This window comes from Choloepus didactylus, chromosome 13, assembly GCF_015220235.1.
Source record: "Choloepus didactylus isolate mChoDid1 chromosome 13, mChoDid1.pri, whole genome shotgun sequence".
NCBI lineage: Eukaryota > Metazoa > Chordata > Mammalia > Pilosa > Megalonychidae > Choloepus > Choloepus didactylus.
Genome location: NC_051319.1, coordinates 94,071,130 through 94,143,218, shown reverse-complemented (window position 1 = coordinate 94,143,218; position 72,089 = coordinate 94,071,130). Strand labels below are relative to the sequence as shown.

Genomic DNA, 72,089 nt, shown 5'->3' with positions numbered 1-72,089 from the left:
TTAGAAAGATCATTCTGTTTAGAGACTGGAAAATTGCTCCCATAAGGATATAAGACTGAACGTTGGGAGAACAGTTAGGAGGTTGTAGTATTCAACCAGGAGAGAGAGAATAAGGGCTCAGGTTAAGGTTGCAGTAATAGTGAAAGAGGGGAGGAGAGGGTAAGTGTAAAATGTTGAAGGACCAGCTCTAGGATTTGGGGACCTACAGCATGAGGGGGGGATGGAGGGCCTTGGCAGATGGTGGTACCTTCACTAAAGGAAAGACATCCTAGGAAAAGAATGGGTTTGGGGACCAAAGCTTGGGGTGAACTAATGAGATCAATTTTAAGCCAACTGATACCTACATGGCGTATCCAAGTGAAGGTTTCCAATGTCAAGATGGATGTAGGTTTCTGGGAGAGGGAGATTTGGATTGGCAATATGGATTTAGAGGTCACTATAGTACATGAAGTCATAAAAGTGAATGATCTCACACATGGAAAGCAGGAAGGGCATGAAGAGAAGAGGGCTGAGGACAAAGGCCTGGTGAACACAACCAAGAGTCAGGCAGAGAAAGGGTAGGCAGCAAAAGAGACAGAATCAGAAAGAGCTATGAGGAGACCCCACCTTTTGTTAAATTTCCTTATAAAGAATTCCCTTCAACTGCTCTCTTTCAGTTTAGTCCCACACCACCAAGTAAAGCTACAGTAAAAATTTTGACCAGTGCCCTTTCACGTGTTGTTTGAATTATTGTAATACCTACTTTTTATTCACTGGTTTCTAGTTGGAGGTCACCTCTGTCAGGGCAATGCTTTTTGAAACAGTGTGAGAAAAATGCCTAGTGAAAAAAGGAACTCCCTCTTCTGCAACATGTACTCAGTGCCCTGGAATACAGACAGCCTCAAGGGCTTCTTGTTACAGATTTAACAGTCTGAAATTGTCTGGGCAAAGGTGTAAATAATTTCATAAAAGTGTAAGTTGATAAAACCTTTTTGACCCAGAAATTTCATTTCTAGTAATTCATCTTACAGAATTCCACCCACAAGTGCACAAAAAATATAAGCATAGGGATGTTTATTGTGACTTAGGTGAAAAGCTAGAAATAAGCCAAGTAACTATCAGCAGGGGTCTGGTTAAATAAATTCCAGTATGTCCAGGCAATGGAATACTATGCAGCCAAAAGAAAGAACAAGTTATATCCATAAGTATTTGGCTTGTAAATATGTTCATGTTATGGATATGATATATTGGTAACTGAAAAAAGCAAGTTGCAGCACCATATGCTTAATATGTGTTATGTAAAAATATATCATGCATGTATATAATCCATTCAGTCATTTAATAGATATTGTTGAGGCAAGCAGTTCTGAGTGCTAGGGATACATTAGTGAACACGGCAGAAAAAGTTCCTGTCTCATGGAGCTAATGTTCTGGTGAAAGAGGTGACGTCAATAAGAGAGTAAACAAATAAATAGGTAATTTTAGAGACTAATAAGTGCCATGAAGGAAAAAAAGTCAGGATAAAGAGATGAAGAGGAACTGGGTATGTTGATGGGGCTAGATAAGGGGCTATTTTAAATACTTTGGCCAGGAAAAGTGTTTCTAAGGAAACATTTTAGCAGTGAGCTGAATGAAGTGAGGAGCAAGCTGTGCAAACATCTCGGGAAATGGTGTTCTAGGCAGAGGAAAGAGTAAGTACAAAGCTCAGAGACAATGAGTAGCTTGGTATTACATGAAGTCTAGAGTAGCATAAACAGATTGAAAGGGGGCAGAGTGGGAGAAGAAGGTCAGAGACGAAGGCAGGGTCCAGATTGGGTAGGATCTCTTAGCCAGGGTGAGAAATTTTACTTTTATTCTAAATGTATACGGATAGAGCACAGGCCTGGGAGTCTGGAAAACTGGTTCTGCCATGACTCTACCTCTGTCCTCTGCTGTCTATGCCTACCATTTACTCAATCAACAAATATTTACTGGATACCTATCACCCAGCGTGCTGGGGATACGATGCAGATTCAAATATAAACTGGACTTGTTCTCTGCTCTCATAGCTAATGGTCTACTGGGAGAGAGAAATTGGTCAACAGTGATTACAATATAGTGTGATAGCACTATACTAGAAAAAAAAACAGGGTGCTCTGGGAGTACATAAAGGCCCCTTTTATATGTCCTGCATATATTATTTATTTGTGTCCTGATTGATCACTTTCATTTATCTTGTTCTGAAAGCACTTTATATATTTGCTCAAACTTCTGACACTTGCCTGGCCCCTTAAATGTTATACTAACTTCCCCGTTCCAACCTCTTTCTAGAAACTGAACATTTAACTGCTCAAATCTAACCAGGCATTTCTCCAGCCATGCATAATGCCAAGGCCACAGAAGTCTGGCTGGAATAGTAACAAATGATAATATCCACAAGATGGCAGCATTGTATAATCATTGAAAACCATGACATGGCATGGATTCTTGAACATACCTTTCTGTGAAATTTCTATTTGTTACCTGTCTGATTTACATCTTTACTTAATCTTGAAATAAATGAACAGTTTCCTTCCCAGGGCATTCTATAGTCCTGAGATGTATGGACTGGAAAAATGAAAAGTCAGGTTCTTTGGAGACAGAAAAATTTGAGTTCAAGCTTAGGATGCACCACTGACTTAGTGTTCTTGGGCAAGTAAACTTAGATCTCTGGGCCTCAGTTGCCCTATCTAAAAATTTAAAACAATGAAATTACTTTCCTTATGAAATCTTTTTATCACATAAGATAATATAGGTAAGAGTAATATTTGTAGACTGTTGTGTTGTATAAATATCATGAGTAATTATTACCTTAGAATGGGAAAATCAATCAGGGTATAAACATGGTGTGAAAACTCAGTATCTCCAAGTTGATTAGAAGAAATGTTCTTTAAAATAGTCTAGAAAATTTGATTTGTGTTTCCTGCGAGACATCTAAAAGCCTGTGGTGATGATCTTGTCAAAAGCTTCCTTGACTGTGTAAAGATATCCATTGTGATCATGTCATAGTTGTTACACTTTTCTTATTTTGGGGTTTGGACAATAATTGTGTAGTTCCTATTTTAGCTGACAGCCTGTCCCCTTCCACTGAAAAGGTTAGAGAAAATCACCTTTGCCTTGAAATGACTAATAGTAACAGCAACAGGGTTTATTTGTATGAGGTTTATGGCTAAAACAAAGTGCTTTCACATATCCTATTTCACCTAGGGCAGAAGCTATGGCAATCAACGATAAACTTTGAGACAAGAGTATATAAACTAAGAGGGATGACAGAATATGAAATTCTAAGCAACAAAAGAAAATAATTGAAACATGTGTTCTTTATAGGTAAGAGGGATAGAAGTAAGCAGAAACGGTCTTACGTCTATCATTTGCCTGGCTTAGAGAATACAGATAAGAAACAGTTTTAGGAGCTCAGATCAGATTCAGAGTCCAACAGGAAATAAAGAGGATCCAGAAAATCTGGTAGGTAGCTAACATTTAATCAGGTCTTTTGACTTTAAGATCTGACAGAGGAAGAGGCAGAAGAAATCTACCACCATCAAGGCATTGTTTAGGAAGGTTGGTTGGTGGAACTAGGCAGATGGAGGATGGAGTTGAATAACAAATAACTCTATCAGGTAGTAGGGATCCAGAAACTGGCTAGAGAACCAGGAACTGCCTTCTGGTTTTGAGACTCAGACATGGAGATGGGCATCAGCCCTCAAAAGTGTGGGAGTTCAGGCACAGTGCACCAGAGCTGGAGGTAAGAACCAAGACCATGACTGAGCATCAAAGAGCAGAACTTGGACACTGAGAAACTGACTGAGTTGCAGATGGGCTACGTAAACAGCTGGAAGGGGGCTGCTGTAAGTTCGTCTACTGGGTAAGGGCTGGTGGGGGTGGGGGATATTTTGAATTTCCCTGAATGGGTTTAGTATTATTTTTACAACTGCCCTATAACTTTGAAATTCTTTCAAAATAAAATGTTTAAGAAAAATAAACCCAAGGAAAAATGTAGGCCTACTGTGGAATTAACTGCTGAATGCCCCCCTACCCAGATCTAGAACAGGCATCAGGCCCTGGACGTACTTGCTACTTGTGACGGTGAACAGGCAAGGATCGGAGAACTGTGGGGTGGAACACAGAGGTTCTTCTCAAAAGGTGGTTCCCTTAGGTAAGTCACCCCTCTCCAGAGTTTCACTTACTCACACATAAAATGGCTGCAACAGCAGCTACTTTACCTACTTCCTGGTCATGAAGAGCACACATTAGTGTGTCACAAAATACCTTCTGAACTACAAAAGGACTATATTAGTATAATATGACGTTTTAGGCTTTGTGGTTAGGGCTCTACGATCCAGGGTTCTTTTTTTGCCTAGCTCTCCCTATGCAATGCAAATAGCCTTTTTGCAGTGTCAGGCCTAGCCAGGATCAAATGGAGCAGCTTTTCAACTTTCTATAAGTATCAGTGCTTCCTGGCATTGGTTGGAAATGTGAGAGTTAACAGGATGTGTTCTGAGGACTGGCTCTCCTCAGGAATGGCAACTCAAGCATCTCCAAATTTAGACCCACAAAGAAAACTATAGATGACTGTAGTGCACAATAATGAGCCACAGGCAGCACAGCTTCATGCCCTTGCTAAGGTACAATGCACAGGAGGAGAGTAGGGACTGAGGAAAGAAAGGAACATAGAAATTGCAGAAACTCCAAGACAATAATAAAATTCTTTCATATAAAAATAACTAACAAAAGTATCCCAAAATGCCGCACATGAGAGTGTATTTCCAGGAATTAATGGTTCGTGTGATTAAAATAAAAATTTTTAAATATTTGATTATCTAAATATTGCCAGGTCAGACTGACTAGAACAAGATAATGGGGGTGGGGGTGGAGGTACAGGGGGTAATGCAGCGTTTCATCTTTTACAGTGCTTCTCAAGATTTGGGCTTTGTAAGTTTTTCAATGAGTATATAAACACCAATGATTCCAGTTTTCTCCCTGTCAGGACATATCGCTGGCATTTTATACATTACTCTGCAGAATTGTTCATTGTAGACAAATGAGTTAATGCCTCAAGCATTATTTCAAAATAACTCTGAGAGGGAAGGGTGGGACTGGTGGAAAGACTATTAAAAGAGGACATGGAGCAAGTTTTGCTTACTTAATTTTCACTGTGGCGTCTCATTCCCTACCAAGATTAAGACTGTATTGAAAACTCAAAATCATTTCTGCTTTCCCTCTACGAAGAGCTAAGCAAGCATTTTTAGACCAAAAGGGACTTACAGAGGTCATTTAAGTGAAACCCTATCACCCACCTCCAGGGAAAACTATACCTAAAACTAAGATATATACTGCCTCTCTTAAACATTTTAAAAAGGAAGATACTTCCCCGTGTCTTCTAATTTAGGGATCTTCTAATTTCTAACTTTCTAACTGCCACTCTGTTTCACTGTTAGAGAATCTGATTTTCCTGACAGTAATTATTAAGGCGCACTGGAGAGAATCTGCCCATCAGAGTTGTACATGTTTTATCTGAATTTTAAGAAACTGTAAAAGGAAGAGACCATGCTAGTATCCTCCTACTTCCAAACGCAAGAGTCATATTCGGTAAACATTATGTTTTTAAAGCTAGAAAGAACCTTAGAATCTGACTTCTCTCTTAAAAATTACAACATTGGAGTCCAGGAAAACATTTAAGGTAGAGTTACAACTAAAATTCAGATTTTCTGACTATTTAGGTTGGGATATATTTCCTTACATTGCTTAACATATCTCTTAAATACCCAAATAAACGGATAATATGGTTTCTTCTCCCTCACCTCAAAACTATTTTTTAAGAGTAAAATGTATCTCCACTAGTCTAGGATTGTTTCTATGGGCTCTTGCTTCAGGTTATGAAAACATATTCATCCTCTATGTACTTCAAAAGTAGATGGCAATGTTGTACTTAAGCAGGCCTAAAAGGGCACTCTCATTTAACGGAGTGCACGGAAATGCTTAACTCTAGTACTTAAAAGATTGCTGTTGTGAAGCCTGGGATAGTCTCCTTTTTGGAACAGTGACAAATTGAATTCTTCCTCATCTCTAAGGCCTTGCACATTTGTTTCTGTATTTGGTTCTGTGGGAATACACAAGACAAGATCGTGGCAAAATATGGGAGATTTAAACATATATAAGATTATATATTTTTTCCTACTTGGTTGACTGTATTCTTGATTTTTAGGACCCTTTGATCCCCCTTCTTTCTTACAGGAAACTCATTGTTCCCCATTCCTCAACTAGGTCTAAATATCTGTAGAACTCAATTGTTTCACTAATGGTGAACAAATGTCTTGTAGCTGTGTCCATAAAAGGGACATTTTCAATAGTATGACCACATTCTTGCAAACCACAGACTTGCAAAATTCTTGAGATTTTGAAATTTTCCCCTCCTGTAAAAGAGAAAAGATCTCTTTTAACTGAAGTAATTAAGTTTCATAGCAATATGCTGGTCAGAAAAGAAAACCTAACAATCTTTTTGAGGATAGAATGAAAGGATTAAGGTTTAAATACCTAAGGATAAATTTAAGAAGTGAGAACATTGGGTAGGGTTATTGTTTGTTTATTTGAAAAACATGAATAGGGTTTTTGTTTATTTGTTTTTATAATTTTTATTAAGAAGTTGTAGGTTTACAGAAATATCATGCAGAAAATAGAGAGTTCCCATACACCTGCCACTATTTTTAACATTTTGCATTGGTGTAGTACCTTTGTTACAACTGATGGGAGAATATTATTATAATCGTTCTATTAACTGTAGTCCATAGTTTACATTAGGGTTCACCATGTTGCACAGTCCTATAGTAGTTTGTTATTTTTTAAAAATATTTAATGAATGGGGTTTACTCACCATAAACTGCACTAAAACGGAATTGGAAGTTGATAATTCAGATTCAGTTTTTTTTTTAAGACCAGTAGCATTTCTAGAAAAATATCCTAACCAATTAATCTTGGATGTAAGCAAAGATTTAGCTTATAGGAACATTCATTACAGCATTTGTTATACTAACAAAAATTTGGAACAACTAGAATATTCAACAATTGGGATTGGTTTAAATGATATTCCAGCAATATATTTTTAATATATAGACATTAAAATATTTTAGAAGAATATTTAGTTTTATAGAAACATGTCTCCAACAAATCATTAAGTGAAAACAGCAGGTCTAAAAATAGAATGGGTACTATGACCACTTTTTGCAAATTAGAAGAAATAAAATTATACACATACCCAACATACACATATATGCATAGAAAAGAGACTGAACGTTTATACAGCAAACTGTTAACATTTGGTGATTATTTATAAGAGATTTTGCTTTCTTTTTTATCTATCTATATTTTCTAAATATTCCAAATGTACATTTATCAATTTTATACAAAAATGAACAAACATTTTATATGTATATATGATTTTTAAAAGATCATTGGGCAGTAAACATAGGGAATTTATCAATCTTTAGCATCTAGAAGCTGAATAGGTCAAAAGTATAAATAAGCTCAATGAATGAAATAAATTGAAATAAATTTATGGTTAATGACTCCACTAAAAGTGTAGAAATGTTTGGGGAATGTCCCAAATGTGTTTGAATTTGCTATCATAGATGCAGGAATCCCCTTTCACAAAATCTCATCATATCACTGTCAAAGACTGGAAAACAGGCTGACTGTATTATCTCTCTAATCTAGTAGGACATTTCTTATGTCTACATGTTTCCACTCACTCCACTCACTCACTTATCTAATACTGATTATGCACAAGGCTTCATAACAGTTAAACAACACCCAAGACTGTATTTGCCATAATCTAAGGCATTCAATTTTTTTGCTTATTTGTACCAAATAAATCTTTAGATGGACAAGCCATGCTGGTGTTTTTTTTAATAGTTCTTGTGCTTGGCTTGTCCTTATCATTTTAGTTCAAACCCACTCTGGTTACCAGTGACCTTTCTTTGGATAAACACTGTGGCTTAAAAAAAAAAAAAAAAGTTTTCATTGTGCCTTGACCTCTCTATGAACATTGAAGCAACCATTGGAATATGATTGTCTCGATTTTGTGTCTGCCCTTTCCTCTTTCTCTTTCTAGAGTAGGTAGTTTGGGTTGTAGTCCTGTCTTTGTCACTAAGATGAGTATGATCTTGGGTAAGCCAGTTTGTTTCAGTGGGGCACAAGTTTGTAAGTGTGAAGGCACTATGTAAATTGCAAAGCATGAAAAAATAAATTATTGAACTAGATGATCTTTAAATTTCCCTCAAACTCTAAAATTTTTATTCTATACCTTTGATTATATTTTTAGTGAATTCACCTGACCCAGCAGTCAGGAATTGCATTTTGGTACCTTTTAGAAGACTCCTTCTATTATACCAAAGAATTATACCACAGAATGATTTGTAACTTTAAAATAGCAACATCATAAGTAGGTTATTTTTCAATCACTTAGGCTGAAAGTTATTGCAAATGATACATGATTTTAAGAAGGCTGTCATAGCCAGTACCTAAAAATTTAATTTTTTACATTAAAAAAATAGACATTTGCTCTTCTTAAATCTAACTAACTTAAATCTTAAATGAATCCATCTGACTTGAAAAGGTCAGTCACTCATACAGCATTTTAGTACATTTTGCAGGATATTGTCAGTGCTGGAAAATGATTACAGCAGACAGGAAGCAAATGAGGAGACATACCATTTATTTAATCATAGAATATCAGCTTTGGGATGTTTTCTGAAAATTATTTAAATTAGTGGTTGTGGAGACCCAGGGCCCGGGCCCCAATCTGTATTGAGAGTAAGTCACTACATGTAGCTGCTTACATGACCAGGACAGAAGTTAAAGGGCAACAGACCTCCTCAAGGAGGAAAGAATGTACAGATGGTATCGTTAACCACTTATCTTGTAAAGCATCGAAACTCCCCTCCCCTGATCACTGTTGATAATAAATCTCCAGACCGCTGTGTCATGACACCCTGCTGAAACTATGCTCATATCCTGTGGAATGTTTCTGTCCTTTGATCCTAAACCTGTATAAGTTGCCTCTTGCACTCCTGTTTTTTGTGGAGTGCTGACTTCTTGAACGGCTGCCACTGAGAAAAATTGTCTCCTGTACTTAAGTCCTAATAAAACTCATGTCTGACTCTATGCCTAGTGTGTTCTTTGGCCTTGGGGCTGTGTCAACCTGAGCCCTTCAAGAGCTGGGTTGGAACAGTGGTTCCTAGAGTTTGGGATTTTGTGGACTTATAAAAGTTAAAAAATAATAATAAAAAGGCAGATACAGAAGGATCAACTTTTTATTTTGCCAAATAAGGATATTAAAAAAACAAACAGCCATCTACCACCAACAGCATTTTATAAAAGGGCTTTTAAAATTCAATTTTATTGAATTTATTCATATACCATACAATAATCAAAGTGTACAATTGTTCACAGTACCATCATATAGTTGCACATTCATCACCACAATCAATTTTTGAACATTTTCATTACTCCTAAAAATAAAACAAAAATAAGAAAATAAAAAGAGTAAAAAATAAAAGTAAAAAAGAACACCCAAAACATCCCATCCCCACACCACCCTGTGATGGTCAGGTTCATATGTCAACTTGGCCATGTGATTTACCCAGGTGTCTGATCAAGCAAGCACTGGCCTAACCATTACTGCAAGGACATTTGTGGCTTGTAAATAAACCAGAAAGCCAGTTTATTAAATCATCAGTCAATTGGCTGCAGCTGTGACTGATTACATCAACTAAGGGCCTGTCTTCCACAATGAGAGAATGCAATCAGCTGGATTTAATCCAGTCGAAGGCTTTTAAGCAAGATAGAGGACGTTCACTTCTTCAGCTGACCAGCGAAGAGTTTCCTGAGGAGTTCATTGAAGTTGCCAGTTCATTGCCTAAGGAGTGCACTGAACATCTTCATTGGAGTTGCCAGTCTGCTGCCTGCCCTATGAAATTTGGACTCGTGCATACCCACAGTTGTGTGAGACGCTTTTATAAATCTTATATTTATAGATATCTCTTGTTGATTCTGTTTCCCTAGAGAACCCTAACTAATACACTTCCCTACAATTCAATTAATTTTTTCCTGATTTTTCTACTCATATATTCATTCACTGGATAAAGGGAGCATGAGCCACAAGGTTTTCTACAATCACATGGTCACACCATGTAAGCTATTTAGTTATACCATTGTCTTAAAGAATCAAGGTTCCTGGGTTGCAGTTCAACAGTTTCAGGTATTTCCTTCTAGCTATTCCAATACACTGAAAACTGAAAAGGTATATCTGTATAACACATAAGAATAACCTTCATAGTGACCTCTGAACTCTATCTGAAATCTCTCAGCCACTGAAACTATTTTGTTTCATTTGTCTTCCCCCTTTTAGTCAACAAAGCTTTCCCAATTCCACGATGCCAGGTCCAGGCTCATCCCCAGGAGTCATGTCCCACGTTGCCAGGGAAATTTACACCCCTGGGAGTCATGTCCCATATAGTGGGGAAGGCAGTGAGCTTACCTGCAGAGTTGGCTTAGAGAGAGAGGCCACATCTGAGCAACAAAAGAGGTTCTCTGGGGGTGACTCTTAGGCATAATTATAAGTAGGCTTAGCCTCTCCTCTGCAGTAACAAACTTCATAACTGCAAGTCCCAAGATCGAGGGCTCGGCCTGCTAAACTGGTAATCCCCAATGCTTGTGAGAATACCAGTAATTCCCCAGGTGGGGAAGTTTAGTATTTCCATGCTTCCCCAGTCCCTCAGGGGGGCTTTGCAAATACATTTTTATTCTCTGCCCAAATTACTGTGGGATGTATCAGGGTTTCACACTAACCTGTATAAACCAACAAGGTCTCACTCCCTGTTCAAAGTTCCATGTAATTATGGTTTTGAATAAACTGACCATACAAATTGAATTATATAGTGTGCTACAGAAAATATAGATTTTTGCACCAAATGAAAATCTCTTCAAAACGGCATTTTAATGACACAAATGTAGAGAGATAAACTCTCACAATAAAGTACAGTCTTGAAATTGGATAAAGGGAAAATGCATTGTATTGTTATTTTTCTAATTTCTTTGTGGAAAACTGCTGGGGACTTGTCTCTGTCCATATACAACCTTTGGAGCCACTAATCTAGTCCACTCCTACCCTCTAATTAAGTATTTATAGCCTCACTACACCAATATTTCCTTTAAATTTAAATGTATACCCCACCCCCCTATGGAGAACTTCTCAAGCTGAGGAATCTATTAAAGTTTGGATGGCTGTGACAGAAAACCAGCAGAATAGTAGCTACCCTTGGAAACCGCAACCTCAAATTGCTTAAACTTAGCCTGCCTGCCCTTCCTTTCTCTCCATCTCTCTCTGCCTCTGTTTCTCTCTCAACCGCCCTTTTAGTATTTTAAACTAGAATCTGAAAACAGGATTTTAAGTTGTTCAAACATAATTTGTTTCAAGCCATCAAAGGAGAGTAACGTCTAACAGCACAATTTTGGAGCCACGTAACCTGGGTTTTGGACATGCCTCAAAACTTCATGCCAAACCTTAAGGGAAGTCTCTTCCTCTCTCAGTTTTTGAATTAAAGATATTTAAACTAAAGATTTATGAATACAAATATTTAAATCAGGATTACAGCAACATGGAAGAATTTTAGTCAACATATTTTCCATAATGAATCTCATTACTAATTACTTCATCTGTTTTCAAAACAGCAGTTAAAACTGTTTACATTTTCTCCCATTTCCATTTTTATGAAATTATTTCATTTGGGATACATTATTTTCCATTTAAATTTTTACAACTGAGGTTTGATTCATTAATTAAGGTTTGATTCCTATTACAGGCAAAAGACCAACTATGGAGCTTTCTTTTGTTATTATTCCTATGAAGCCAAATTTAGCAAACCATAATGTGGTCAAGACTTGAACTTTTGATCAATTTTTAGGAAGGAAACAATTTTACTGTATGAAATTTTAACTGTTCTCAGTTTTGTGATAGTTATGTCTATCATGTCTGTTTGGGTCAATACTGCAGCTTTTAACCATGACCAAGGTATGATTCTTCAAGTTTTTAGCGGGGGGTTGGTGGTGGTGGTAGGCGCTATAACAACTTTTTCTATGCGCAGTTTTTTTCACTTTTTTTTTTTAATTTTCTGTTGATTACACCTACCGATAACATTCACTAGGAATTGGATATTAGATATTTTTCTTAAGGACAAATGTTTTAGTGGGGAAACAACGCAAAGGCATAATGTGGCAGAATCAATAATTCCTGCTTCCCCTCCTGTATAAAGAGTCTCCAACTCCAACACTCCTTAGAGCACAGGATTTTACTTATTACGACTAGTCAGCTAGACTCTGCTAAAACTGGGATCCCTGAACGAGTCCCGTAAACACATTCGACCCAGGGATGCTTTTCTCTTCCTCCCCAACAGATACTGGGCTGAATAGGCCCATTCGGGGGAGCGGCCCAAAGAAAGATCAAAGGTTAAAAACCGCCTCAAACAAAGAGTAAAGGTCAATATTCGACTTCCAAGGAGGCCTGAAGCTTTCATTTTCCGGAAAAACGAAGGTGACTTTTCCCTAACATGCTTTCCAAGCCTGGGGCCGCAAGACCTTTCCCAGACTAGGCGAGTCCAGAGTGACTAACTTGGAGCTGGAGAGGAACTACCTACAACCGGATGTGGAGGTGAGCCCCGGGCGGGGGCGAGGGAAGGCGGCCGCACGCCTGCGCATTCGGCAGGGGTGTAGTGCTCATGCGCAGCCGAGCGGTGACGTAGTGACGCTCGGAGCGTGGGTCGGGACTCTCACGGATCCGGTTCCGCCCTCCCTTTCGCTTGCCGACCCTTAGGGGCTTTAGCCGGAGATCTTTTTCCCAGAGTGCTCTGCGTTGTGAAGGAGCGGCTCTCCGGGACTGGGGGCATTTTGTGTTGGCTGGAGCCGAAGGAATAAGATGGCGGCGTCGGCGGAGTGACAGGGGTTCCTCCGAGCGGGAGCCGGCGGCAGTGGTGGCATCGGTAGCGCCGCCCTAACTCGCCGCGCCCCTTTTTCAGTCCGCGACGTCGCCGCGAAAGCGAGGCAGCAGCGGCCGCCCAGAAACAAGTGGCCCAGCCTGGTAACCGTGAAAACCCGCTTAGAAACTGCGGCCTGGCAAAAAGGAGCCTGATTGAGAGGCGGCGATCAGGTTTTCCTCGGACGATTTTGGACCCTGTAACGTCGAGAAAGAGCCTCCGTTTTCCGTTTCCTGCCGCCCTGCTCCGCAGCCTTGCTTCGTGGACGGGCCCCGGAGGCCCTTGTCCTCCCAGAGGTGTTGGGGCTTGGCCCCAGCCCTCCATTTTCGTCTCTCAGGATGGCGAGCAGCAGCGGCTCCAAGGCCGAATTCATTGTCGGAGGGAAATATAAACTGGTACGGAAGATCGGGTCCGGCTCCTTCGGGGACATTTATCTGGCGATCAACATCACCAACGGCGAGGTAACCATTTGGGGTGGGGTTCATGCTAACATTGCGCCTTTTCTCACCTTCCCAACCCCCAAACTGCTCGGGCCTCCATTCCCCCGCACTCAGGCACTGGGAAGCCCAGGGGGAGCCAGTTTTCCTAGCTTAGGAACCTCCTCCGCTCTCTTTCCCTAAAAGGGAAAGAACCCTACGGCAAGGTTGGGTGAACTTGGAAGTTTCCTAGCTTTAAAAATTTTCCCTCCTTGAACTTTTTTTTTAACCCTTGTTTAAGGTGAGAACGGCAAAATCCAATTTCTGTGATCTTCGTCCCTTTATATGTGCATAAATGTACATGTAGATATGTTCATGTATAATTCTATTCGGATTCATAGGCGTTTCTGAACGCTCAGCTCCTTCCAAGCCTCTCATTAAGTTCAGAGGTTGCCTCTTCTCTGGATGAATCATTTTCCAACACTTTAGAGGATGTTCGGATTTCGTCACTACCCATGAAGAGGCCTTTGAGGCTGGTTGCCTCGTTTTGTAATTACCAAGAGAGCTTTCTCTTCCCGGCCTTTCACTTCCACCTTGTAGTCGCGAGTTGGAGCTTTGCTAATGTCTCCCCTCCTTTCCCTAGTGACACTGAATCCTTAGGGATGTTGATGCCATCATCTCCTCTTTCCCTTGCAGGAAGTGGCAGTGAAACTAGAATCTCAGAAGGCCAGGCATCCCCAGTTGCTGTACGAGAGCAAACTCTATAAGATTCTTCAAGGTGGGGTTGGCATCCCCCACATACGGTAAGAACCCATAAGTGTACAGGCGAACCACTGGGGAAAGCACGGACTGGGGAGATGGGGAGATGCAGGTAATAGGACCAGCCGAATCCGGGTTTGGTATTTGAGTTACCTGGGTTTCTTGTACCCGGAGATTTCCTGCGAACCATGAGTCGCCACAATCACTGAGTAAATTTTAGTTTGTTACACTCTGCTCTATTTAGCTTCCGTCATTCTTTCCTTCTTTCCGAATGTTTTATTTGCAGTTAGTATGCGGGCCATCTTTGATCCCTACGCGGAAGGGTTGGCTGCTGTTTCTTTACGTAGGCACATCTGATGTTCTTAAGTTTGTCCATTGAAGCAGATTTGAAGGTGCCAGAGTGACCCGGCTTAGCCAGTTCGGGTTGCTATTGGAGCTAGCTTGGGAAATGGCTGCTCTTTTGTTGTGTTTTTGTTCCAACATGTCTTCCTCCTCCGCTTAGAAAATGGCGGAACGACGTGACTCAACCCCATTCTCCTACCCTTTGCTATGCTTGGGTTCACATGTTGTGTTACCTTGATTCCCCCTTTAGAAGTCCTGAGGGGATTAAACCTTTGAAAAGCTGAGAATAAAGCTGCAGGAGGGAATGGGGTTAGAGGAAAGTCAGTGGCATAGTGGCAGCCTGTTCGAAATCTCTGCAGCAGATGCGACACGAAATTGACAAATTACACTATGCAAAATCCTTCCTTTTTCTCCTAAGGGTGTTAATTACTCTTTCCTTTCATGTACAGTAGTGTTTGGTACATTTCAGTCCGTGTACCAAATTTTTATAGTTATTAGTAAAGGCAGTTTGAGCACCATTAACTAATGTTGAAATTTGCTCGTATCAGCTGTACTGAAAGAAAGCTTAATTACTTAACCGCAGTTTGACAAGTAATTTTAACCTGTTGAGTTATGTGTCAGTAAAACTTCACATCAGGGAAATTGTGGCCGTTTGGGGGTTGGGATGTTGGTGAAGGCAGATAGTAATAGTCAATCAGGAGAAAAGATCAGATAAAAAGACATTGTATTCTTTTAAATGGTTAATTCTACAGGGTTTTAGAATAGTTTGTTTAAAGAGCATCTTCCTAGAACAAAGACTAAGATATAGTTTAAAATCCAGCCATTTTTCGACACTTAAAAATAACATTTACAAAAAGGTCTGGATATAGTTGAGAATTAAGTGAAATGGTGTTTACTTGTAGCCTCTTGTTTGCAAGAAATTATCAACCGCAGGTCTTCTATTAAGGACTGGAATATATACACTAATTCTGATGTGGAAACAACCAAAATAACATTCTCCTTAAAAAATTTCCATTACTGAAAAGACATTTTTTAATGAAGAATGTGAATGATAAAATGTAGTGTTGGTTATAAGTGAGCAAGTAAATTATTTTGAAGAAAATTATGGGCTTATTTTATAAGGTAAAGAGCATTGTGAAAACTGAGATGATCCAGATTTGAGATTTTGAGTGCTTTAGGTGCCCGAAAAAAACCTATTGTCTGGAAAAGTAAATTTGTTAGTGTGGAAGAATGAAAAGCTGCATTAAAACATCTGGCTTTTTCCTTCCCCAGATGGAAAATGTCAGTCAAATTAACCTAGAAATTTAAAATTTTTTACAGTTGAGGGCTCTTGTACAATTAAGAAATTAGTTAATTGGAACAAATGTGTACTCGTAATTTTTAAGTAATGCATTTCATGTACATTTTTCCTGCCTTCAGCATGCATTTGAAGTCGGACCAGGTTCAAACAGGGCTCTTTTTTTTTTTTTCATTTTTATTTTCATTTCATTCAATATACTTTATGAAAGTATTTTTACAATATCACACTTAGGGTTCTTTTAGCATCCCCAGCTGTAGTTCTTTTTGACTATGCCAATACAATAATTATCTTGGAGTTAGATGATTCACATCTGAATAGAGCACTTTGGTTTAGAACAATTTTATCCTTTTAACATAGTATAATTTTCATGTTGGGTAGGTTTTTTGTTCGTTTTTTCGGTTTTAATCAGTTTTTTTTTTTTTTTTTTTAAGATACAATTTACATTAAATAGAATTCAGCCTTTCTAGATTAAGTTCTTGGGAGAAGAGATGGGATTTCAGGATCTGGCTCTTAGGGAGGAAGCTTGAACTAGTTGGTGAGGGCATCCAAGGGTTTCTTGGGGTAGTCTGTAAGGCAGAAATGTAAGTGTTTGGATGAGGGTGGAAAAAGAGTAAGTTTGTTTGGGGAGTGATAGGGTCAGGTATATAGAAACAAATGTGGTTCATTGGTGTAATGAGAAAGTATAATAAAAGAGATTTACATGAACATTCTTTATTTGGGTGGCAACATCTTCCCATTCCTTCAGTTTGTTTCCCTTTATTTCCACATTTGTGTGTGTGTGTGTGTGCATACTTAGTACATGTTTACTTGATAAATATAAAATTTGATTGGTTTAGTTTTAGGTAGGTTAAGGCATTCCATGTGTTATACAGTGTATTATTTGTGTGTGTTTTGTTTTTGTTACATTTATCCAGCATTTTAGAAGTTGACGTGAATTTAAAAAATTTAAATTTTGCAGCATTTACCCTTCAGATATGCCCACCCCTCACCCCACCCCCAGAGTTTTCTCTTTATAGGATTTGCTGTAAGACACTTAGGGGTATCCTAAAAAAAGGATTGAAAATGACCTGGCCTACATAGCAGACCTGCCTGATAAGGCCCTTGCTGTGTAATTTGAGGGGCCTACTGTTAAATAGAAACCTGCATTCAGTTTAAAGAGCTAGAATGAGAGAATGGCATCCAGACTCTTACTTTAAGAAACTGAAATTCTTGGATCTTGTGAATTGACATCTGTGAGCTCACTGAAAGTAGTGTATTTCTGCTACAGCCTTCCCTTTCTTTGTGCCACTTCTGAATTGAATTAATGTGTTCTATAAAGAATCGCAATTATGATAGAGCAAAAAAGAGCACTTAACTAAGTCAGGGATTGGAGGTTTGAGCTCTTTGTCATGTGGTTTTAACTGAGTGATCTGGGTCAGTCAGTCCCTTAACCTCTTTGAGCCTATCAGTTTCCTCATGTATGAAATAAAAAGAGGATTTTACTAAGTTAGTAATTTTCTAATTTTGTTGGGGCAGGAAAGGAGAGTACTAAACTGAAAGGTTTAGGGTTCCCTACCCTCTGCTGGAAAACTATTAATTTCCGTTTGCTTTTGCATGCTAGCTTTTGGGTAGGGTTTTGTTTGAACAAGGATTCCCTACTTAAGTAAGTTACTGGCCTAGTTGATCTCAGAAATTTCAGCTCTGATATTTTAAGACCTGTTTTCAGGGGTTAGTAGTTAAATGTTATTTTAGAAATGAGGTACCACATGAGACGTAAAAATGCCTCTGCACCAGGTAAACCATAGAGTAACCATTTAGAAGGAAGTGAATTAATGGAATTGTGTAAGGAAATCATGTATAAATAAGGTGAGGGGGTGGGAGAATTGTTGCTGTCTTGTTTTTTTGCTGTCTGAATGTCAAGTATTCGAGAATAGTATCTTACTAAGATATTTGTGAAGCACTAGTTAATCCTTACTCTTCACTGTTAAAAGCTATTTAGATTTTAATCTTGGCTTTTTGGCACTGAGCATATAGCCCGTAAATAGTAAATAAGAGTCTAAATGCTGTTATCGGAGAACAAAAGATGACACCTGCATTGGGTACCTTCTTTACTAGAGAGATGCATTACAGATCACCAGTTACATGAGAAATGTGATTTTGATTCATAGGGTAACTGAATCCATGGTATACTAAAGGTGCTGGATGAAACCTGAGAGATGTAGCCTATTTCCTCATCATACAAATTAGACCATTGAGTCTCAGAGGGATTAGTAGACTCTCCTGACTCCCAGTTCTACTCTGAGCCATTATCACCTTTGTGTCAAGGTCACATCATGCTTGCTCACATACCCCACCCTTTTGAATTCAGTGTTAAAGAGCCATAATACTCAGCCTCCTTCACTTTGTGGCATTTGGCCTCACGCAGAGAATAGGAAAAGAGAGTAAACAGGACTGTAAATCAGCTCTACTTTTTAACCTTTTGGGGATGTTAGACTCTTACCTCCTTTGAGAAGAACACGCTTGTGCACATACTTACTATGTCTTTTCTCACATATGTACACACACACCATTGTCTCAGTTTTTATCCTACCCTTCTTTTTCTTCCTCTTGGACAGATTGTCTGGAATCTAGTCCTGGCATAGCACCCTAAAAATGTTTCTTGTATCATGTCACTTTATAAAGGTGGGGCATGGTTTTCTCATTTGTAAAATAGTGTGAAAGGAATTTCCAAACTGAAAAGCTCTTACATAAATGCAAGTGACCTATTTATAACCCATACCCCTTTTGAGAGAAAGAATATTGGATGGATAGGGTTTTGGGGTGTGTTTAAAAAAAAGTGTATATACTGCAAATGCTTGGTCAGCTTCGTTCTGTGAACATAGGCTTAAAAAATGTTGATATTTGATTGGATCATAGTTATATATTATTCTGGATTTGATGTTTGACTATATGCAACACTACAAGTTAGTAATTGTTTATCACCTTAAAGAACACTATAAGACTTGATAAAATAATCAGATGATGGTCGTGAATACTCGTGATAGTTGAGACCTTTAACTTATTCTTGTCTTTGAAAAACTAGAATACTGCCTTTCCTTTGTGAGTGATCAGTGGCGTGTGTTGTGGCCTTTTTATTGGGGACTTTGGAAGTGCTGTACAAAAAAAGGCTGACTGGAGAGACTTCTCTTTCATCCTCAGTATAAAGGGAAGTGGAAAGACCATTATATTGAGAGTCGAAGTTAGTGTTCTGTTTGTAATGCCATGTAGATGTAAACCTCGAGTGAATTCTATAATTTGTCAAGTCACTTTTCATTTGTAAAAGACCAACTACATCTTAAGAGATTTTTTCAATGCATTATATAAATTGATAGGATCAATGGGATAAAAGACACCTCTTCCATTCTTTGATGCAAAAATAGTTTGTTGTAACTTTAACGTATAATTGCTTTTTATTTTTTCTTAACATCTGTGTATACTGTAGAAATAAGGGGATCGTTTGAATTCAGTGTGCTAAGACCTAATTTCTTTCCCTTTACATACAAGGAAAAAAAAAGTACTATTATCCAGGCATTGCATATGATCATTACAACAATTTGCCTAAAGTAACATAACTAAGGTATGATTTCTACTCTATCAGTTGTTCCCACATTTTGCCGCACATTGGAATCACCTGGGGATTTTTAAAAACTGTTGACACCTGGCTCCTATCCCTAGGCGTTTTGATTTAATTGGTTTGGGGTATGACCTCGGCATCAGGATGGTCACTTAGGCAACCAGATGATTCTGATGTGCAGCAGTTGGAGAACCATGTTTCGGGGATTAGTGATTACTGCTTTCCTGCCCACCCCTTCCCACCCCATCTTTTCCTAGAACTACAGTATTGTAAGACGAGGTTTTTAATTTACACATTTCCTTGTATGAACTAAAAGGTTAATGATTCAGGAAATCTTCTGCCAGGAAACATGGTACTGGAAAGTGCAACCTAAGTCCATGCAGTCAAATGCTTTGTTTTCTGAAAAACAAAATATTTTCTTCTTCATATGTCTCAGATGCATTCCTACAAGAAAGCGTTTTAGGAACTCCTTGAGGGCAAGGACACTATCTAGCCAAATGGGTATCTTTTATGTGCTCCTTACCATAATGTTAGTCATAAAGAAGGCACGAAAGATTCATAGTAAGGAAATTCAGCTTGCATTGAATCTATGTGCTTTTACTTTTTTTTTTTTAACACCTCGCATTGTTGTGTACATTTGTTAAAATTGATGAAAACACATTTAAATAATTGTAGTTAGCTAGTCCATTGTTTTACTTAGGCTTTGCTGTTCATGTTATGCAGTTTCATGGATTTTTTAAAAGAAATCTTTATTCTAGTAACATATATACAACTTAAAATTTTCCCTTTTAAACACATTCAACTATATAGTTCAGTCCTGTTAATTTCATTCATAGTGTTGTGCTACCATCACCATCGTCCATTACTAAAAGTTTTCCATCATCTCAAACAGAAATTCTGTACGTTTTGAGCCTTAATTCCCCATTCTGTCCCCCACTAACCTGTATTCTAGATTCTGACTCTGAGTTTGCTTATTCTAATTATTTCATATCATAGATCATACAATATTTGTCCTTTTGTGTCTGGGTTTTTTCACCCAACATGATGCCTTCAAGGTTCATCCATATTGTCACATGTATCAGAACTTCATTTCTTTTTATGGCCAAATAACATTCCGTTGTGTTTGTAAACCACATTTTCCTTATTCATTCATTGGTTGATGAACAGTTCCATCTTTTGGCAGTTGTGAATATTGCCGCTCTGAACATTGGTTGCAAATTATCTGAGTCCCTACTTTCAGTTCTTTTGGTTACTACCTAAAAGTGGATTGCTGGATCATATGGTAATTCTATATTTCCCCTTTTTGAGAAACTGCCAAATTGTCTTCCGCAGCAGCTGCACCATTTTATATTCCCACCAGCAGGGAACAAGTGTTCCTGTTTCTAACGCTGGAGTTTTCATTTTTTTTTTTTTTTAATATTAGTAGCCATTCTCATCGTGGTTTTGCGCTGCACTTCCCTAATGGTTAATGATGTTGAGCATCTTTTTGTTTGCTTGTTGGCCATTTGTATATCTTCTTTGAAGAAATGTCTATTTAAGTCCTTTGCCTATTTTTTAATTGGGTTGTTATCTTTTTGTTGCTGAGTTGAAGGATTTCTTTATCTATTCTGGATATTAAACCCTTATTAGAGATGTGGTTTCCAAATGTTTTCTTCTACTTTGTAGGTTGTCATTTATTTTCATGATGAAGTCCTTTGTTGCACAAAAATTTTAAATTTCAATGAGGTCCCATTTTTTCTTTTGTTGCCACGTGCTTTGGGTGTAAAGTCTAAGAAACCCTCCCCTAACATAAGGGCCTCAAGATGCTTCCCTACATTTTCTTCCAGGAGTTGTATAGTTCTGGCTTTTATATTTAGGTCCTTTGAACCATTTTGAGTTCATTTTTTTATATGGTTTGAGGTAGGGGTACATTTACATTTTTAATGGAACCCTGCAGAAAGCTTTGGTACTGTACATATTTGTAGAATTTTAGAAATACTTGATGCTTGCAAAATTCAATTCCTAATGGGAAAATTTATCAACTCTTTGACAATTTCTTAAGCATTCAGCTGAACCTCCTAGATGGCAGCCATTTTTGAAAGAGAAATGTGGCTGTATCATTTCATTTACTTTTTTTTTTTCAATTGAGATTGTTCACAAACTATAAAATTATCCAAAGATCCAAATTGTGCAGTCAGTTGCCCATGGTCCATCATACAGCTGTGCATCCATCACCACAATTTTTTTTTTTAATTTGTTGAACATTTTCATTACTCCAGAAAAGAAATAAAGAGAAAAAAGGAAACTCACATCCTCCCATACCCCTAGCCACCCCCCTCCATTACTGATTCATAGTATTGGTATAGTACATTTGTTACTGTTGATGTATATACTGTAGTATATAGTTTACAATAGGTGTATATTTTTTCCTATATGCCCCTCTTTTATTGACTTCTTTTTATAGTGTCATGCATTTACTCTAGTTCGTGAGAGAGATTTCTAATATTTGGACAGTTAATCTCAGACATTGTCTACCATAAGATTCACAGTTTTATACATTCCCATCTTATAACCTCCAACTTTCCTTCTGGTGACATACATGACTCTGAGCTTACCTTTTCCACCACATTCACAGATCATTCAGCACTGTTAGTCATTCTCACAATGTGCTCCCATCACCTCTGCCCACTTCTAAATGTTTAAGTTCACCCTGCTTCACCCTAGTTGCTCATAATAAGCAACCGTTCCCCATTCTTTAGCCTCTTTCTATATCCTGGTTACATATTTCATGTCTATGAGTTTACCTATTGTAACTAGTTCATATCAATGAGACCCTGCGATATTTGTCCTTATGTGTCTGTCTTATTTCACTCAATATAGTGCCCTCAAGGTTTCTTCATCAATCCATTTTATTTTTTAAGACGGTTTTGTTCACACACCATACATTCTGTCCAAAATAAACAATCGATGGTTCCCTGTATAGTCATGTATTTATGTATTCCGCACCATCGCCACTATCTATGTAAGGACATCTCCATTTCTTCCACAAAGAAGAAGGAAGAATCAAAGAAGGTAGAGAAACAAAAGAAAAAAAAAGAGAGAAAAACAAAACAAACAAAACCTGACAGCTAGAAGTGACAAAAGGAAAGTTAGCATTAAACCAAAGTAAAGAGTCAGACATCACCAATGCTGAGTCACACCACCCTCCCCAATGTCCCCCCCCCCCATATGCATTTAGCTTTGGTATATTGCCTTTGTTACAATAAAGGAAGCATAATACAATATTTCTATTAATTATAGTCTCTAGATTGCATTGATTGTATTTTTCCCCAGTCCCACCCTATTTTTAACACCTTGCAATGTTGACATTGATTTAATCTCCCTCATATAAAAACATTTGTATCTTTTATCACAATCATTGAGCACCCTAGGTTTCACTGAGTTATATAGTCCCAGTCTTTATCTTTCCTCTTTCCTTCTGGTGTCCCACATGCTTCTAACCTTCCTCACAGTCATCTTTGTTCAGTTTACCTGCATTTATTTTGCTACTATCTCCCAAAATTGTGTTCCAAACCTCTCACTCCTGTCTATTCTTTTCTGTCTGCAGTGCTGCCTTTGGTGTTTCCTGTAGAGCAGGTATCTTGTTCACAAACTCTCTCATTATCTGTTTGTCAGAGACTATTTTAAGCTCTCCCTCATATTTGAAGGACAGTTTTGCTGGATACAGAATTCTTGGTTGATGGTTTTTCTCTTTCCGTATCTTAAATCTATCACATTACTTCCTTCTTGCCTTCATGGTTTCTTTTGAGAAATCTGCACATAGTCTTACCAGGCTTCCTTTGTATGTGATGGATCGCTTTTCTCTTGCTGCTTTCAAGATTCTCTCTGTCTTTGACGTTTGATAATCTGATTATTAAATGTCTTGGTGTGGGTCTATTCAGATCTGTTCTGTTTGGGGTACGCTGCACTTCTTGAATCTGTAATTTTACGTCTTTCATAAGAGATGGGAAATTTTCATTGATTATTTCCTCTATTACTGCTTCTGCCCCTTTTCCCTTCTCTTCTTCTTTGACACCCATGACACATACATTCCTGCGTTTCATGTTGTCATTCAATTCCTGGAGACATTGCTTATATTTTTCCATTCTTTTCCCTATTTGTTCTTTTGTGCGTAGGCTTTCAGGTGTCTTGTTCTTCAGTTCCTGAGTGTTTTCTTCTGCCTCTTGAGATCTGCTGTTCTGTCTCCGTTGTGTCTCTTGTGTTGTACCTTTCATTTTCATAGATTTTGCCAGTTGTTTTTTCAAACTTTTGATTTCTACCTTACGTTCACCCTGTGTTTTCATTATATGCTTCATCTCTTTTGCCATATCATCCCTAAACTGTTTGAATTGATCTAACATTAGTTGTTTCAATTCCTGTATGTCAGTCAAGTGTAAGTTTGTTCCTTTGACAAGGCCATAACTTCTTTTTTTCTTAATGTAGGTTGCAGTTTTCTGTTGTCTAGGCATCTGGTTTTCTTGGTTACCCCAATCAGGTTTTCCTGATTTGACCTGACTTCACCAGAACAGGCTCAAGTCTCAGAAGGAGGCAATATTCAGCATCAGGTTTCCCTGAGGGTGTGTCCTAGAAGATTGTTGCACCCTGTGAAGACTCGAGCCACTGTGCTCCTCTGCTCAGCAGGTGGTGCCTGTCAGCCTGTAATTCCAGACTTGTGTAAGGAGGTGTGGTCATGGCTGTTTTCTCCCAGGCTCTGGGATCTGGTTCTGAATGGAAGGCGGGTAGTAGAGCTTGGCATCGCCTCTTTCCTCTTAGGGAAGATAGACCCCCTGGGGAGATCTCATTTACATTTGAATAGTCCCCCTGGCTCTGTTATCTCCACCTTTGTCTAGGTCAGAGCGCTGGGAACTGAAAAGGGCTGAGGCTTTCTCCACTGGGCTGAAAAAGGGACAGAAAGCCCCTCTTCAGGGCCAGTCTGGGGCCACCCTCAGCTTCACCCGTCGACCATAGATAGCACCTGGTCTTCTGGGCTCCCCCTCCCTCCCAGAGAGATCCTCCAGTTCTCCAAGGTCAGTTGTCACCAAAAGCCTCTGTCTGCTTGGGGATTCTTAGCTTGTATTGAGCAGTCCACATTTGGTAATTAAAACCTCGTTGTAGCTGGGCTGAGGTATATTCGCTTGTTCAGAGAGTGCTGCTCTCTAGCGGTGAGGCTTTGCGGTTCGGGCTGCTGTGGTTGGGGTGGAGGGGAGCCTCTCGGCTCAGGTCTGCAGTTTTTACTTAAGATTTTGTGCTGTGATCTCAGGCACTCCTCCCAACCCACGTTGATGTATGATGTGTGGACAGTCATGTTTGTCCCCCAGAAGTTATTCCAGATTATTTACTTGTTGTTCCTGGTTGTTTATTAGTTATTTCAGGGGGACTAACTAGCTTCTGCTCCTGTCTATGCCGCTATCATCTTCTGCTTCTCCTCATTTAGTTTTGAATGCTGATGTAAAAGTGCTACTATGTTATTAAAAGCTAAGGTCCATTAACATGATACAAAGGTTTACTATTGCAGACTTTGATCAGCTAAGTACCTGTTAGCATCTATTAGTGCTTTTGGCCTTTTGGGGTTTCTTTTGGTTCTAATTCAGTAACAGAAAGTTGTTTCCTTTTTTGTACTGAGGACTTTTTTGTTGTTATTAAGAAAGGAAAGAATAATGGTGGTAGTGTCTGAAGTCTGTACATAAATATCCATATACAAGCTTCATTTGTGCCATCATAAATGTACAGTGAAGAGATTTGCAAATGAACCTTCTGAAATTGAGGGAAGCTACTCTTAAGTATTTGCTACATTTCTCTCCACTGCCAAACCATTTTGGGAGTCCTTAGGTGGCTTAATGGAAAAGGAAAAGGGGAATGTGAGATCTGACTTACAGCTGCTTTGTTCGTTGGGAAGAAGCATAAAATTTCTGTAAATTTTAAGATATGGTGCACATTTCTGTGAACAGACAAATTTTGTGAGGCAAACATTCTTTCTGAGCATCTGCCGTGGGCCTGACATGTATTTATGAATTTGTCTTTTGTTGAAATTTAGGGGGCAAGATCTCAAAATCTCAAACTGTGAGGCCGTGGATGTTTTCTTAGCATCGGGGGACAGTGTACTCAGTATGAGCCCCAAACATATACCCTGAAGTTCAGGCACATCCCTAGAGATTGCCTGGATTGGGGCAAGTCACTAGGATCCATCCCGTTAAGGCTCTCTATTCATGTGACTCCTGCAAGGCATTTTTTAAATCTCAACCATGCATAATAATTACCTTTGAACTTGTTTAAAATGTGGATTTCACACCCTCGTCCCCAGATTTCTGATTCACCAATTCTGAAGTAAGGCTCAAGAATCTGTATTTTTAACAAGTATCCCAAGTAATTTATACTAAAACCCAAGGGACCACACTTTAAGAAATGTTATGCTGAGGTTTTGGCACCCCAGTTAGTATTCAGCTGTTAGGAGTTTGTGACTGTTTGAGAGTGCATTGGCCACTAAAGTAAACAAATACTGTTGTCTTGGGTGTTTGCATTTCATAATTTTTGGGCCACTGCTTTTTTAGTAAAAGTAATCCTTATATTTGTGTAATGCTTTATAATTTACAAAGTGCTTTTACAAAGAGTATCTCATAATTATCACAGCATTTCTTGAGAGACATTGGGACTGTTCGACCAGTGAGCCAACAAGAAAATGGCAAAGCCAGGACTAGAATTTGTATTTCCAGCTGCTAGTCCAATGTTCTTTGCATAATGTTGCATATACTATCAGCTTAGCCTTCTTCCCATTCTTAAACCCCACTGCAGGTTTACTGGACCAATTTTTAATCATTGGTCACTTAAAGGTTTATTTTTATGACTACATTTCTGTATTATTATTAGCTCAAGTCTGTGCAGAATCTGTGGATAGCAATTTACGTATTTATTCATTGCCTTTTTATTTCTGGTTGTATCTTTCCTTTCCTAGTAGCTTGGGTTGCCTCTTCTGTTTTCTCCTTTCCTATTTTATGTAACATTTCCAGCCCATATCCTGTGTCTTTTCCTCTTTTCCTTCTACTTCAAAAATAAGTTTTATCAGCTGTACTTTTATCAACTGTACTTAATGTGGTGCGTGTCTTTGTTCTCAGGAAATGAACCTGGAAGTGTTGAGTGTTAGAGGAGCCTACTCTCAAATGTTTAGATTACAGACAGATAGAATGATACACATGTCACAAAATGCTTAAAGTTGGTAAATCTGGGTATTTGGGTGCGGGGGTATATTGGAGTTTTATGTATTGGGTTTTTTGTTGTTTTTTTTTTTCCTGCATTGCTTCCAACATGTTCCTACCATAGCCCAAGAAAATTAACAAACCGTAATCAAACAAAGGCATGAGAAAAACCAGATAACCTTAAATAGCTACATTGAAGCTAATTATTTTTAAAAATGCAATAGCTTTTTTATTTTACTTTATCAAAAAATTTAAAAAAAATTCAAACAAAACAAAGGAATAAGAAAAACAATCTAAAATAACTGCATTGGTTCCAATATGTCCCTACCATATCCCAAGAAAATCTTCAAACTGTAGGCATTCCTGAGCATTCCCATAGCATTGAGATTACCCTCAATAGTTTATCTGTTCTTATTAGATTATTGTTCCCCCTTCACTAGTTGCTGTCTGTCCCTAGGTCCCCTACATTTTACAATATAAAATGTTTATTTTACGTTTTTCACAGAGTTCACATTAGTGGTAACATACAGTTTCTCTCTTTTTCTGTCTGGGTTATTTCACTCAGCATATTATGTCTTCAGGGTTCATTAAGTATTTTTATATTATTTTTGCAACTTTTCTGTAAATTTGAAAGTTACTTTTAAAAAGGTTTTTAAAAAAGTGAAATACATCAAGCTTCGGGATAATTCTTTGTTTTCTTTTTATATTCATTTTTCCACTAGTGTCCGGAATTTGAGCTACTTTTGAGTATACTTTTCAGATACTTTTTCACCTGGAGCACTTTGCTCCATTTTAAAAGCATTTGCTAAGCAAATTAATGTAGTGTGGTGAAAATGGTTCATCCCTCCAAAATTATTCTCTTAGTATCTTTATACATAAAACACTATCTGTGGAGCCACTCCACCATTGGCTCCACCATTCCACAATCCCACCAGCAACATATGAGGCTTCCGATTTCTCCACATCCTCACACTTATTATCCATTTAAAAAAACAAAACAAAACAAACTTATTAGCCGTACTAATAGGTATGAAGCAGTATCTTATTGTGGTTTTGATTTGCATGTTCCTGATGGCTAATAATGAGTGATTTTCACGTGCTTATTGAATATTGGTTTGTCTTTGCAGAAATGTCTAAAGTCCTTTGCCCATTTCTTAATAAGGTCATTTATCTTTGTATTAAGTTGTAAAATTCTTTATATATTCTGGATACTATGCCTTATTAAATATGTTATGTAGATAAAGAAGCACTTGTATTACAGATAGTTTTTTATGTGCAAAAAATCATGTGCTGGGGGATATCTGGAAGAAGTGTGGTTGATTTGTTATCACAGTTTAGCTGTTTGGTAATTAAGTTATCAGAGAAAACAGAACTAAATTTAAGCCAGGCGATTGGGGTTAGATCTGAGCCAGGTGAGCATAGAAGTGATAGTGGAGGAAGTAAATTATTTGAGGAGGACTGAAAAGGTAAGTGGTGGAGATTGAAAGTTAATCATGACAGGATAGTCAGGATAGTAGATTGTTCAAGTTAAAGGATGTCATTACATTTAAGAGGTAGAAAAGTGAGACTTTTAAACGCTTTGAGGTTTGCCTGGAACAGAGCCCACTAAACAGTAGATGATCAGTAAAGAGCTTTTGATTCATTGAAGTGGTCAGAGGGTAGTCTGGTGATGAATAAGTGTATAAAATTGAAAGGATAGCATAGGCCAGATTTTGGGGTGACTTACATGTATGAAACTTATGCTTTTATGGTAGGTGATGGGGGGGCATTGATTTTTAAGAAATGACACTAAGAAACCATAGAGAAGAGAGTGGAACTAGAATATTTAGGCAGCTAATAAAATAATCCAGGCATCTTTCAAAAACTAGCACAGATAACCACCTTTTCTAAGTAGCCTTATCTCTTCTGAATAAATTGCTCCCTGTGCACTTTGTTTACTTTGTTGTTGTCTGTATGTTGCTCTTGTCATTTAGAGCAATCCCTTAAAATAGAGATTGTGCATTGTGCTTATCTGTATTTTCAGTTACCTGGTAGGTGCTTAATAAGTGTTAGATCAGATGATAGCAGTTTTAGAGAAGATTTTTTTTTAACAGCTTTATTGAGATATTGAGATATAAGGTAAATATGTGAAATTCATCCATTTAAAGTGTACTGTTCAGTGATTTTTCATGTATGTACAGATTTGTGCAACCATTACCATAATCTAAGTTTAGAATATTTTCTTCATCCCATAAAGAAACCTTGTACCCATTAGCAATCACTTCATACCCTCTACACCCTAGATGACCATTAATCTACTGTCTTTGTGAATTTGCCCATTAGAAAAGATTTGATTATGCTTTTGTAATTAGTATCATGAAACTATAGGTATGTTTTTCACTTTCCAATGGAAAAGTATATTTTAATACTTCCCCTGGAGCTTCCAGTTCTCCACTTGTTGTCCCCCAGTATGGTACCACCACTACTAATGTTAGAGTAGTGGCAGCAAGGACTGACCAAAATCAGATCATTTATGATCTTTGAAATACAGTTTTGGGTAGTATGGTGAGAATGATAACCATATTGCTGGGGTTCAAGAAAAAATGAGCAGTAATTATGATAAATGCAGAATGAATGTTATCTTAGCAGACATGAAAGCACCATTCATCAGTTGTATGTCTGCATCAGAGCTCTTGGGTGACCAGGTAGATTGTTGATGAGCAAAAATTTTGAAAGCAATCTTTCTGAGCAGTAGGCCTCAACAGTGGCTGTAAAATACTAGTAAATCATGTTATGAACAGATGTGCTGTGATCCAGTCTTTGTTCCATTTCTTGAGTACAGGCAGAGTTGATTTAGCTTTATTCTTAAAGGGTCACAGGTTTTCGTAATGGTAAATGAGCATTGGCTTCAAGAACTTTTCCTTCGCATTCACAGCTTGGCTAACTGCTGCATGTTGCAAGGTGGTTAGCTTTTGGCCTATCTTGGCTTTCGACATTCCTTCCTCACTAGGGTTAATCATTTTTAGCTTTTGGTTGCAACTGTGAGAGACTTGCGACTTACTCTTCCTTTCACTTAAACACTTAGAGGCTATGGTAGGGTTATTAATTAGCCTAATTTCAATATTGTTGTGTCTCAGGGAGTAGGGGGGCTTGAGGAGAAGGGAAGAGAGGGGGAACAGCTGGTTGGTGGAGCCGTCAGAATGCATACAACATTTATCAGTTAAGTTTGCCATCTTATAATGGGTATGGTTCATGGCACCTCAAAACAATTACAATAATCACTTCAAAGGTCACAGATCAGCATAACAGAGAGTGCCCAACTGTTAGAACCTGGTTATTTAGGATGAAGGAGGGGAGGTGCCTTTCTTAACTACTGCAGTTGAATTGTTTGCAACCAAAACACACACACAGCAAAACCAAATAATTTAAAAAGCTTAAAAGTGACAGTTTTAGTAGGTAAAATTTCTTCTATGCTATTTATCATTTCATATTTAGGGTAATTTAGACTTAGGAAGATTTTGACATTCATAATCTAAAGACATTTTACCTACTAAAACTCACTTTTAAACTTTTATAATTATTTGACTTATTTAATCAAAGATGAGTAGATGCTATAACCTGATGACCTCAGACTTTCAGTGCAGGGAATGTTTGTGTGTGTGTGTGTGTGTGCGTGCGTGCGCGCGCTTGGTTTTATTTTCCTCGTCTGGCAAATCAAGTGCTCAGTAGCCTGTTATGGCTTCTCACTCATTTATTAATCCATTCAACTAATGCTTCTGAACATTTCTTGTGTATAAGGCATTGTGCTGATGCTGGGAATACAGGGTTTTAACCAGGACAGACACTATGTTTCCTCTTATCGAATTGATATTCTGAAGGAAGGATTTCATTAAACAAGTAATTATATTTCTTGGCTGTTATTTTTGTTCTTTTCCTAGGGATGGAACCAACACACATTTGAGTGCTTTAATCTGAACTGTATGCTGTAATAATTATAATGATTTATTGTTCTTAGATGTCCTTAGGTCTCCTAGTCTCATACCAGTACCTACGTTTCATTACAGTCATTTTATTCTTTATTCCAAAAATATTTCTGAATTCCTAAAGAGATTTCTCAGGGGGAAAAAGTCTGTCTCAGATTTTCACATCTCTAGCTATAATGTGATACTTCCTACCTAACTGGTCCTCATGTTATTGTCACTCCCTCCCCTGCTCCCATCATCTCCTCACTGCTTACCATTTGTAGAGGCTAATCCTTAAATACTGATACTTGTACATATATCATCTTACATTTGTGCTTTCTTTTTTTGAGTCTTAATTTTCTAACTAGTTTGGAATATGGGTTTAGAGGAAAAGAGATGAAAGCAGAGATCTTGCTTTAACATCTTCGGAACTTAAGGTTCTGTTTTGATGCTCTACGTATGTTGTGATGGTTTTATAAATTGTAAACCATTCTTCAGCCTACCTCCTTGATCGTTCAGGTAACACTTGTGTCTAAAGGTATTGATTTAAAAAAAAAAATGACAAACGAGACCCCTGCAAATTTTTTGTTAACTTTCATCCAGCATATTACTTGATTCTCTTAGATGATATTTTGAAAATATTGAAAAATTAAGCTCCAAACCAAATGTTTTTTTCCTCATAGATATCTGATCACCAACAATATGTGTATCACTTTACCACAGTGCATTTAGTCAAGTAACCCATCTTGTACTTACATAAAAATTGTCTGTAACAAGGCCTGAGTTTCTAGTTCAAAGATAACTAGAAAGTAGAGAATAGGAGTGAGGTTTTGGGTTGGTATGTTTAAGGTTAAGTGACTTAGATAATCAAGTTGGTGCTTGTTCATTACCCAGATTCAGTAAAGAACCAGGTATCAAGACACACCAAAGTACCTGAATATTATTGTGTTGTTTAAGGGTTAACCCTGATTGTGTGATACAGGCAATAAGCAGTAGTTGTGGAAATTCTTTGAAATAGTATATCAGTGTGGGATAGGCTGCCTAAGGAAGATATCCTTTTCATCTGGGCTTTAGGAGATTGGGATTGAAAATAGAAGCTCTCGGAATAGAAGTGGAAAACATGGAGCTTTAAAGTAGAGACTAAGAATAAGTAAGATTTAGAAAAGCAGAAGACCGTTCCTGGTTCCTTTATAGATAGGTGAGTAATTAGTATCTGCATGGGCTAGCACAGATGGGAGGGGGTGGTGTTAGCGTTAGAAAAGTAGGCTACAAATTCCTTGAGACTAAAGGGAAGTATAAAAGATAGAAACACCTGTTTCTTAATTAAACATTTATGTTATATGAAATTGAGCACAGGTAGAGTTATAGTACGAATCAGTTTAGAGCAGAAAGACCTCGTTATTTTGGAGCTACATAGATGGTCGTTCCTCAGAAAAAAATACCTTTGAAATATTTATATTTTAATGGAATATTTATTTTCTTGGTATTGAAGATAGTGGATATGCTTTATGTTCATTGAACATAGTATATATAGTAAGTATATAGAGAAAAGCATGTATAGAGATAAATGCCCAGTAGTTTGATTCAAGTGTTTTCTGACTTCATCTCGTTTTCCCCAGTTAATAATTATTATGGTAATGTTCTGTTAAAGGCTTACTTTGTAGATGGTTTCTTTTAAAAGTGCTTTATGGAATAATATATAATTACATGAATATTATGAAGTATGAATTTATATCTTTGGTATTTTAGGTTTATATTTGGGCTTAGAAGGATGGTGGTGAAATTTGGTTTTATGTTACAGTTTTATGTTAGTGAGCCATTGGTAGAAAGCTGCCTATGTAGAGATGAGCTGAGGTCTTGGAAGGTGGGTTTATACTTTCCCTTTTGCCTATTTACCTGTTGTACCTTACCCTCAGTGCCTTAACTTTTTTTTCTGGATTTTTGTTCTTGTATAGAATCAATCTCTTTTTCTTTAAAACTGAGATAAATTAGATTTATATTTAAAATCTGATACAATTCTTACTTATTCTTAGTGTCGGTCACTTAATAATGGCAAAGACTTATTTTTAAGTTTCTGACAGCTCCCTAGTGCAGATTAACCTCTGGAATTAAATAAAAGGAAGAGGAAAAAGGGAAAAAGAACAAAATAAAAGGGAAAGAACATTATTCACTTTGTTCATCATTTATCTTTTAATATTATATCAATTTGATAAGTGCTTTCTACTCATCCCCATTCTTGTCCACCCCCCCCCCCACACACACACACACACACACCTGCCCCAAAATACACACCACTGTGGGCTTCTTTCAAGTAAATGTTTGTATGAATGTGAAGGGTGTTGAATGTCACATTGAATTAAAGGATGGAAGGGGGGAAATAACAGCTTAGTGGTTGGTTTTCAGTGCAATAAGGATGGACCAACTCTGTAACCACATTGGCACACCTCCTATTTCTTTTCTTAGGGTGGTGGGCACTTTCCCATCAGGGTTGCATTGTTTACCTTATTCTGTAAAGAGGATGTGAAAATAATGCTTCCCTTTTTGCATGTTTGTGACAGTTATCTCTGTGTCATTTTTGCAAAGTAGTTTTCAAGAGCAAGTTGAAGCAAAAGTGGTAGGAAGGAACCTGTGCTTTTTAAGCATAATGTCCCCTTATCAGAACCTTTTACACAACGTAATATTATAGGGAGCATATTCATTGTACCTGAATATGGGACCTTTCTACATAGGTCTGAAACTAAAGCTAACTGATTTGAGGCTTATTTTGTTTCCCTTCTTGGTTCCAGCCTTAAATGCCTGTAGTTTTGGTAGGTGCTGTTAAGGTATATTGTTTCAGTTAATAAGCTATTGTGACCACTTAGAATAGACACTTTCTCAAATGAGAGACATAAGGATAGTATACCTCCCGAGTTAACTTTGCATTTTCTAGAAAATTATAATTATTAAAATATTAAATCCCCATGCTCCAGTTTTAATCTTGATTTCCGTTAAGTCATTGGCATATATCAGTGAAATAGCACTACAAGCACTAAACAATTTCCCACTAGACTGATACTTGTTAAGTTTCTGACACAGGCTTTGGCTTTTTTTTTTGTACGCCTCCCTTTACCCCCACCCTTTGAAGTTTTTTTAAAACATAATGTTGAACTTTTAAAATGTGGTAAATCTTGAGTAGGTATCATTTCTTAGAAGAATTTGAAGAAATTACCCCAATCTAAGCTTCAAAATAACTTAATTTTTTTAACATTATAATAATTGGCCAATTCTCTTTCCAAGGATAATTTTTAATTTAGGTCGATTTGAAATAGAAATGGTAGTGCTTTTTAGGAAAGTACCCTCCCCAGAATCATAGACATAGAGAAACTTGAAATCATTTATTCCAGTGATTCCCAGTCCTTGGGTCTATGAAATTAGCAGTGGGTATTTTCAAATAACTGCAATGACTTCTGTCTCAACTATAATAGAATTCTCACTCCAACCACTCAGAGTTAGGCCAGACCCCACAGATAAAGAGTAATCCTTTACAAGATTGCCCTTCAGATGCCAACTGCAAGGTTTGGGGTAGTGGGGAGGCAATGTTTGTCTTACTTCAGATATGGTAATTTACTAGAACAACTTACTGAACATAGGAAAGTGCTATACTTAACAATTATAGTGTTATTATAACAGGAAGACAAAAGAAGAGACATAGGGCAAGGTCTAAGAGGGTTTCAAACCCACAGCTTCTGTGTCTGTCCACAGAGTCAGAACACATGACCCTCTAGGCATAATGGTTTGTATTAGCAGTCTTGGTAGATCACTGGAGCTTTGGGAATCTGAGTTTTTAAGAGCTTTCATTATGTAGGCATGGTTGATGGAATCAGTGCCTATATGGTTAAATTCAATCTCCAACCTCCATCCCCTCCCCCACAGGTTGGATTGATGGGAAGTGGCTCAAAGCCCCAACCCTCTAATGACGTTTGGTCTTTCTGATGTGGTCTGTCCCCCTTTTCCACCCTATACCAAGATTACTGGTGAGGCCTGCCATGCTTTGAGTCATCTTGTTAATGTAAACTGTCAGGTTGTCTGGGGCCCATTATGAATAACAGAAGATGCTCCTATGATGGAAAATTCCAAGGATTTAGAATGCCACCTCCTAGGAGCCAGGACAAGGCCAGGCCTCCTTTTTAATTAGCTAAGTTCTTTACTTTACAGTGAGATATTGGGGCCAATTGTATATTTATTTACAGTAATAACAGTAATACAGTACAGGAGAGATAGAATGTGATTACAGTTAGAAGCAAATAAAATACTGTTTATTTTCTGTGATCTGAAACTAAGCAAAGTGTGACTCCTTTTTAGAAAGAACAATTAATTTTTGATCAAATGCAGTTCAGGAGGAGATGGCACAGGAGTTATAATAGAAGGAATCGTGGCTTTCTGAAACATTTTGGAATCATTGGTATAGTCTTCCTCATTTTTTAGATTAGGAAGTGAGGCCAGGTGAGATAAAGGAATTTGCCGAAGGTCATATGTGTAATCAGTGGTAGATGGACTGTTGAAATTCGGCTATCCTGGTAAGATGTGTTCAGGCTGCCTTGTAATCCTAATGTTGTAGGAGAGTGGGATAAATTTTTTTTTAATTAAGTTCAGTTTTATTGAAATACATTCACACACCGTACAGTCATCCATGGTATACAATCCACTGTCCACAGTATGATAGCATAGTTATGCGTTCATCACCACAATCTATCTCTGAACATTTTCCTTACATCAGAAAGAACCAGAACAAGAATAAAAAATAAAAGTGAAAAAAGAACACCCAAATCATCCCCCCATCCCACCCCATTTGTCCTTTAGTTTTTATCCCCATTTTTCTGCTCATCCATACACTAGATAAAGGGGCTGTGATCCACAAGGTCTTCACAATCACACTGTCACCCCTTGTAATCTACATTATTATATAATTGTCTTCAGGAGTCCAGACTGCTGGGTTGGAGTCTGGTAGTTTCAGGTATTTACTTCTAGCTATTCCAATACATTAAAACCTAAGAGGTGTTATCTATATAGTGCATAAGAATGTCCACCAGAGTGATGAGAGTGGGATAATTTGATAGAAAAAAAAGTCTTATTTTGTGTTGGACAATTTAATTAAGCAGGGGATTCATCCTCTGAATAGAGGAAAACTTAAAACCTAAGCAGAGGTGGGATACTGTATCTTTTTTTTTTTTTTTTTAATTTTATTTTGAAATAAATTCACACTTAAAGGAACAGTTGCAAAAATACAAAACCCATACACAGAACTCCAGCATATCCTGACCCCCTCCCCCGATACCCCGATCCACTAACTTGAACGTCCTGTCACACCATCTTTCCCTCCTTCCCTATCTATCATCCATCATCTATTGCTCTGTCTTCTGAACATATGAGAGCAAGCTGCACACATCCTTGAACAAACATATATCTTAATCTTAGAGTTTTAAGAATTTTAAAAATTTGGTGATATTAAATAATAATCATCTTTTTATAAATGCCTTCCCCTCTCCTTTTCCCCTTTTGTTTTGTTAGGTGGTATGGTCAGGAAAAAGACTACAATGTGCTAGTCATGGATCTTCTTGGACCCAGCCTCGAAGACCTCTTCAATTTCTGCTCAAGAAGGTTCACGATGAAAACTGTACTTATGTTAGCTGACCAGGTATGTGAAATTTTGTTGAGAATATGGAATTGCTGTTCACTTCAAATGTTCATAAGCTAGATTGTTATCTTGTGTGCCACTATTGAGTAGAGCATACTCGTTAAGGTACACTAGTCTGATATGACTTCTGGATGTTTTCCTATGGGTACAAGACAAAAACTGGAATTATATTGGTTTTCTTGTTGCTCCTCTGTGAATAGTTTTCACGCTATTCCTTCAGATGGGGGTATATTTGTTTTAGTATTGCATGTAGCAGGTTTCCTTAAAAGATTTTGTTTGAGAAAGAGGTTCAGAAGTGCTATAACATGGCTGAATCTTGAAAATATGCCAAGTGAAATAAGCACAAAAGCACAAATATTTTATGATTTCACTTAAGAAATAGCTAGAATAGAGATAGTCATAGAGACAGAAAGTAGGTAGACCAAGTAGACACTTCTTGAAGTAATAGATTCTCTGTCATTGGTAGTGCTAAAGCAAAACTGGGGAAGTTTTTGGAGTTGTAACAAATAAGATTCATGCATTGGTGGAGGTTAGAGTGCATCTTATGGCCAATTTTTAGATTGTTTGATCTTAGGAAAATAAGGAAAATTAGTTTTAAATAATTTTAGGGTTCGGGGGTAGATTTAGGAATAAGTCTTGAGGGAAAAGGTAATTCAGTTAAAATAGTAGGTCAGAGTCAAGTAATTAAGAGTTTTTAATTGTGAGCAACACTCATTACCTTCAAGGGCAGCAAAATGTTGGAAACACATCAAATTAAACTTCATGTGCCTGGCAAAATTCTGTGAGGATGGCATTTCTTAAACAAAAATTGGATGTCAGAAAGTAAAATGAAGGAGTAAATAGAAATGACATTTGAGGTGGAATTTTAGACAATCTGTAAATTCAGAGTTAGAAAGTAGTGCTCATTTTCTGTAATCAGTACATGATATTCTCCAAACTTAAACTTGACATTAAAAGCTATGGATGGCTTAAGCAAATATTAGCAAATTATAATGTTTTATTTATGGTACATAATGTGAACCATAAATTAAAAAAAAAAAAGCATTAAAAGATTGTGTTTTAGGGTGAATCTTAATAGTTAAAACTTATGTTCTGTAGGCTAGGTAACACACACACAGGCATTCCTACAGTGAACAATGCTTGAGGACCTTCCACTGTGTTACTAGAGAGTACAGAGAAGAATATGAGCCAGTCCTTTCCCTCTAGGAACTTAGAGTCTGGTAGAGAAAGAAGGAAAAATAAGACCTTAAGTGATAGAAGTCTGTGTTGTATACACTGGTAACATAGGAGAAAAAATGTAATTCAGGTATTGGGGGGTGAAGTGGAAAAAAGCATTCATTAAGGAGGTAACAGGTAAGTCTTACTGTGTAAATCATAGGCAGCACTTGAAGTAATCTGTAGTTTGTGCCATTAATTATCTTTTTTAATGCAATGTTATTGAGATATAATCACATAACATACAGTCATTCAAAGTGTACAATCAGTGTTCACAGTATTGTCATATAGTTGTGCTTTCATCACCACAAACTTTGAACATTTTCATTACTCCCAAAATAAAATGAAAATTAAAATAAAAAAGAATACCCGAAGCATCCCATTCCCCTCCTCCCCCCACTTTTCATTTACTTTTTTAATACAGTTTAATTGAGATACAGTCACAACCCTACAGTCATCCACACTGTACAATCACTTATTCACAGCACCATCATACAGTTGTGCATTCATCACCAGAATCAATTTTTGAACCTTTTCCTTACTCTATATAAAAATAAAAGCAAAAACGAACACCTAAATCTTTCCATCCCCTCCATCCCACCCTATTTATTCTTCATCTAATTTTTGTCCCCATTTTTCCACCCATCTGTCTGTATACCGAATAAAGGGAGTGTGAGCCACAAGTTTTCAGTCAGTCATTAATTATCTTCTGCATGCCCCTTTGCTTGGTGATTTAATAGTCATGGTCTAATGATGGGTATAGCTTAGCTAGGATAAATACATGTACATTAAATGAGCCAGATGTTTTGTTTTTGCTTCTTTTAAAGTAGAAGTTGCCACTGTGCCTAAGGTTGGTATTTATACACTGTATCTTATCTCTTTGAAGGTATGCAGTAAATAGTTTGGAGTGGCTTAATGCCAAGCTTCAAAAAGACATTTGTCAAGGTAGAGGGATGAGATTTAGAATCTATATATCCATGGTAATAGAAGTTCTGGGGAAAATAATGAGAAAAAGTAGCATCCTGACACTAGGTGAGAAGAGCAAAAAGATACGGACAGAAAGATAATGTTTTCAGTCTTTGGATTAGGAAAACATTTTAAAATACAACTTGTAAGTATCTTACAGAAAATCTAGGCATTATTTGATAAATTTGAAAGTTAAAAGCTTCTATCTATAAGAGGTACTTCAAATAAAGTCAAGAAGACAAATGAAAAATATTTAAATATGTATGTAACATGACAGATTAAAAGTGTCTTATATGCAAAAAAAAAACTTAAAATTGACAAGAGAAGGACAAGCCAATAGAGTAACAGGCCAGCAGTATAGCTTGTCAGTTCATAGAACAGTAACTCGAATGACTGGTAAAAATGATCAGATGTCCAAACTAAGTGTTAGGGGATGATATAAGTGAGCTAACATGCTTTTACCTGTCGAATTGGCAAAGTTTAGATATAGTTAAAATGACTTTGCTAGCAGGAAAAAGAATAATTTCAAATACTACTGGTGGAAATATGAGTTGCCCGTTTTTAAAGGCAGTCTGGCAACATGTATCAAAATGAAAAATATATATATGTAACCTTCAACCCAGCAACTCCTCATAATTTCATGGGATTTATAGCTCACAGTAATAAAAGCACCAGTAGATGAGGATATATATCTTAAGTGTATAAATAGCATTATTTGTAATGGTGAAAAAATTGGAAATTATGAGACTACTATGAATTGGGGGAATGGTTGGGGAAAAAAAATTCGTGCTATATCTATACCATAAACTATTTGTAGCATTAAAAGAATACTAGAGCTACACCATGTAACTTGGTATTATATCCAAGAATATGATTAAGAAAAAGTCTTGTTAGAATGGCATGTTTAATATTCAATTTTTAAATGATTATATAAGCATGGAAAAACATGGAAGGTTCCAAAGAGCATGCAAGAAAGGAAACTCCAGAATGTGTATATTCCCCATTTATATAAAAGTTATATGCTTCCTGTATCTACCAGTCTGTTCAAGAGTGTGTCCATATGTGTTCACTTGAGCATGGAAATAGGTCTGGGTAATTCCTGGCTGTTTTAACACAGGTTACCTCAAGGGGCATAGGACTGGGGGTAGAAAGTGATGATTTAGCTGTACTTGGCTGTTTAACAGATTACCTCGGGGGGAGCATAGGATTGGGGGTGGAAAGTGATGGTTTAGCCTTTGCTTTAAATAATTTGTTGTAATAAATGAAACTGTTAGTTTACAGATAAGTGGAGAGCCTGGTTATGGTTACTCTTTCTATTTAATTTTTTCTAGCACTGTTTTTGTGAACTTGAAATAAAATTATTGAAATATATCTCTGGTCTTTTATGAAGTGATTGAGCCAAGTTTGCATTGAGAAATAATACGTTGCTTTCTTTTATCACTTAACCCAAATATTTAACTCAATTATCCTCCTCCTTTTTTTTCCAGATGATCAGTAGAATTGAATATGTGCATACAAAGAATTTTATACACAGAGACATTAAACCAGATAACTTCCTAATGGGTATTGGGCGTCACTGTAATAAGGTTAGTCAAATGCTTTTTGCATGAAACAACAATAAAGAGAATAATATCTCCAAGAATTGCTTTGGTAAACTTTCAATCTTTAAAAAGCCATAGTAAATAGAATTTGCTATTGATAATTGCTTTAAAAGATTTTGCTGGAAAGATAATTGGCTAACTCTGTTAACTTAGAAATTTGAATGAATTCTCTCTAACTTACCAAGGTTAGCCAGCTTTAAATGGAAATATAAAATTCCCAGGGCTTCAAAATGAAATGTAATTGTCTATAATTATTGAACAATTGTATTTATTTTTCATTCACTCAAATAGTAAAAATCCCAATATACTTTTTCTCTTGAATGCTAAAAATCAGATTTTAACCTCTGGCTCTGAAGTGTGGGTTTTGCATAATATATGTGCTTGTGCCAGGGTGGGAACCACTGACCTATCTGTCACCATGGCATTAATATTTGCTGACTGAGCATGGTTGGTAATGAGAATTCTTCATTCCTTGGATTTGTGTATTCAAAAGGATAACTTTTGTTCTAGCCTGCTTCAAATGTAGAGTTGACAGTTTCTTACTTGGGTGCCAAGTTGGGTGGTCTCTCCCCCTACCCACCACCCTTTTTCTTTTTGAAAGGAACATGGCAGACAAATGAAATGAATGTTCATACAACAAAACTAGTGTTCATTGGGTTTCTGAGAATGGTTGAATTTATGGGGTGATGGGGTTTTATCTAGTGACGCATGATTGCAGTTAGAAACTAATTGTGTCAATTTTTTCTTCAATGATTAGTTTTATTGAGTGAATTGCTTTATTGATTTAATGTTGAGCTCGGGCAGACAGGCAGCATTGGCAGTGCACTAAGCATGTTATGATCTGATGATCTGATAGAAATTCTCAACTTCAGGACAACTCGGTGGGTGGGTTGGTTTTTTTAAAAATATAATTTTGTGTTTTTTGTTTAGTTTTGTTTTGGAAAGAAAATTCCCATTTTTGTTCATTAAACTTTGAGGGAATGTTTGATGTTGTTAGGTCTAGCTATAAATGTTTACCTTTGTTTGCCTGTATGAATGCCAACTTGGAGTTGTTACCATTACAACTGGTGTTATTTGTTAATGTGTGAGATATAAATGTTGGTCTGACCAAGTTTTAGGAAATTTACTTTCTTTTTTCCTTTTTTTTTTTTTTTTTTGGTTGAAGCTGAGCCTTAAATTCTGAAAGGTATTTAAATCTACATTTTGTCATTCACAAATTGCATATCCCCCCCCCCCCCCCGTTTTTTTTGTAAACACTATATAGCTTCTCTTCTTTGAAGCATCCAGGCTCTTTGTTATAGCAAAGTCTGGCAGTTCAGTAGAAAAAAAATTACTAGTCTTAATTTTTGAGGCAATTTTGTCAGTTTCTGACTGTCTTCTTTTGGCCATTTCCTAGCCCTCTCCTTCCCCTTTTCTTACACCTCAAAGACCCATTATCTTTCTGTGGTCCGTGTTCTGCATGGCCATTTTGGGTTGAGATTACAGTATATGGTTTTTGCCTTAAAATTAAATAATAGCCTAGGCTATAACTCATTGCTTTTTTTAAAGAATAGCTTATTAATCACATAGTTGTATTAAAAAATTCAAATTTCCTGGTGGTGAAAAACTTTTTAGACTCCTTATCTCCTCTTTACAGCTGTTAAAAAGAAGATTGTGGAACTGCTTGCTGATACAGTTTCAGAGAGAACCTAGAGTAGAAACAGAGTGTTTTACTAGAGTACAGTACTAAATACTAAATGTTGCTCTCTTGAACATTTTAGATTAGCGTTTTGTTTATGTAGTTGGTTTTTAGTGTTTTCTGTACTGTAGTTTGAAAAATGCCAGTTGTATGAGATTGGATGCTATAGTCAACTTGTTCCAGTAGTTTTTATTCATGGAAAAAAACATAGTTTTGGGGAACTTTTGAGGTCGATTTTTAAAGTCAAATTTCTTATTTGGAAAATTGTTCTGAATTTGATATTTAGGAGTAGCCACTCCAATCTTAGTGAATTTGCTTATCTCTTCCAGTAATCAGCCCTGCATGCTTATGAAAATAAATTTTAAGGTGACTAAATGCCTTCTACCTCTTCCTTACTGAAGATTTCCCCCCCGCCCTGAACAGTCTTTTTTGGGGGAAGGGCAGCTTGTGGTACCAAAGAGTGCAGATCCAAATTCCCCATTTTTGATTAAAAAAATCTAAGAGCCAAATAAGAGCCAAATGTCACCATTGCTATCCCTGTTTCAGGCAGTGACACAATATAGTGGCATTAAAAAATTGAGTTCTCCAGAATTCAAATATTCTTGAGCATGTGATTTGTATTTGGAAAACTGAGAAGCTCCAGTGCTTGGTGGAAGAAGGATGGCATTTGGCTACCCTGTTCTTTCTCTAATGCCTCGGTGTTGCCTGTCTGCGCCGGCCATTGTTGCAATGTAAGCAATACTGTTTGATGCACTGCCACCCTCTATTGTCTGTTTAGTGTTTAGAATCTCCAGTGGGGAAGAGGAAAAGAAGCATGACTGTTAGTACTTCTCAGGACCCATCTTTCTCAGGATTAAACCAGGTCTGAAACTGTCTCCTATTCCAACCTCAATCCCAAATTCATGTGCTTTTCTTTTTTTTAATTGTTTTATTTTATTTTTGTTTTGTTTTAATTCTGGAGAATGTAGATCTTGCTCAAGCACCTCTTACGTTGGCATTATTCAGACATACTTGGCAAACATGTAACATTACTAAGATGTTTCTTTGTGGCTTTTGCTTAAAACTTAAGTTTAGAGACAACCTAGATAAAAATAGGATTATATTTAAATCTCTAACATGCACATAAGGAAATATTGTGGTCTAGTATTGAAATTCTTTATCTAATGGTAAATTTGAGATATAGACTGTTTAGTTTAAAAAATGTATTTGGAGTTGCAGAACTTAATGCATGGAATATATCTAAGTTGAGTTGCATTGGTGCTGTATAATGAATGTATTCTGCCTCACTTCACTTCCCCTTCCCTAATGAACTTCAGGTAAGTGTAGATCAGATTTTAGATCTAGTATTTTCAGAATTGATTTATCTCAGTCTGTGAATTTTCTCAACTTCAACCAAATGGTTACTTAAAGAGCATTATATGCTTTGGAACTAGAAGACATCACATTCTTAACAATATACAAATAATATAATTGAAGTACTCATCAAACTAAATGGTAGCTTGCCATTGGTAATGCTTAAAATAAATTAAATGAATGTATAACCTGATGATTTAGTTTCAGGCAGGCTAGATAAACTAAACACCCCAATAATTTTTTAAATATTCAAAGACAATGTAAGGAAAGCTCTTCAGATTTTCAGTTTTTACTTTTGAAGAAGTTAAATTGCCTTTTTATCTCTGTATGAGTTTTAACACAAGGGGAAAAAAGACAAAATGTGGTGGTTTTTGTTTTATTAATCACAAAATTTGGTATGTAGTGACCCTCCTGAACTAATGAATCTAATTATTCAATTTTGTTTAGTAAACACTGAGAAGGTATTGGCATGAGTAATCAAAAAGAAAAATTAAATTTGATGATAGAATGTATTTACATGTATCTTCTGGGTAATCATTTAATCCTTTTCCATACTGCCCGGCATTATTTCAGGAATCACCATATTCTGCTGTAAAAATGGTTTCAGAAATTTACAGTAAAATTTTTTTTTAAAAAATTTATTTTTATTCACAAGCAAAGTAGTACCTAGAATGTGGTGACCAGATAGTGGTTGGGGAGAGGGGGTGGCAATTAGGTACATAACAAAGCAATATAATTTTTTAAAAGCTCTGTTGCCTCATTTCTACTTATCCATCCATTCATTCACAAACTACTTTTATTTCGTATCATAATTATTTAACAATTCACATGAAATCAGTGTAGATTGTTTATAACAATTTATAATATACAGATATACAAAATACAAGTAAATTGGTTATGTTCTACATACAGGTTAGATGAATGTCAGGAAAAATAACCTTTGGGAACATTTTGGAAGGGCAGGGGAATGTGACCCTGGGTGAGAAAAAAATTGCTGCAGTACTAAAAAGTAAAATCAGCAATAGTGTTTTCATCTGCATTTGAAGAATAGGCTACATTCTTTAATATAGGCATAAATTTTACTTAGAACATGTAATTAGTAAAAAACCACAAAAAAGCAACTTGACCAACCAAGGAATTTGACTTTCTCTTGTCATATGCAAGGCTATAAAAATACATTGTCTCATGACTTGCTGGATATTGATTTTTCCTCATTTGGTTCGGCCTTTACATATTTACAGGTGTTTGGTATCACATGGTTTCATGTATATTTCCACTTTATGTTTTTATTAGTTCTTAAATTCAGAACAGAGAGCTGCTAAAGAAGCTTGATAAATATCAGAAGGTAATGATTTAAAAGAAAAGGAGAAAATTTAAGATTGATTTACTTTATTTTTGTTTTGATATTAATGATTGAGATGTGTAGGAAGCTAGTGTTTATTTTTTTGGTTTTCTTAATCAGATTTCCTCAAGAGTTCTGCAAGGAAAGAACTCCCTAGTGAACATGGAGTTTTTTAAATAAATCATTCTTTTAGTTGTGGGAAAGTATCTGGTTATTGAGTCTCAAATAGAGCTAATAGATATGTAGATTTAGACATGATGAAATACCAGATTTGTCCTCCACATTGAAGTACTAAAGGAAGCAGTCCCAGAATATATCCTAGATTAAATTCTATGCAGTGATTATTTGGTCCTTCAAAATCCACATATTTTAAAGCTTGATGTTAGTTTGTGATTTTTTTTCTCCCCATGTTTTCTTCTCTAGATGAATCATAAAACTTAAATCATAATTTATGTTTTAACAGAAGTGTATTTGACTCATTTTTTTAATGTTTGTGTGCTTGGTCAGTTTTGAGTCAGTTTTCTTACCAAGAGAAACTGGGGAGTGAGCTTTCTTTCTCTTCAGTGGCTAACACTAACTTTCCCATATTCTACTATAATTTTATTGCTTAGGTAATACATTTAATCTTATTACTTGAGAACTTTCATTATCCATTTACATTTTACTAAGAATTTAATCTTCATTCTTTTATATAGTAAGTAGAGCAAGTGAAAATAAGTATCTCATGTTGACATGGTGACAGATGGTTGGACTCCAAGTGTCTTTACCACCCGAAGTATAACTGAGAATGGGTTGCAGTGTCTGAGTGAAAAGGTGTTTAGTACTCATCCTCCTGAGAGAGGTGCTTGGTCAGAACTTTCTAACCTAAATCAATTAACTTGCTTTACTTATTTGTTTTTTGGCTCAAACCCTCACAGGTTAGATGGTCAGGTTTCCCAGCATGCTACAGATTATAAACTATGGCAGAAGGGACCATATGTCAGCCTAATGGAAAGAAGAACTAAAATTTAGGCATAACTAGAAAAGAACAACAGTCTAGGGCTGTATTAAGAGCATATAGTCCTGCCCACCTCAATAACTTTGGAAATATAACTTTATTAAAGCACAGTATAATAGGTTTTTTTATAATAAAGGCTAGAACTTTAAAGATTATTTTACTATAAATGGTAGGTGAATATGAGACTATTTTGGCAAGTTTTTTTTTTTAATTGAGTAGTTTTTTATGTTAATCTTGAGCAGTAAACTTGAATTACCTAGAAAAATTACCTTTGTTATTAAATGAGTATCTTATTCCCATAGTACCATATAATTGAGATGGTACGCTAAGCATTACTTTGTTCTAAAATACTAGTTTGCTTTTTAGTTAGCTCATTTAAACTGCTGAGTGAAGGCACCTTGATCACCTCCATATGTTTTCCAGAAGTTTAACCTAATCACGTACGTAACATCAGTGCAAAGTAGTAGAATGCATTGAATGCATGCTTCTTTAAGAAATGGTTATTTTTTTGTTTTTGTTTTTTTTAAAATCTTGCTGTCTTTGGCGATACAAACTGGCAGGGTTGTCTTATTTTAGACACTGAGCATTCTGTTGGCAAAACTGGCTTTTGTGAGAAGGAAGAGTTCCAAATAGGGTATGTTTAGTTTTTGAAATTTCATTCTTGTTTACCAGTAGTAGGTAACAGGATATCAGATTTCATTATGGCAAACCTGCACACTTACCAGCTCTACTATCAACATGTATACATTTCTCCCCTGCTTTCATGAAGGTACATTCCTGAGTGTATAAGGAACTAGACCTGTGAAATTGTGCAAATGTCAGGATAAACCACTTGTTATTTTTTTAACTTGGTATATTGAACTTATTGAACTTATTTGAACTTGGTATAAAAACTTATTGAAGTGTTTAAGTCTGTTCCTTATCTGTTACACTTCTGATATCTTATTTTGATATTTGAATAAGTAGAATAGATGCTTTTTAATAAGCAGTTTAATGAACAGAGTTGGAAACCTAATGTCTCTTTATTTCTCTTTTAAAGTTATTCCTTATTGACTTTGGTTTGGCCAAAAAGTACAGAGACAACAGGACAAGGCAACACATACCCTACAGAGAAGATAAAAATCTCACTGGCACTGCCCGATATGCTAGCATCAATGCACATCTTGGTATTGAACAGAGGTGAGTTTGAAAATTGAATGTGCCTATCAAATCCATAGCAGAAGCCAATAATGGGTTTTTGAAATATTTTAGTTAGTTTCTTACAGTGTCTAAGGATGTCTCTTGGCTGAGGATTTGAAGGATGCTTATTAATCCTTTTATCTGCTTCTTTAGGCAGTACAGGGAAGGTAATTAAATGGGAGATCTTTCGTTTTCTTTGTTGAAGGTTGTCTCTTGAGAAAAAATGTGTTGTGTGATAGAAAGTTAGAAACATAAATGCAGTTCTACCTTGACTTTTCAGTTGATGACAGTACATACTTTCTTAATGCTGATCTTGGGCTTTTTATATTTTTGAGTAATGCAAGTTGAGTTTTGGGGAACTGTTAGTTATTTTTGCAAGGAAAATGTTATAGGAGGCCCATGTTCTGCCCCTCTACTCTCGCCAATTTAAATAAATATATACGTTAATTGTATCTAGTTTACAGTAAAAATTAAACTGTAGGGCTTTGTTAATTTTATACTTTTGGGTTCCATGAGAAAATTTTGTTTAAAAGGAATGCATTATGAACTTTTTAAATTAGAAAAGCCATCAACCTTCCTGCATAAGGCATTTTGAAACTGAATCTCTCTTCCTCATTTGGGAAACTTTCTCCTTGGGTATCTGGGTGGCTTTCATGTTTCCTCTTAAAAGTTTCAGCTCATAAATTATCTTCTTTTTCCTAGTCGCCGAGATGACATGGAGTCATTAGGATATGTTTTGATGTATTTTAATAGAACCAGCCTGCCATGGCAAGGACTAAAGGTAAATCGCAGACTCACATTACATGTTTTTTGGTTTTGTTTTTAAAGAATAAAAGTATATATTGGACAAGATGACCTTTAAAGGCCCTTCCAAACCTGATATTTCCTGAGTTTGAATTAATGTACTTTTGCTTTTTATTGGATGAATAAAACTTGATCATTTAGTTAAGAACCGAGTTAGTAGGTACTCTGAGTCACAGCCAAAGAGCAGTTTCCTTTGAAACAATAAGCTAGTGTCTATTGGTAACCACTAGATGTATCTGAATGGGAGTTAATATGAGATAAGAAAAGTGGACACTTTTTCATGTAGATGTATTTGCTCACTCAAGAAACAGTACATTTTTTCACTATCTCTGAAGTCACCACATACCTTCTCAGTTCTGTCACGACCCTCCGTTTCTTTGCCATGGGGCGGAATGGTTATGTGTTCCCTCTGCTCTTTGGAGAACTGGTTATATTTCATACAGTTGCAAGCATGTTGAACTGTATACTTTTATTATGTACAGTAGAACTTGTTTATCCAGGAATACTAGCTACATTGTTTATGCATTTATCCTGTTATTTTGTTTCTATTTCACTTTAACTTTTGTGTTTGCATGTTAATGATATGTCCCTATATCCTAGAATTTAATAACTATTTTGGTACTTCATTGATCCTTTAAAGGGAAAACATCTGCTTGTATTTATTGTCTGTGAGCCAGACAGATTGCTCAGTTCTTGTGTAGGTAGCATTATCCAATATTGATATTTATACATTATCGATAGCTATTATGTATAAACATAATGTATAAATACACATTTTTGTTTAACCTCTACAATTAACTCCAATTTTTAATGGCATTTAATGATAGGTGCATTTTATTCTGGGTTAAGATTTCCTTTGAATCTCAAGTATGTGTTTATACTGTAGTGTGTTAAACTACTAAGGTTCTTCTCATTGGTAATGAGTATGTCTTTATGATTTGATTCTTCTTTTCCACAGGCTGCAACAAAGAAACAAAAGTATGAAAAGATTAGTGAAAAGAAGATGTCCACTCCTGTTGAAGTTTTGTGTAAAGTAAGTATGCATGATGAGTAGTTTTTAAAGAAATGATTCAAGAGCAAAAACATTTTACTTGCTAACCCTGGAACTTAAACATCCTATTTAGAAAACTGTTTACCTTTTTAAACTTTTTTTTTTCTTAATTTTTAAGCCATTTTATTGAGATAGTCACATATTATACAGTCCATTCAAAGTGTACCATCAGTGGTTTGCAGTATCATCACAGTTGTGCATTCATCACCACAATCAATCTTGGAACATTTTCATTACTCCAAAAAAAACAAACAAACAAAAATCCCCCATACCCTTTATCTCCCATTATTATTGACTTTCAGCATTGGTATGATACATTTGTTACTGTTGGTGAAAGAATATTCAAGTATTACTGTTAACTGTAGTCCATAGTTTGCAGTAGGTGCAATTTAATAATTTTAGAGCTGTTTGAGATTCACAGAAAGTATAGAGAAGGGAACCTAAAAAGGAAGGGATGAATAGGGGGAACATGGGGTGTTTTGGGCCAGTGAAACTAATTCTATATGGTAATGTAATGGTGGATACATGCCATTATGCATTTGTCAAAACTTTTAGAACCTCATGCACAGAGTGAACCCTAATGAAAACTGTAGACTTTAGGTACTAATATATCAATATTAGTTCATCAGTTGTAATAAATGTACACTAATTACACTAATGCAAGTTGTTAATAATGAGAGGAAACTATGTATATGTGAAGGGGGGAGTATATGAGAACTTGCTGCTTAATAGTTTACTTTTTGATGATTCTGTATACCTTTAGGAATGGCTTGAAGATATGGGTCATTTTAAATAAGTGTTTTTATTGTGTTTCTGGTTTACTTGAGCTCTCTGATCGGTTAAAAAGTGGAGGAAAATAAGCAGGGTAGACAAACTTTTCCAGTAGAACCTCACCAGATTATGAGAAAAATTGAAAAATACTCTTACTCCTAACTGGCGCTGGAAAAGAAAAGATTTTGGTGTTTGGTACATCAAGGAATAATGAAACAAAGGCAGCAGATCGTATCAATCCAAAATAGCAATTGTCCAACAACCAAAAAATATACAAGACAATTTGAGTCTCATTTCTCTTTAATTCTGTATAATTAAAATCGCAAACTTTAACAGAAGGCAAGTGCACTTAGAAAGGAGAGGTGTATGTCTCATGATGGATAATCATTGCTTCTTCCCAACTTTCATATGTTCTTCTTTGAGACAAGAATTGTAATACCTATTTCAAATAATTTGAAAACAATATGCAGTTAAATAATGGAATGATAGAAGGGAGAAATCAGTGTGACTCAAAATAGTACTTTGTGTAAGTGGGGAAGTAAAGTTGTCTTTGTGTGTCTCCCCATCCCTAAATTTGCTTTTCCCTTTTCTGTATATCTGTAAGAAAGGAGGGAATGGAGTACAGGGTCTGTGATCTTTTCTGAGCCTCTTCAGGGTTTGTTTTAAATTATGAAATACATTTTAGACTAATAATAAAATATTTACGTTATTGTCAATTCACATAACTTTTTTTAAAGACTGTGCTTAGGGAGGCAAAATATCATTTCTGTACAGCATTATCTATATTCAAGAGAAAGATTCGTTTGGCTTACTGGAAAAGTCAGCCATTTTTACAGGAGGAAGAAGGGAGGATTTCATACATTTTCTGTGTGTGAGTTTCCTGTTAACTTTGATCTAAAAATTGGTGACAATGTCTGTCATTCTGTATTAGCCACATTCAGGCCATATGATAATGAAGTAATTCATTCAGGGTAGAGTGAACATAGAAGTATGAAATATTATTATAAAGTGATGATGTCATTTTTTGGAAGTCTCATTGTTCTTACAAAACCAGTGATGCTTCTTCGTATCTGTAACTCCTATAATATTAGTAGTTTCCTTTGGTTAAAGTTTTGCCTTTTCATAAGGTAGCAGAAAATGTGATGAAAACCATTTTTTGTTAACTCCATTTGATAAATGCCAGCTTAAAATTAACACAGACCATGAATGTATAAAAATGTTTTTTTTGAAGTCTGGTTAGAATTTAAAGAAAAAAATGTACCATATAATGTATGTGTATATATATGTATGTATATTAATGTTGTGTGACCACCCCAAAGAATAGAATGCTAAAAGCACTTTGCAAACATTAAATCTGTTTACATAAGTGCAATCAATAAAAAAATTTGTTTCAGATGTAGCCATTCTATACAGCTTTGACGGTTCTGGCTACGAGAAATTTCTCAAAAATTGTAAGGACATCTCTGGTAAGTCTGTAGATCAGACGATTGTGGGAAGAAGATTCTTTCTTTGCCTTCCATTCCTCAGTCCCCATTTACATGTATATTAGGAGATTTTGGGAATTGTATTGTGTTTTAATATTTTGTATTTCTACATTGCTGTTGGTGAAATCCTTTTGATAATTTATCTCGAGTCTTAAAAATGTTTATATGCTTTAATGTATCTTTGAGAACTTTGAACATGGTTTTGCTTGTATTTAAATACATTTATTTTCCTATTGTTGTAAAAGAAGTTTTCTTTTTTTCCACTTTGTGTTTTAACTCTTGAATCTGTAGGGGTTTCCTGCAGAATTTGCTATGTACTTAAACTATTGTCGTGGGCTGCGCTTTGAGGAAGCCCCGGATTACATGTATCTGAGGCAGCTGTTCCGCATTCTTTTCAGGTTAGTGTTTTTTTTTGTTTGTTTGTTTGTTTTTTAAGACATAATAAACTCCAGTGAGGGAAGTTGGTTTAGTATGTCTAACATATCTGCTCTGAGAAATAGCAAATTAAAGAAAAGCAGGTCTAGCCAATTTGAACAAAATTTTTAAGAAAAGGTTCATTCTTTGGGGCTAATTTGGTATTTTTGAATTTGTAGTACAGTGCTTACAATTATTTTAGTTTGGGGTGGAGAGGCAAAGTAAAATCTAATTTTTCCACAAAAATTACAATTTTATTATAGTTGTAAGTGAACATCAATGCAGAATCTTATTTCTATACCAAATTTAAAAAGCAACTGAAATGTCAGGCAGTCATGGAGGCAGGTGCAAACCAGGGTTCCCTAGGCTCAGCCAACCCAGAATTGGTGCTGAACAAGGGGAAAAAGTGAATACATATGCCTCGTACTCTTAGTTAGAAGAGAATAAGAGTTAGGGGTGATCCTTTAGCCCTGGAATAAACTCCCCCAAGTACCAGCACAGACATCTCCCTCACAGACTTCTAGTTCCCTACATACTCTTAAGTTGTGTTTAGGAAGTATGAATATCAGTGACTTGGTATTTTGTTTTCCATACTGCATTTACATGCCTACTCTTTGTATCCTTTCAAAGCTTAGAGTTAGCTTTTGAAAGGTTGAAGGATTTATTCAATCAAGTACAGCAGATCAGAGTGGTGGTATCATTTTCCCTAACTTGTGAAGTGTAAGAAGTGGAATCATTTCAATGAACAGTTTAAAAAAAAATCAGCTCATCTACAGAGAGGGAAATCTGTTCAAAGCTGCCATACTTAAGAGAAAAATAACCATTTCCTGAAGAATTGCCCTCAATGTCTTGAAAATTGAGTTGGGGTGCTTAACTAGATTTTATCATTAAAGGATTAACATACATAATTTTATATTTTCAGGACCCTGAATCACCAATATGACTACACATTTGATTGGACAATGTTAAAGCAGAAAGCAGCACAGCAGGCAGCCTCTTCCAGTGGGCAGGGTCAGCAGGCCCAAACCCCCACAGGCAAGCAAACTGACAAAACCAAGAGTAACATGAAAGGTTAGTAGCCAAGAACCAAGTGACGTTACAGGGTTAAAAATTGAACACAAAATTGGGTAATTCATTCGTTTCTAACAGTGTTAGATCAAGGAGGTGGTTTTAAAATGTATTAAAAAATTTGGCTCTGTTTTTTTTTTTAAAAAGACGTCCTTGGAAAATTTGACTACTAACTTTAAGCCCAAATGTCCTTGTTCATATATATATATGTATATGTATTTGTATATACATATATATGTGTGTATATATTATATCATTTCTCTTGGGATTTTGGGTCATTTTTAACAACTGCATCTTTTTTACTCATTCATTAACCCTTTTCCAAAAGAAACATTTGGTGTTGGGAATATAGTAAAATCAATTAATCCAAAATCCTAGACCTAACACTTGTTGATTTTTAATAACGAATCTGGTTAGCCATGGTGTATTTCCTTCAGACTAACATTGTTATGAATTTTCTGCATGTTAATGCTTTAGCATTTAAGATAGAAAATTGTGAACTTGATTTAATTGTAAGAGGTGAATCTGGCATTTTCCCCAAAGTGTCTATCTTTTCATTTGTAGAGCATCTCAGTTTCCCTCTTCAATGCTCAGATAACTGGAAAGCTTGACGTCTCTTTCCTGGTCACAAGATAAAAATCTTTTAATTGCTCTTTAAGTGCATATGTTCTTAATTTTAAAACAGTTCATTTCCATGTGGCTTTGGATTTTTTTTTTTTAATTTTGCACATACTCAGGCTCTAAGGGTCCAATGTGGAGTTGAAATCTGCAGTTAGGCCTTGCCAATTGAAGATACCTGGGGCAAATGCCATCAAACTGCTACTCTTACTTCCTTTCAACTTTTCCCTGCTGTTCTTAGTTTTATTAAAGAGTAGAACTGTTTGGCACAGTTCCATTTCTTAGCACTGTTGCCATACAGTTCCACTCCTGTGTTTCACGTTTTTTGTTTGTTGGCTTGCTTTTCTTTTCCCTTACCTCTCAATACCTGCCTACTTTGTGTAAGTGGTGGGCAGGTAAGGTTTGGATTTTCGTTTCTGATAATTTAATTTCTGAATGACTGCGCTAGTCTGAACTTGGCCTTTATAGATTAATCTCTCTGGTCCATATTTTTACTGTTTATTTAAACAGTTTTGTAATTTAAAAATAAATTGTTGTTTAAGGATACTTTTCTAAAAGTATAATTAGCTGATGTCATCCTCATCCCAGCAGCTCATCTGTTAGGAATAAAGTTGAGATACTTCCCTTTCTTGTTTCTGTACTGGGGAAGGTTTCAAAATTGAAGGTTTATATAGTGTAGAGGTTCTTAGATGATGAAGTTTAATTTAAGCTCAGGATTGCAAACACTAATGCTTGCTCAGTGCTCTGCCTCTACATTTCAGTTGGGAATTACTTGCCCCTTTTGAGTGTTTTAATCATTGTATAAGTAATCTTAATGTCAAGAAATTCTCAAAGAGGTTGGTGTCGAGTGTTACTGAAAAATGGTCCTACTGGGTAAGTAAGACCAAGTAAAAGTGTACCACTGAGAGTTGGCTACACTTGGCACCTATATTGTGGTTGCTTTTCCTTAAAAAATGAAACCAGTTTTTGCTTAAAGCTAGCTGGGATAATGGGATCATCATGAGTTGCCGTTTTTAGAACTAAAATTAGATTGAAATCTCATCTGACCTAGAGCATTTCACTTCAGGCATTCAGCAGCCTTCAGAAAGAATTACCTTATTCTGATCTAGTTTCATTGTTAGTTTACTGTGTGTTTTTTTACTCAATAAACCAGTAGAATTTTTGTCCTGCCTTATCCAGGTCTTAAAGATGAGAAGTTGGATCCACTGAGTTAGTATGTTTCCTTGAAAAAAAATTGTAATTAAACTTAAGTTTAATCCTTCTTTTGTATTGTAACTATTTTTCATAAAAGCAACTTAAAATCAGAGATTTCATAGCATTGTTAAACACAGTGGTTAAACAAATTCTTACATACATATGTACTTGCAAGATTTTGAAAAGTTTGGTTTTCACATATTATCGACTGACTACTTTCAGAGATGTATTTCCAGGAAATATATTTTGACTCCAAGCAAAATATCACTTGTTCCTAGAATGCTCCACTCCCCAGAATACAAACAAAAGGGTTATTTTTGCTCTTTGACTTCTTGAAAGTATCCATATCATTTTGGGTGCAGAACTTAGTGCTCAAAGTGCTCAAAACAGGTCTTATGTGACACCACTTATGGATAAAGCCATGAAAGTATAGCAGAAATGAAGGTGGCATGAAATAAGCACGAGGGAGCCTATTCTCCTAATCTCTACCCTCACACCGTCATCTGGGTCATCCCTGAAGGATTCTCCCAGAAATTCTGGAGGTTGAAAGTGATCACCCTGCGTTATTCGTGATTCCAATTGTTAAATATAAGGGTGTTTGAAAGCGTACTCTTTTAGAGTCAGCTGCAGTAGATTATTTTAAGGAAGAGCTCATGTAGCTAAATGATTCATTGATCACAAGAAGTACTTTCAGTGATGATGAAAACACCATATCACATTTTTCTAGTTAAAATTTTTTAAAGGTGCTTTTTAAAATGCATTTGTTCTTTGCAGAGTTATTCTTTGAGGTTTGCACGTCAGGGAATCCCATTTCATAAATGAATCTTTGATGCCATGTAGGTCTTTATATTGTAAGAATATTCATTCCTTGAACACTCAAATGGTGGCATTCGCTAATTATTTTATATGAATATTTTGAAAAATGTATATGTAATGTTTCCTCTGAGGAACACAACTATAAGATGTTTTAGCAATTCACTAATAAATTTCCAAAGGCTCTTTAGATTCTGGTTTATTCTGCTACCATGGGCATAATATGTAATAGGCAAACTTCTGTCCTGATTTCTTTTCTTTAGGTGTTTTCAAATAATCCATTCCAAAGCCCATTAAAGGACTAAGAAACATCCTAATGCCCATCATGAACTATATTAGCTGTATTAGTTTTTCAGTGCTGTAGTACCACAAAAGTATAGCTATTGTTTTTATTTATGCTTGAGATGAATAGAAGGTTCACATCTGGCACACTTGTGTATCTATTCTATTCCCTTTTCCTCAAATATGTGATTATCAGAAAGGTAGTTTTGAAGACATTTAAAAATTGGTCAAGGAGAAGGAAATATTTTTAGGACATCATTCAGAATCCAATTAGGATCATCACTTTCTTTACGGAAGAGAGTGGGGGCAGGGATAATTCTGTTTTTCTCTGCTCTCATCATCGTAACTCATCTTTTCATTATCCCAGCCATAGATAACTAAATGTAGTTTTATCATAATGATATAGTGGATGTCAAATTGTTGGCATTCAAGAGAGGTTAGAAATATTTTCCCATCACATTAGCCCACCATGTCCATGGTCTTCCTTGAATTGCCTCCCAGTATTTACTGGGCTTCACCTGCCATTTATGTCTAGCTTAACTTTTTCTGGCTTCACCAATTGCTGCTAGGAACGTGGCTGGTCACTCAGCAACGTAACCCAAATCACAGGGGAAGACCTTGAAATTGAAATATCTGGAAAGACTGATCTGCTCTGAATACACTCAGTCCAAAGAAGTGCCAGAGAGCCGTGTCTACTGCAGTCTTGAATTTTTGTCATCTTTTTCCACTGTGGACAATAAAGCTGAGTAGAAAAGAGCTAAATAACTCAACAGTAATAGAAGATAAGAGTGCAAGAGATGGCTTGTGGTCTGGAGCTCACATCCCCAAGGCGTGATGGACCTGTTAAACTTCAACTTGTCAGATTGTCTGGATGACATCACAACAGTCAGGAGACCTTGAAGAGTACAGTGTTGCTGTGACTCATTGGTGTACAATGCAGACCATCCACGAGTTTGAAAAGGAATCAATTGTAAAAGGTATTTTGACATTCAATAATCTCAGAAATCTTAGCAAAATGAAATTTATAATATGGGAGACAAAATAATTCACATCACCAGTCTTGATTTTTGATGCAGTTCAGGGATAATAAGGTACCTGGTATACTTAAACCGTCATTTATTTGTAATGATAAAAATAAAATCTATTTCCTTTTTCTTTTCCATCAAACCTACTTAATACCTTTTTTAGATTCTGTGGTTTTGTGGCTTTTTTCTTTTAACTATATACTACTAATTTGAATCAGTATTTTCTAGGCTTGATTCTAGATGACCAAAAAAAGCCACATAGACATATTATAGGAAATGTTAATTAAATATAAACAGCATTACATAGTGAATGTGGATATTATGTTCAAAATTACTTTAAAAATTTTTTTGGACTATGACAAAAATCCTAAATTTCAAAATCCCACCTCAAACTTCCAAGCTTTACTATTATATAAATATCCCTTTGAGCTAGGGACATCTGAAGTTAATTCACAAATAGGAGGAGATGAATACTTTTCAGCTTTCAGATTCGGGGAGAGAATCTCCTGGTTCAGTATACAAAAATAAACTTTTTCCTTTTGCAGATTTGAAAAGAAATTTAAATGTAGCTATTAACTCCTGAATCATCACATTAATCCTCCAACCTTTATTGACTTTATTTTTTCCTCTTTTTTAGGAACAAAGGGATTTTATCCCATATTTTAACTGTTGTTACAGTGAAGATGGTTTTTTTGAACTTTTGGAAGCCAGGAGACGCCACCAAAACTGCAAGATAAAAACCAAGGACTAATGTACCCTGGCGAAAAGAATGCTTAGTACTTGAAGATTGAATATTGAATACCTGCTGAATGTTCATATTGAGGTTTTTCCTAAACAAACTTCATTAACATTTGAGGACAATTCACTGCAGAAACAATAATCCCTGGGTGGAGGAGCCTACCATTGGCCCATCTAAAGAGTTAAATCTGGATTTGACTGCTCTATTCCACTAGGAGCATTGTTAAGCTAGTCATTAAACAATTCCTGAGCACTTATAATCATTGATTGACCTAGCAGTTCCTCAAATATCAGATTGAAAGATGAACAGACGTAATTCTTATATAGAGCTTCCCTATTATTAAAGACGCAAGAGTTTTGTAATACTTTGACTAACAGTGTAATGTATCTTTCCTTTTTAGTTTCAGTGACAGTGGCTTTCCATTTTAAAGCCCTGTTTGGTTTATTCAACGTAATAATCACATTAATTGATATAATGTAATTGTATTTGCAAGCTGTGATAATAGAAAACCCAGTACTTCTAGTATTTGTGAAAATATTTTTCTTATTGTGTTCAAGAGTAATTGCAGGACTTGAACTTGGGTAAGGTTGTTTCCATTTAGTTAATCCATAGTTTGTTAAAATATTCTGTGAAAATATCCTGTATTTTAAAATTGGAATTAGGTTATAAAGTATGGTCAGATTTTTAAATTTGATTGAAGTTGACTTGACAGCCTTTTCTTTTTATGTTTTTCTTGCTAATTCTATTTAATAATGTATATCAAAGAAAAAATATTCCTTGTGGTAAAGTACATTCTTAGTTTTATCTTTTTTTTTTTTTTTAAGTTTCATTATCTTTCATTTTTGGTATTTGCTTCTTATGAACTTAGTACTCAGCCAACAGAGGTCTATTCTGTACCTACTCTCTTGTTGGGCACTATGGAGAGAAAAAGAAGTACAGCACTCAAATATTTATTCTCAGTGCTTGGTACAATATGTTCATTAAATGAATGACGATGACTGCTTCTGTCCTCAAATGAAAAAACTCCTAGTTATCAAGTGAGAATATTTACCAAAATATGGTATATAAATTTTTGATCTTATCTGTAAAAAAAAACAAAACAAAGGCATTCATGCATAAAAAGTAAATAATAGAAGTATTTTATTTATCCCACAAAGCCCATAGGAGATAATCCAACAGTTTCTGTTTGGTTGGTGAAAGAATAGGAGCAGTTCACGATTGAGGGAAAACATGGTTTTTGATACGGAACTGTGAGGAGAGACCAAAGTACACTGGAATGAGCTATGATTAGGTGGACTGTAGGGCTTGGAAAGTGGGGGTGGGTGGGTATTGATGCTTCAAAGAAAGGGTAGCTATAGGTGAGAGAAGATGGTTATGGGATTTTCTTGTTCCTGTGCTACCGCTTTGTCCATAGTGGTAGCACACAGCAGTAAAACCTGAAGGCTTCTCTTGTGTTTGCACTTGCCTTTATGTAGAATCGTAAAGCCAAATTGTTGAGTAGGAGAAATACATAACCAAGCATCGTTTTTAATGCAACTCATGGAAGTATAGTATTTTTAAATGTTAAGTTTGCTGTACAGAAATCATATATTTATAAGGTTTGTGATAATATCCCTGATACATTTCTTATAAAAACGTATCATTCCTTATCTGTATTAGAAATAACGTGCATAAAAGTTCCAGCTCATAATATGATTAAAACTCAACTCTACTTCTAGTTGTTAAAGCAAAGCAATCTATTTTTCTTTCCTTCTACAGATACTTGAACACATATGTTCTAGGTGCTAGAAATACAGAAGTGAACCAAAGAGGATCATTTGAATTACCCATAATTCTCTAGCTTGAGAATTGTATGCTAACTGGGAGGTTTTAATTTTCTTGTACCACTCCTACCTAGAGTCATCTGAAATAGAGAAGTTTTACATTATAGCTTCATGGTTTTCTGTTTTAAAAAGTTAAGTTAGTGTAGAGACACAGAGTATATTCAGAGGTTACCAAGACTAGAGGAAAGGGGGTGGAGTTGCTTGGTGTGGGTAAAGAGGGTGTGTACATTTTGGAAACTAAAAAAAAAAATTGAGCGAGTGATTTTCAAATGGATGAAAAGTAGCATGAGCCACTTTTATAAAGTAATTATTGGTCCAGTTCAACCTGATTTCTCTGTTTGGGGTACAGGTTTTGAATTTCATTTTTTGCATGAAACTTTAACATACTTTTCTTTGTTTTGATTTTTTAACAGGTTTCTAAGCATGAATGACAGAAGAAGCAGAGCAGATGATCGGAGCAGCATTTGTTTCTCCCCAAATCTAGAAATTTTAGTTCATATATACACTAGCCAGTGGTTATGGACAACCATTTACTTGGTGTAAAGAACTTAATTTCAGTATAAACTGGCTCTGGGCAGCATTGGTGGTGCTGTATCCTGAGTTGTAGCCGCTGTAATTGTGAATATTAACTGAGATAGTGAAACATGGTGTCCAGTTTTCTATTGCATTTTTTCAAGTGGAAAAAGTTAACTAAATGGTTGACACACACAAATTGGTGGAGAAATTGTGCATATGCCAATCTTTTGTTAAAACTTGATTTTGAACTATTCTGCTTTGAGATCTCATTTCAGAAGAACGGCATGAACAGTCTTCAGCCACAGTTGTGATGGTTGTAAATGCTCACAATTGTGCATTCTTAGGGTTTTTCCATCCCTGGGGTTTGCAAGTTGTTCACTTAAAACATTCTTAAAATGGTTGGCTTCTTGTTTGCAAGCCAGCTGATATGGTAGCAACCAAAGATTCCAGTGTTTGAGCATATGAAAGACTGCCTGCTTACCTGTGCTAGAAATAACAGCATCTAAAGTGAAGACTTAAGAAAAACTTAGTGACTACTAGATTATCCTTAGGACTCTGCATTAACTCTGTAATGTTCTTGGTATTAAAAGAAAAAAATTGTCACAGAGATTTAGTTAACATCTTAAAATTGAACCATGTATGTATGTTGCTTAGATAAATGTAATCACTGTAAACATCTATATGATCTGGGATTTTGTTTTTATTTTGAAATGGGAGCTTTTTGTTTACGAGTTCATTAAAAACTAAAAACTGTTTCTGTAAGGAGATTTTTTAAACAAAAAATGCCTTGCTGACTCATAATGGAATCAAAGTCTCCCCACTTTTTTAATAGACTACTTCAAGCCATTTGTTAAGTAATAATCCTTTGCAAATCATTTTAGATTTAGTATTACAACTTTTCCTAAATTTCTTTTTAATTTTTTTTTTAATCATCTGAAGGGGAAAGGCATTCTTTCATTTTTCTTTTTTTAATGACTTGCAGGCCCAATACTTAGTACTGCAACTGCCAGGACTTGGTATTGTGACTCCTGCTGCCATTGACTTAACAGCTGGACTGATTTTGAATAAGAATTAAAGCATTAAAGGGTTGGACTACAAAAGGACATTTTCTTTAAAATCTTTGTGAAATGGCTATAACCATATTGACTCTTACTCTTGGAGAGCACCACGCTATGTGAGGTTCATGTGATTGCTGACCCTCCCTGGTCCCCACCCACTGCTGTAGGTTATTTGTGTGTGTGGGCTTCCTCTCTCAATCTCATTTGCGCATTTTCTTTTTCTCTCTCTGACCCAAGAGAAAGAAAAACTTACTGGCGATAATTCTTTAAATAGTGTAATTTATTCATTTATAGCATGTCGGAATAAATTAAAAGAACATTTGTCTGAAAACGCTGCCAGGAGCCTATTGTGTAAATGTGGGTATTTTGTACAATAACCTTGAAACTGTAAATCAACACATGCTTGGTTGAATTGTGTCAGGTTTAGTTTTTAATTTTTATTGTTTGAAAACTACTTTAGCAATAATTAATTCCATGATTAATTACAACATTCTGCCATTAAGGGGTGTAATTAGTACCATAATACTGCAGAAACCTTAATTATGAACTTTTGGGTTAGGCAGCTGCTTTGTTTCTTTTCTATTTACCCTTGTCAGTTAAGGTATTTGTTTCTTGACTAATAAACCCTTTGATACTTTTAGCCAGAAATCAGTCTCATAAAGCTATTTTTAAGTATAGTTTGTGTAAAAATAAAAATGTTTAGCATTGGTAATAACTTTTCCAAGCTGAACTCCCTCTAGCAAGATATTTTTCAGTGCTTTTATTTACTATGCACTTAGACTATGCACTTTTTCTGAAATATTTTTGTAACACTTAACTTTTTTGTATTTTTGCCATTTGAAAAGGTGGTGTAGTTGCTCTGTAATTAAGTTGCAGATTTAAAACTGCTGTTAGCTTTGTAAATCAAAATATAGGTGTTTGTCCTGATATATCGTCATTCCATCTGCAGCTGGAGCTGGAATCCCATTGATCTTCTAGCTACCATTCATTTTCTTCACAGTTCACAAAAGAAGAATGTGAAATTCAGTGAATGCTGTTACTAATCCTGTCTGGAGATGAATCTCATTTCACCAAATTTAAATTATGTTTTTCCACTAAAATGATGGTACAAGTTGAAGACACATCACTCTGAAATTGGAAGACCTCACCACTTAAGTCTCCACAGTGGCTTACTCAGCTGAACTCTAGGTTACTACTCTTTACTTTGTTCACCCATTGAGGGGTGTGGCTTTTTTAAATGTTGGGAGATGGCCATTCTAACTACTGTTGAATGTCTGTTTTGGGAAGGTATAACAAGAAAATAAAAAAGAATATATATGAAGGGAGAGACTGGTTATCTCCTCCCATATGGTTGTGCTTATATGCTCTGTGGCCTGCAAATGAATTTTTCAAGGTTTGCTTTTACTATGGTTTTCCATCAACAAATATTTCAATTAAGAGAATTTCTTCCAGTCCCTGTAATACTGTTAAATGTTTCAAGCAGAGCCTACTGTAATAACTATAAGTTTAATTGCATTATAATAAAAATATCAAAAGGATTTTAGAACCCGAGCCAGTGAGCTAATAGTCTTCCCTAAAGTTTGCAGAAATGTCATGGATAGGTTATTGTAACCCTTACCTAGAGTGAGCCATAGGAATTTTAATAAGAGGTGGCCTAGACATTTTCAATTCTGCTCCTGAAAATTCAGCAGGACCCAATGCCAGGTGATCTGGTCACCCTTTCCAAAATAATCCATGGGACAAATTTCTTCTTTCTGAGCCCAGTGGGTATGTAGCAATATTTTAGTTTTCTCTTTGCCAGATTTTAAATAGTGATAACCATGTGAACAAGATGTGAATGGGTTTTTATGTGGTGTAGTAAAGAAGTGTTGTAAATAATTTGTGTAGCCCAGGTGTGCTGTCCCCTTAGAATGCTCACTTTGTGAGGCTCTGCTTTAGTCACATTACCATTGCTTGCAGCTTTTGGAGGATTTCCCCCTCACAACTTCCATTTCCTTCTCTGGAATAGTCTTAATAATGATAAAATTTTCTAGTATACTTCTAGTCTTTTGAAGCAGCCAAAGATGGTGACAAACCAAGTGTAAAGTGATCTAATCAGGGTATGTGCATTGTTCAGGCAAAATGATTCATTTTCTGGAATGAGTTAATCCAGTTCTGTGTACATTCTAAATGTCAAGCTATGGCAGAGCCATAGTAACTAGCTGTCTAAGACAAGTTTCAAGTTGTTGGTCAAATGCATTGTGTGTGTTGGTTGAAGTACTGGGAGCAGTAAATTTAAGGCCTGAGTCAGAACACCCGACTCATGATTAGATGACTTGTGCATGAGTGGAAGAGTAAAATGGAGGTGGAGATGTCTTCAAGAGACCAACAGACCAAAATGAGGTTTTTGCCCAAACTTAAGAAATAGGGGTGGGGAAAAGAGACATTTTAGAATGAGTTAAAGGTAAAATGAAAAATACAGAAACATCCTGTTTTGCCTACGGTGCCAAGAGTCATGGTTGAATTTTAGAGGAATTTGTGTGTGTGTTTCAGTACATAATTATCTATCTCATTTGGAGAAAATAGGAAGATGATTCTTTATTTAGGTAAAAATGGGCAACTTTGTGCAACAACCTTGTTCAGTTGCTAACCCTTCATACTTTCTTCACCTTTAGCAAAACTTAGGTGTAATGCTTAATATCTACATTTCTCTGATACCATTAAAAACATCTGAGATCATTTAAACATTCCCAGGGTTACGATAAAAATTTTGTCTTCTTCATTGATGCCTAAGAATAAATTGCCCATTTATCTACTAAATCAGGTGGCCATGATTCAGTTAGACTGTAGTGAAAACTTAATACTTGAATTTGTTTTTAAATCATCTCAGTGAACTGAGACCATATCCTTAGAAATAATTTGTTTAGTCCTTCAGTTTACAAGGCGCTTTTAACTTTTTTGTGTATTGTGCTTTACATGTATCAATTAGCCTAATTCTGACAGCATCCCGTGAAGCAAGTCCTATTATCTCCGTTTTACGCATGAGGATACTCAGGCACAGGGTTGCAGGGGAAGAATTCATATTCTCCTGTTTTCTTAAGGTCTTAATTTTCCTGCTTTTAAGGTACTTTTACATTGTCTGTATTTTGTATGACCTTAAAACATGTTATCAAATAGGTTGACAGCCCAGGACATGTCAAAGTTCAGAATAGAGATTGGCTGGGGGTTGGAGATTCAAAATAAGAGATTGGTGAGGGAGGGCAACTAAGATAAAAGAGGCTGGAAGTTACTTTCTTGACTATTTGGTAAGCATCTGATTAGAGAATGTTTACTAAATTGTTAGGGTCTGTGAAAAAGTAAGAGTGATGGAAGAGTAACATTGTTGGCTCAGTTATTTAATAAAACAAGATTTTTCCGCTGATTGAACAATGGAATAAGGGAATGTTTGAATTACTAAAACTTATGTCACTGTTAATCTTGGTAGATTGCGGAGTATTTTTAATTACAGAAAAATTTGGGAAAATTTAAGGATTTTCCAATCTATTAACTACATCTTGCATACAGTAACTGAGTTGGCATATGCAAAATGCTGTTACGTGTTAGGGTTGGGGATTGAACACCTGGAGGACGGGGTGGGGGGAGACCACTATAGGTGGTCTGCTGTTCAGAAATTTACAATCTAGTGAAAGCATGTGGAAATGGCTTTAGAGGTCAAGGAGGTGTGTTGACAGATGGTACTGGATAAGCAATGCTTTGTGTAGTTTGACTTTATAGAGGCGTGCTGAGGTCTTGGTTCTTTGGCCCTTAGCAGTTACGGTTCACCATTTCCAAGGACTATTTAAATTCCTTTACTTGTCACTTACACACCCACATCCACAAAAGATGTAGGATCCAGGAGAGAAAGGAACAAGTCATCAGAATTTTTATTCATTTTCCCATTGGACCTGTTTGGCCATTTCAGGAGTTTTATATTTTAATAAGAGTCCACTTTTAGAACCAAATGTTAGAGCTTGTTTTCTTCAGTCTCTTGGAGATGAAAATGAAGCGCAAAAAAGATGCACAGATGTACTCAAGTTCCCACAGCAAAGGCTAGAACCCAGGCCTAATGGTACTACTGTTCACATTTTTAAAAGATATCTCCTAGTGGCACTCGTTAATCCAGAGCAGATCTTTATGTATTGCATAATCATTTATTACCTAATTAGGATCACTTGAGTGTTTATGGTAGCAAAAAATGTCAGCCAGTTTTGCTGCTTAAGTTACTAAAAATTAAAATTAAAATTAGTTTTCATGAATAGCAGTTTAAAACTTGACTAAAATCTTAGTATTGGCTGTATTTAACGTACATTATTCATGTCTAGTGGTCAGAAGTGGGATGCATTAACAAGGTTTGCATTCTGCTAGATAGAAATTTAAATTTTGTATTTTTGCTTGTTAATATGCTTCTGGAGCATTTCTGTAGACCAGGTTTCTCCAGTATATTTGTGTGCTCACTGAAAGGGTCCACCCACCTCCAAGTTGTGCAGTACTGTTAGACCCTGATGTCATTTATGGAGTAGGACGTCTTAATATTATCTCAACATTACCATATTAAATTTGCAGTGTACTGATTTAGAGAAAGTTGTTTAAAGAACTGTTGGGAACAATTCTGTGGTATGTCAGGCCTCTAGCTATTGTTTCTCTGTGCCAGAGAGCTGTGGCAGTTGTGCAATTAATAAATATTTACTTCAGCAACTGCTGAAAGCAGTTCCTAAAAATACATACCACCCCCCACCCCACCCCCCGTCCTAAATACCTAATGCAATGCTAAGACTTGTGCCACAGCTTGTTTAAGGACATGCATCATTTTTTTAAGGCCATGTACAAAAGCACTGGTTACCTCCCAAATGAATTTGCCGTTAAGGAATTTGCTAACTCTTGAATGTCAGGCACTGCGTTACTCCCTGGGAATTCAGGGTTGACAATTCATTTGGAACTGTATGCAATATGGAGTGCATCCAAAATGGATGCATCATTAGTGGGGCAGATGGAGACCCAACAAGGTAATCTCTGAACTGCATTTTGAAGGATGAGTAAGATTTCAAAAGGCCAAGTGAGTGCACAGGATTTGAGTACCAGGGTTGACATCTGTTAAATAGACTGCTGTCAGTAATGCTAAATGTTTGCCAAAAGTTGAAATAATAGGAAAGTATTTATAGACTAAGAAAAAATGCCATCTCAGTATGTCTCTATCCAAAGACATAGTTTTATTCATCTGCAAGCCTTAGCACTGCCATCAAGGATGAAATCTGAGAGTGATGATGATGAGCATGTTAAGTTAGGTGTTGGGTGCAGAGAAGGATGATTGCTTTTAAGAATGCAAGCAGTAAAAACTAGTGTGTATCAGAATCACTTGAGACAATCCAAGCAGCAGGCATGAAGTCCACTTTAGGGAAGTGTGTTGGGGGAAGGAAATAGGAAGATTGTCAGGGCAGGTAGTCTCAAGCATAGAATATTGACTGGGCAAATTTCTGATTGCTGGTAAGGTAGTTGGAAACTAAGTTCCTTATCTCTTTACTGACAACCCCTACCTGTCCAAACTTCATGAAGTCCTTTGGGTGGTAATAAAAGTAACTTTAATAACAATCTCATAAATCAGTGGTTGTAATGACATTTTAGTTCTATTATATATTGAGAAAAATGTCAGATTTTAAGGCTGATAATCTGCCCCTATGGATAAGTATATTTTTAATGTTTTTAAATGACACTTGGCTATCTTCTATTTCTTTTTTAAGGAGTGGTGACAGGCTAAGGATAAACAAGGAAAGAAAGAAGTGATGCAGGGAAAGTAAGCAATAAGGCAATTGAATCTTTAAATTCTGCTCTCCCATTGGATTATAATATACAGTCAAGGTCACAGCTGGTGAGTGGCAGGGCTAGAAAAGGGCTCTTTTGTAGTACACTGCTACTTTAGGCACAGGACAGATTCTCAGAAGTATTGTTCCAGGACCAATAGCATTCACATCATCTGGGAACTTGTTAGAATTGCAAATCCTCATGCTCTACCCCAGCTTACGCATAGAAACTGGGATGGAGGCCAGCAGCCTGTTTTAAGGAGACCTCAAGTGATACTGTTGGACACTAAAGTTAGAACCACTAGCAAAGTCGTTCTGAGACTGAATGGGTGGCAGAATGTACTGGGAAGGGACCTGAATGTAAGGCCCAGAACGCCTCTGGTTTGTTTTGTGATTTGTTCCAGTTTGCTCGTCTATAAAAAGAGGATAATCACTAGATTGTCAACCTGTTGGTGGTTGTATGGAATGAAACACCACGTAAGTAAAGGAATTTGCCCCCAGATGGTGAAAGGTTAAAGTAGTCTTTAAGCTCACGAAAACGGATCATTTTTATTTTTTCACATTTGTTCACATGTTAATAGCTTCAAATTAGATGTGGTGGGAAATTGGAAAACCCTAGGAAGCAGGCTTTCCTCTAGCCCCCAGTCAGTTTACCAGCCCACAACTGGCTCCAGACTTTGAAGCTGAAGTTGCATTTTTCTTGTTTGTAACTATAAGGACTTTAGCCCAAATTATTTTCTAAATGATTGACTATAGGATTCCATAAAACTTGCAAGCTACTTTAAAACTTGTTAATTTGGGGGAGAAATGTGGTTTATATATTTTAAGTTTTCTATTAAAATCAGATATACCTGATTTTTTTGAAGCCATACATTCCAGATAACTTGAAGGAGTGGGGTCCAGAAGAGAGATGACCCAAGCCAGAGAAGTAGATTTGGGAGCTGTCACTACAAGGGTGATAGTTGAAACTAGGTAATGGAAGACTAGGTAGTTCTTCCAGGCTGAGAGATGTGGTGTGAAAGTGGAAAGGGGGGTTGCAAGGATAAGGAATGGTGAATTACTGAAGAAGAGGGGAGTGGTTATAAAGAGGGCATTATTCAGAGTTGGTGCAGTATGGTAAACTATTGTTCATTAGTCAAGCTTCTTAATGCTAACCGCTGGCATTCCAAACCAAATGGCTTTACAGAAAATGTGTTTTTTCCTTATGTAAAGCCTAATGTGGGTGAAGTAGCCCTCCATCTTGTAACTAGACCACCTGCACTCAAGGCCTCCTGGGCTGATGCAGCAAGGGAAAGAAGTGGAGGGAACACGCCAGCAATGAATTGCTCCAGCAGCGGAGTGGCATATCACTTCTTTCAACGATGATTGGCCAGAACTACCTGGCCTCTCAGTCTACGTATCTGCAAGGGAGATTTTTTTAATGTAGGGGAGCAGTTGCATATTTAGTTAGCATTAACTTCCTGTCACAGGTTGTTGGCACATACTACAGTGGAGAAGGTTGGGAGTGTCTTGAGAAGAACTGCCTTTGGCTGTATGTATCCTCAGGTATCCACACCGGATCTTCCAGGAAGGCAGATCCTGTGGATCTAAAATCTCTGGCAGTGGCTCCTCTTTTTCAGGGCTTGTCACATGGGAAAGCAAGCTGCCCAGTCGCTTGTTGCTAGGAAGTACATAAACAGAGCAAAAAATAATCTGCTGAGGGCTTAGCTTTGTAACTCTCCCATGAATGACCAACAGCTGTTTGATCTTTGGGGGGAGATAAATCTCTGTGTTGGTCACATAGGAATAACTAGTAGAAGAGTGTGTATCTTTCCTGCTACAAAAGGAGTTTTTTGTTTTTAGGGCATCAGCCATATTTTTTCCTTGTATCCATAGAATCTAGCACAAGAAGTTGCCCAGTAAAAACTGCTGTTAAATATTAATGCAGACCAGGATAGTATCAACTTTGTTACTTTGGTTACATTGAGTGGCCAGTCATTAGACACATTTTGTGTGGTAAATAGCAGACATCATCCCATGTTTGGCTTTTGGGAACCTGAGTGCCAAGATGCATGCATTGCAACAGCTAGCTAAGAACCAGGGTTGACTTTGCAAATGAACCTAAGAACCAAATTTGACTCTGCAAATGAACCTAATATCTTGCTTCCCTAAACAAACCCTCATTGCTTTCAGGATAAGGAGCAAACTCCATGATCTGTCCTCTGCTTATCCACCTCTCCAACCTCATTTCTTGGCTTTTTTCCCAACCTAGACCCACTCTCCATCCCAATACCCTACACTCCAGATGCATTTACAATTCCCAGGAATCACTGTGCCATCATGCCTTTGTATATTTTTCTTTGATAGAAATTCCTTCTACTTTCTCTTCCAGTATACCAACTTACTCAGAATCCAATTCAGACATCTCTAAAAAGCTTCCCCTACTCCACCAGAAAAATTGATCACTCCCTGCTGTGTGCCTTCCCTGCAGCACTTACCTAACTGCATTTGCAATTGTATTTCTGCAATTTCTCAGGCACACATTTCTCCCTCACGAGACTGAGAGCTCCTCAAGGGCTGTAACTCATTCTTGCCTGTACTCCTAGTGCTTGGGAATGACATGTAAGTAGTAGGTGCTTGGTGAATAATTGTTTCGTGATGGACCCCCTGGACAACACCAGCTGAGTCACAGCTAAGGCAAGACAGCCTTAAGGTATGGGGAGGAGTGACTTATGGCCAGAAAGGAATTCACAAATCTGCAAGACGCAGGGCCTCGCGTGTTTCACCCAAAGACTGTTCATTCCCTTCCAGGAGAGGAGGAGGTAGGGGTGGGGTAGAGAACACAGGGTTTAAGTATTGAGAGTAGAGTGTTAAAAAGTTATTGTGGAAGGGACATTCAAGATCATAAACCTGAGAGCATCCTATTAGGATGTATGGTTTTTAATATGGTCCAAAACTCTGCAGTTGAGGACTAAGGCTCAGGGGAACTGACCACACTGAGATCACAAAGCAAGTTTGGCTCATGGTCCTTGATGCTTAATCCCGTCCTCTTTTTCACACTACCAGAGTTCCCGTGTTAATTGGAGGTTAGATCAGAAAGGGGAGAGAGAAAATGGTTCTCGGCTCCCAAGAAGAGGGGCTGGGAATTAGATGAGTCTCTTGAGAAAAGTTAGTGTGGATGGTTATCTTACTGATTGCCACTGCTAATAGAGATTTTGGTCTTTAAATTTGTTTGCTTGTATATCCCCTAAAATTTTTTTGAAAAATTATGTGTCCCATTGAATATTTGTTTTTTATTAGAGAAGTTGTAGATCTACAGAGAAATCATGCATAAAATACAGTGGTCCCATATATCACCCTATTATCAGCTTGGATTAGTATGGTGCATTTGTTATAACTGAGGGAAACAGCATTTTTATAATTTTACTATTAACTAGTCCATGGTTTGTCCTTGGATTCACTGTGTTGTTTAGTCCTATGGATTTTCTTTTTTTTTTTAATTTTTGTTACAGTAACATTACACAACCCAAAATTTCCCCTTTTAACCACGTTCAAGTGTATATCTTAGTGCTGTTAATTACACTCACAATGTTGTACTACCATCACCACCATCCATTACCAAAACTTTTCCATCATCCCAAATAAAAACCCTGAACAATTAAAGCATTAACTTTTCATTCCCCACCCCCACTCTAGCCTCTAGTGTCCTATATTCTTACTCTGAATTTTGCTTTTCCTAATTATTTTATATCAGTGAGATTATATAATATTTGTCCTTTTGTGTGTCTGGTTTCTTGCAACTTGATGTCTTAAACGTTCATGCATGTTGTCACGTATCAGAATTTCATATCTTTTTCTGGCTGAGTAGTAGTCCATTGTATGTATATACCACATTTTTACCCTTGCATCAGTTAATGGACACTTCATTTGCTTCTATCTTTTGGCGATTTTGATTAACACTGCTATGAACTGGATGTACAAATATCTGTTCGAGTCCCTGCTTTCAGTTCTGAGTATATACCTACAAGTGGGATTGCTTCCCTTAAACATTTTTAAGTTGATATCTGATTTTTTTGAGCAAACTAAGAAGTTGCAAAAGATGTAACTTTTGGTATTGTATCACTGTGGATGGTTTCTGCAGGGAGCTGCACATTGACTCCTTCTCTGAGCACCATTAAAATTCTACTTTGAATTTCTATCTCCAGTTATATCCCAAGGAGGTCAATAAAAGACATGTACAGCATGGCCTCTTTTCAAGTGTGATTATCTTGGGCTGTTGGCTTCCATTGGAGGAACTGGGGTCCACACCCTACTGGGGCAGCTGTTTACCATTATCCTTTTAAAAAAAACCCAAGGACAAATTCTGGTCAGGAATTTTACATCATTCTGTTTTCTTCTTGAACCCATAGTTCCATTCCACCTTCTCTGTAAATTTTTATTCTACATGCAATTCATTTAATGCTTTACTGCTTTCAATAATCACTGTATTGTATTTCTTTGAAGAAAGAAAAACCTGTGTTCCAATTTTGATTTTTAATTTGTGACCATAAATTTTTTAAGTATTACAGTTATCAGACCTAATTGGCAAAGCAACATGAGTACATTACAAATTTTGATAATTTGAATATGGAGTTAACTTTTATTGGAAATGGCATCTCCTAGTGTGATGGATTGTTTTGTGCTATTAGTTCATGTATACATTGATAAATGTTATTCCCAGATTGAGACAGGAATCAGCACCATTAATATTACTATTTTTCATTTTAATCTATGTATGAGTTTAGAAACCTTGTTCACAATTATATAGAACTGGAAGGAGTTTTGTTACTGCAGTGTCACTCAATTTTTGGATTCTTTCCAAGGTATATGCCAAAAATCACTTAGGGATCTTTTACAGAAAATCTGAACAACTCCATCAGACCCTCCTTCAGTGTTGTACCTGCCAATCTCTGCTTTCAGGCTGTTCCCCTGAAGACACTTCTAGAACAAGGTAGAGCAGTTTTACAAAATATTGGCTTGCTAGGGGCCATGGGAATTAGGGGCTTTCTGAACGAGGCTGCTGCCAGGTCTCAGGGCCCTGAGCACTGCAATGAGCTGTCAAGAAAGTTTTCTTCCAGCTCCTTATTCCTTTCCCTCTCCAGGTTTAAATCTCTGGAACTGGTGACTGAGAAACCCTTGAGTTGAGGATCAGGATTATCTTCTGCCTCACACCCTAACCACCCCAGAGACTCACCCTGTGTAATTAGCAACTCAGTCCTGTGACCTGTAATGATGGGGCTGCTCTTAAAGCCATCAGCAAAAGCTCTGGGATCTGAAAGCTTGGACTATCACATTCACCTCCTGTGTTCAAAATGCCATGCTTCTATTTTATTTTTTAATGAGAAAAGTGAGTTTAAAGATCATGCATAAAATGCAAAGTTGCCATATTCCACCCTATTGACACCTTGTGTGGGTGTACATTTGTTACAGTTGATGAAAGCCCATCTTTATAATTATACTAATTTACTATAGTCCATGTATTTAACCTTGGTTTCACTGTGTTGTGCAGTTCCATGAGTTTTTTTTTTTCCTAGTAACATATACAACATAAAGTTTTCCTTTTTAACCACATTTGAAAGTGTAGTTCAGTGCTGTTAATTACATTCACAATGTGCGACCATCACCGTCATTCATTATAAAAAATTTTTCATTGTCCCAAATAGAAACTGTACATTTTAAGCCTTAACTTCCTATTCCCTACTCCCACCCCTTCCCTTGGTAACCTATATTCTAGATTCTGACTCTGTGAGTTTGCATATTCTAATAATTTCACATCTGTGAGATCATATAATTGTCCTTTTGTGTCTGGCTTATTTCACACGGATGCCTTCAAGGTTCATCCATATCATCGCATATATCAGAACTTTATTCCTTTTTTTACGGCTGAATAATATTCCATTGAGTGTATATGCCACATTGTGTTTATCCATTCATTGGTTGGTGGACAGTTGGGTTGCTTCCGTCTTTTAGCAATCGTGAATAATCCTGCTCTGAACACTGTTGTGCAAATACC

General features: G+C 36.5%; 1 protein-coding gene across 8 annotated transcripts; it reads left to right on the top strand.

Moving 5' to 3' along the window:
• Window positions 1-12,812: 12,812 nt before the first annotated feature.
• On the top strand, window positions 12,813-61,607 carry CSNK1A1 (casein kinase 1 alpha 1). 8 transcript variants are annotated; one of them, XR_005211493.1, is made up of 12 exons: window positions 12,813-13,483; window positions 14,135-14,241; window positions 36,128-36,254; window positions 39,923-40,021; window positions 42,493-42,576; window positions 46,446-46,585; window positions 47,288-47,366; window positions 48,348-48,422; window positions 50,987-51,093; window positions 52,032-52,144; window positions 53,975-56,061; window positions 56,747-61,607. XR_005211493.1 is itself a non-coding variant. In XM_037802284.1 (11 exons), the coding sequence occupies exons 1-11, from the start codon at window positions 13,361-13,363 to the stop codon at window positions 59,090-59,092; spliced, it is 1,062 nt and encodes a 353-aa protein (XP_037658212.1). In that variant the 5' UTR covers window positions 12,813-13,360; the 3' UTR covers window positions 59,093-61,607. The 8 variants fall into 8 exon arrangements, 3 of the variants coding, with proteins under 3 accessions (XP_037658212.1, XP_037658210.1, XP_037658209.1); XR_005211491.1 differs by having other exon boundaries at window positions 52,032-52,180; window positions 55,654-56,061; XR_005211492.1 differs by having other exon boundaries at window positions 52,032-56,061.
• The last annotated feature ends 10,482 nt before the right edge of the window (window positions 61,608-72,089 follow it).

Bases quoted from the DNA above. Each gene is read 5' to 3' on its own strand.
- CSNK1A1 (XM_037802281.1), top strand. From the start codon at position 13,361: ATGGCGAGCAGCAGCGGCTCCAAGGCCGAATTCATTGTCGGAGGGAAA. The intron at 46,586-47,287 runs GTGAGTTTGAAA...TCTTTTTCCTAG, and splicing joins CATCTTGGTATTGAACAGAG to TCGCCGAGATGACATGGAGT. The intron at 52,181-55,653 runs GTTAGTAGCCAA...AATTGCTGCTAG, and splicing joins AACCAAGAGTAACATGAAAG to GAACGTGGCTGGTCACTCAG.